This window comes from Micromys minutus (genome assembly GCF_963924665.1).
Source record: "Micromys minutus genome assembly, chromosome: 1".
Taxonomy (NCBI): Eukaryota; Metazoa; Chordata; class Mammalia; order Rodentia; family Muridae; genus Micromys; species Micromys minutus.
The window spans coordinates 58120865-58192953 of record NC_137969.1 but is presented as its reverse complement, the minus strand read 5'-3'; the positions used below and the strand labels follow the sequence as shown (position 1 = coordinate 58192953).

Below are 72089 nucleotides of genomic sequence, written 5' to 3'. Positions count from 1 at the left end.
TGTTAAAAGTCCAGAGAACATGGAAGCCATTGGGGTCTTGGTTACTTGTTATGGGAGCTTATATTGTTTCTGGAATTTCTGCAAAGGCAGATGCTTTAGATGTCATTGTCCCACAAAAAAAGGTTATAGGAAACCTTTTCTCAAGAAAGACAGACAAGACAAGGCAGTTCTCGGAGGAGCCTTTTTATTTTTATTTTATTTTACTTTTTATTTATTTTTACAATTGAGGAGGCCCAAGTTCTCCCTAATACCAAAGAGGCAGATGTCCTGTGCACGTGTTTTCTGTATGGCTCACTAAATCTGCCCCATCTTCAGTCTTCATTTCTCTTTTCCTTTCTTAACTTGTCATTGGGTGTCTCTCCCCAAAATGAGCAGGAAGCTGTTGCTTTGTTTTGATTGTGCCAGTAATTAGTACTTAACCCCATCCAACTCCTATCCCTTAATTACTGGGTCCTAGCCAAGCCCTGTGGCTAGTCTGTGTCAGTTTCTGTCCAACTTTACATGCGGCAAATGAAATACCAATGTGAGAAATGATGGAAGACTTAAAAATCTGATGAAAATGCTACTGACCAGCTGTTTGAATTACCCATAGAAGCATCATTAAGTAAGAACATGGAGAACATGCTAATTCTTTTGGAAGAGAAAGCCAAAAGGGCAGATGGCAACATATGTACTTGTGAGTTGTGTGTGTGTGTGTGTGTGTGTGTGTGTGTGTGTGTGTAATAGTTATTGGGCTTAAAATTAAAATGGTCTTGAGCATTCTCCTCCTTCTGTGATGCTTGTGATGATGGTTTGTATATGCTTGGCCCAGGGAGTGGCACTATTAGAATGTGTGGTTCTATTGAAGTAAGTGGGTCACAGTGGGTGTAGGCTTTAAGACTCTCATCATAGCTGCCTGGAAGCCAGTATTCTGTTTGCAGCCTTCATGTAATGGTGTAGAACTCTTAGCTCAGCCTGCATTGTGTCCACCTGGATGCTGCTATGTTCCCTCCTTGATGATAATGAACTGAACCTCTGACCCTGTAAGCCAGCCCAAATTAAATGTTGTCCTTATAAGACTTGTCTTGGTCATGGTGTTTGTTCACAGCAGTAAAAACCTAAGTAAAACAGTGCTCATCATAATTATTCAGAAAAAAGTCAAACATGAAGCTAAGTCACCCTCTGCCATCCAGTCAAGTAAGAATTTGTTTATGTGAGAATCCATGCCTGGTTTGTTCTTTGGTGTAAGAAGTAGCTTATAAATGAACTTAGAACCTAGTTTCTGTTATATTAGTGAGGTTGCATTCTTAGTTTTGAAAAATTATTTTACAAAACTAAAGTCTTTAATAATTTTTTTAGAGAAAGTCATTTATTATTAAGTATAGGTGCTGTTGCAGTGGAGGAAGACAGATACGTTCAAATTTCATAGGAACTGTGAGGATGGCTAAGATATAAACAGACCATGACCATTGTGCTGGGCAGAGAGCGTCAAGAGTGGAGGCTAATGAGAAAACAGCAGTGTGTCTGGGGAGACGGCTCAGCATGTAAAGCCCTTAATGTACGAGCAGGAGGGTCTGAATTTTATCTCCTGAACCCGAAGAGAAACCAGTCTGGTGTCATGTCCTTGTAGCCCGAGGCTGAGAAGGCTGGGATGTGATGGCAGTGGTGTGGCCCTGGGCTTCACTAGACAGCCAAGCCCAAACTGGTAGATTCCAGGCCAAGCGAGGCTCTTTCAAAAAATAAGGTGGATGGACCTCAGTAATGGCACTGTAGCTGGCTTCTGACCTTCCCACACATGTGCACTGACATGAGCATCTCCCTGCCACATACTCTAAGGCACACAATGTGGGGAGGGCACGTGTTTCATCTGGTGCATTGTGGTTGATGTGATCATTTTTATGAGCAGCTGTCAATATATTAGGTGAAAGAAGTTGCTTATTATAAATATGAAAACTATAAAATATGAATTTGCTGAATCTTAAATCCACATTAAAGGGTCAAATTTCCTCTGCAGAATACTATTTTTATGTTGGGTTTTGCAGGCCAGACTTACTGCTTACTGCAGTTAACTCCAAGTTAATCCTCATTAACATGTGTCCTAGAGACATTTTGTTGCAATAATCAACAATGAAACTCTCTATTTGGTCTCCATTAGAGTCCAAAGTACAGCAGGACTTTGTAATAGCAAATGATACTATTTTAAAGATTTCTAGGGAAGGAAACAGGTTGCCATCCAGAGGAGTCCTCTAACTTTGTCCCCATCCCTTGTTCTGTCAGATTGTCAGAAGCATTTAGTTATCACACTTGTTTGAGAATGGGTTGATAAGCATGTTCCACTTAGGGGGATATATGTGTCTCAGATACATCAAATCAGAAAGTTCTCCCTTGGGATTATCAACCCATGGCCTTACTATGCACGAGAGTCAAGTCGTTGGACACAAAGACAGTCTTACCGATCACCTTATAACTGAGCTTATGAGCCAAGAACTGTAGAATTCTTTTCTTTTCAAAGATTTTTTTACCCATATTATTTTTGAAGTACTTTTAAACAGTCACAGTGTGCAGAAATAGAATGTCCTGTTATTTCCGTATTCACAGGTGCCTTGGATTGTTACCATAATACAATTAGGCTTCAGAGGTATGTGTTGATAATTTCTTATTTAGTAAATCTTTTAATCTACTGCAGACTAAAAGAAAAGAGAACTGCCCAGAAGGCTGTCCAAATATACATTTATATCTAATTCGTATGTGCATCCTTAACCTTGCTGACCCCAAATTCTATCTATCTATCTATCTATCTATCTATCTATCTATCTATCTATCTATCTATCTATCTATCTATCTCTATCTCTCTATCTCTCTAATCTATCTATCTATTTCTCTCTCTCTCTCTATCTATCTATCTCTACCTATCTATCTATCATCTATTGATCAATCTATCTCTCTATCTCTATCTATCTATCTATCTATCTATCTATCTCTCTATCTCTATCTATCTATCATCTATCGATCTATCTATCTATCTATCTATCTCTATCTCTCTATCTCTCTAATCTATCTATCTATTTCTCTCTCTCTTTCTATCTATCTCTATCTATCTATCTCTATCTATCTATCTCTATCTATCTATCTATCTATCTCTATCTATCTCTCTATCTCTCTATCTATCTATCTATCTATCTATCTATCTATCTATCTACCTGTCCATCTGTCTGTCCATCCACATGCATTTAAGGTTTAACATTGAAAGCTCACTTCTTTATAAAGTTTTTATTGCAGAAAATTTCACAGTCAGGGCTATGGCTCGGTGGGAGGGTTCGTGCCCTAGTGCTGCAGTGTGATAATTATTTTATTGTTCATCATCTCATCTTGAAGACTCATATTCTGGGCAGCTATCCTGTTTTGACATGTGCAGGAGCTCCATCTTCACGTGCAACATGCCAGGGCTATGAGAGTGCCACAGGATTTTTTTTTTGTAGCTTTGCCAGTCTTTGCTGTGATGACAGAGGTAGTTCGGCTTTAGATAGTCCCCCAGAATCTGTGCTGACTGATTCATCATCTTCAAACACTGGAGGCAACAGTGGACAAACAACGACACTCGACTGCCCACTGGTTGGCATTACAGCGTTTTCTGTCCTTAGTTGGTGGGTAGCTGTAACTTTAAACTTGGTCCCCAAGTCAAGGTTTCGTATGAAACCTTCATAGTGGCAATCTTTTAATCCTTGTTTTTACAACACCGTTACATGTATTAGGGGTTATCTCCTGGAAAACTTTCCCCAGATTAGCGAAGACTCAAATCATCTTAGAATCAGGTAAAGATTGTCAGTTTTGTGACTTTGAAGTTCACTTTTGGTGTTATTGGGAGAATCAAATTGTAATGACTGACAAGTTTTGGCAGCTTAGATATTCATGCCTTTCTTATCTCTCATCAACTTAACTATGTATATAATCAAGATGAAGTTAGACTCGGTGTCTTGTTATGTATCTGAGGCAAACCTCAAACTCAGCAGCCTCCTGAGTGCTGAGATTACATGTGGCTTCTGATACATAAGGTCTGGTTCTCAGGGAGGAGGACTTCCCAGGCAGCTCAGTTCCTCCGAACTTTGTCCAGAGTGTGGCGTCTTCAACAACAGTGGCTCATCACACCCATCATTTTTTAATTTTTTTGTAGTAAATGGGAACTATTCCAGAGATCCACAATTAGTTGAAATGTGGGCAAGTAAGTGAACATGGGGGAGCCTTAGCACCAAATGCCAAATCTACAATGCAACCTCTATGTCCAAGGCTCAGGCAAAGAAGATGAAAGAGAGGCCTGGCAGGTTGTAGAAGCCAGAGGACCAGGATGACTGCTAGAGAATAGCATCTTTTAGATGTAACATGGTTGTGTCTATGAGATCTCAGCAATATGGACACCTGAACAAGACCCACATAATGACCATCCTGACTGACAAACCAGAATGGATAGGGGACATTTTACAATGTCTCCCCCTAGATGAAGAGCTACAGGTATCATGGGCTGCTGAGAGAGGTGGAGATGAATTTTCTCCAGGGATGAGCTTCCTAGTAGCCTATCTCATCCCAAGTGGTCAGCACTAAGTATGTGTACACATGCACAAGATTAAATAGACACAGCAGGCTGTGTATATTTGAAGAAGAAGAGGTTGTAAGTTCAAGAGGGAGGTGGGACACACATAGGAGAAGTAAAAAGAATGAGAGTGGGTGGGGGAGAAGTAGTGTAAATATAACACACATCTATGAAATACTCCGAAAAAGAAAAAATGAAAGATTAATTTCCATGCTACTATTGCTTCTCCTCTTTCCTCCTTCTTCTCCCCCTTCTCCCCCTCTCCCCTCTCTTCCCCCTCCTCCCCCTCCTCCTTCTCTTTCCCCTCCTCCTCCTCCTCTTCTTGTGAATAAGCCAACTTAAAACAGACTCATTAAAAAAAAAATACCAGGACAGAAGTCCTTTTGTTTCTAACCTGCTTATCCATGAAGATATCACATGGTTTTGATCCGTGAGCAGGCACTCAAGGACTTCATACTTTAAGTAAACATAAACACATTGGTTTCTAACACTATGCCAGTTTGATTACTTGTGGACAGGTGATGAAGATATTGTTTACAAAACAGTTTTGTGTGTGAGGATGTTGGTGAATTATGCAAATGAGGTTTTATAGGCCTGCAAGATTGCTTCACTTTCTTTTTGTTGTAATTTCTTTGGGAGGGGTTGTTTTCTATTAAGTTATTCGTTGCTAACTAATTGATTTAAAGATACTCTCCTAAGTTTGTGTTCAGCATTTTTAGGTATGGAGAATAAAAAATGAATAAGATTTATTCCCAAAGTCACATAGTGGTACAACTGTGGAACATTGCCCTATTACTGGCTGGGGAGATCCCTAGAGAAAGGCTTCATAGAAAAGAGGTTGGTGATTTCAGTCTGAAGATAAAAGGTTAAGCATGGTCATCATAAGGCAATGAATGGTGTAAAAGCATCCAAAGACTGGAGGATAGCATGTATAATGCAGGAGAAAATGGGACTATAGATTGTGCTTGGGTAAATGGTAGATAACATTGTGCTTCTGAAAGAGAGAACAAGGAGCCTCTAATGGAGATGAACAGCATGCTGAGGGGACCTGGTTTATCATGCACAGTGTCTTCCATGGCAGATTACCAGAACCTAGAAGACTTGAAACAATAGCATTTGTTTTTAGTTTTCTCAAGTTTTGGAGCACAGATGTCTAAAATCATACTATTATCAGGGTTCTACTATTCCTGGGGACTCTAGACCATCTGTCTTAATTGATCCTGCCTTGTGTGGATGCTGATAGTCCTGAATTTGCCTGGGCTTGCTGCATTCTTCCATTTCATGTCATCTTTGCGCATCCTCTGTTCCTCTGTGCCAGGGTCTCTGTGTCCAGATGTTTCTTCCTATAAGGATACTAGTGACTGTACTAGGCCAAATGAATCCACTAAGGCTTTTTTTGAAGTTTGATTACATCTGCAAAGATACTGTTTATAAATGAGATCACATTTATTTATTATTAGTATGTTATAGTGGAGATGGATACATTTGTATCCTTTTCTAAAGAGGCTTTTTAAGGACAGACTTTAGAATAGTTTTTAAATTCACTGTGGGCTTAACAGGAAGAGGGATATATACTGCACACTCTGGCTGGCTTCTCTCTCTCTCTCTCTCTCTCTCTCTCTCTCTCTCTCTCTCTCTCTCTCTGTGTGTGTGTGTGTGTGTGTGTGTGTATGATTCTTTTCTCTATACCCATCCCCCACAGTTAGGGCAGAACTTTATAACTGGCAGTCCTGAATCTTTATCAGTTGTCTAGAGTTAACCTTAGGTAACATTCTTGGAGTACTTTGTGTGTGCTTGAGCAAATGCCTAGTGACATCGATCTGCTATTATCATACAAATTTGTCTTATGTTCTTTAAAAAAAACCCTGCTTCTGCCAGTTCATCCCTTTTGCTAAAATGTAAACTGTACACTGTCCCCATGTGTTTCCTTCTTGAGTTGGAATCATCTAGTAAGAAATCTATCTGATTGATTTCTTTGACTAAGAAATACTTAGAAATTTAAGCTTGGTCCTTGTATTTTTATGGTTGGTAGATAATTTTCTTTAGCACCAAATAGGATTGTGAATTGTGGATGGGGCAGGACAATTTACTCAGGGTATTGGTTAAAGAATGTCCAAGAGATGGAACCATTGAAGGATGTCTTCACTGTTCTCCACTGTGTTAGAATATCAGAGATTCTCACTAGAAGCAAATCAGGACATTGCTTATAAACTCACCATTGTATTTAAGGCATTTAAGGTTCATCATAGGTCAAAGGTCAAAGGTCTGATTTAACCTCCTCTCACTATTTTCCAAATATTAAGTAATTATAAACTAAATTCCTGTTTTCTCTTGATTTGTCAATTCTGGTTTAGTAGGAATGGATAATAATGCTTGCCAGCAAGTCATAATAGCTAATGTTGACTGCCATCTTGCTAGGATCTAGAACCACATAGTAGGTAATTCTCTGGGCATGCCTATGGCAGAGTTTGTAGATTGGGTTAACTGAAATGGAGAAACCAACTCTAATTGTGGATGGCTCTATTGCATGGGCTGTGGTCCTGGACCAAACAAAAAGGAGAAATGAGTTGAGCAAAAGTATTCATTCTCTAGTACCTGACTAGATGCAATGTGACCTCATGGTCCAGCGGCATGACTTCTGTATCAGGAAGGACTGTACGTAGACCGTGAGGCAAGACAGACCCTCCCTTAAGTACCCGTTTATTTTGCCATGACAACGAGAAAGTAAGAAATGCAGAAAGTCAGTAGCAGGACTTGGGGTGTTGTTCTCAAAATCTGCTCATGTGGTTTGTAGTCTTCTGGAACTGGTTTGTGAAAAAAAAGGTGTGGAAACATCTGGACTGTAGGCTAGAGAAGCCCCAGGATTCTGTGAGCAGAGCTCGGCTTGAGGGTGGAAGACAAGAGGACCAAGAGAAAAGCAAACAGAGGAATCTTGGCGTATGAGGCTTTAAAAGGGGGAACCAGGGCTTCCCAGAAAAGAGACACAGAGTCTATCTGTGTTCTGACATCATTCCTTTGAATTAGGCCAAATTAAAAACTTGACAGTCCATTTTGTTTGGCAGAGGAAGTTCAATGCAGGTCAGTCTTCAGGCTATTGCATGGATACTATTTATGGGAGAGGAGGCTTATAGTTGTGGATCCAGAGGGTGCAGGTGAGGCTCCTGTAGCCACTGAAGCCATTAGTGCTGCTACCTCATGCTCTTCACTGAGACAACAGCAAAGAATCGCATCAGCTGAAGGCTCCAAGGTGACAATTCACTGGAAAGGAGAGAGCACATTCTGAGAATGCTACTCAAGTAGTTTGTTGTTCAAAGTAGCTTTCCCTGAGGTCAGCACAGAAGCTAGCACACCAGTGACCTAAGGATTCCAGGCTGCACTTTGAATTGGCAGCAGAATCTGCCACCGTTGTTCAGGTGGCAGTGATGTTGCCTGTATTGAAGATGCGGGGATGGGAATTACTTGATGCCTGCACCAAAGTTTCAGAGATTTGCTAAGACTAGGTAATGGGTGACAGGAACAGAGTCCTGGCTAGGAGACTTTGAGAGGCCTTTGCATGTAACTGAGGAAAAGCCCAGTTTACATGGAGACCCTGAGATACTGGAGATGCTGGAACCACAAGGTGATAACTGAGGGAAGCTATAAAGATAGTGTGGAGTCAGCTCAAGAGAGAGGCCACATGAAGTGTAGGCAGCAGAGTTGGGACAGCGGGGATACATGATGCTTTTGGAACCTATATGATTTCATCGAGAGCCCCAAATGCTGGGCAGAAAGCTTCAGGAATTTGGCGTGATCCTGCAGGGTTTCAGCATTGCTCTGGCCAATCCTTTCCTTGTTAGGACCTCATACCACTCCTGTGGAATGTGTGGCTATTCTGTGGTGTTGTTTACCAGAGTTGTGTAGCTTGCTTTTTATTTCACAGGAGCTCACAGTTAAGAGAGTGTCCCAGGTCTCAGAAGAGATTTGACTTTGAGCTGTAAACAGTGTTGGAGCCACCAAATACTACATGGTATCTGAAGTCAGACTAGATGCATTTTACATTATGGGCTAGCCATGAGTCTGTGAGGAAAGGGATAGAAGGCTATGGCTTACATGTGATATGTTCAAGTACCAGGGTGACAAAGAGGGGGAGTTATGAAGCTCAGAAGTGATTCTGAGCTTGAGAAGATTTACAGCCACCTGAGAGATTAACCTTTAGGCCAGCAGTTCTCAACCTTCCTAATGCTGCAACCCTTTAATATGGTTCCTCTTCTTCTGGTGACCTACAACCACTATTTCATTCTTCAGAGCTGTAATTTTGCTACTGTTAAGAATCATAATATAAATATCTGATATTCAAGGTACCTGATATGTGGTCCTCCCGAAGGATTAGCTGCTCTAGGCATATCCGTGAGCCATTTTATAGATTAGAGTAGGTGAGGCAGCAAGGCACATTCCTGTGGACTGGGGCTCTGGTGATCCGAAGATGACTTCTCATCTCTCTCTACTCTCTGCTTCCTGGCTGTATATATGATGGAGTCTCCTGTTTAACAGTTCTGCCTCATGACTCCCCATCTGTGATGGACTGTACTCTTAACCTACTGCTCAAAGCGAACCTTTCCTAAGGTTGCTTTTTGTTAAGTATTTTATCACAGGGACCGGAAAAGTGACTAGCTCAGGATTTCTTGATGCCATTGAGTAGAAATAGCTAAAAAAGCCAGGATTCTGCTGAAAGTTTGTGACTTTTTTAACTAGACCTTATACTGTAAACAACCTACTTCTCCTAGCAGGTAATAATACCTACAGGTCAAAGATCCCTCATCAGGGGGATAAGTCCATCCATTCTATATCCTGCTTCTCACCTACTCCAGCCCAGAGCCTTCTCCACTGCCCATGTTAGCCAATGATATGTGCACAACCACATAGCTTTGTGGATACTGAAAGTGCTGTGCAACTATCACCATTGATTTGAGAATTTTGGCATTGTGATAATTCATCTTGATCATTCATCTCTGGACACATATGTGAAGGTATTCTCAGAGAGGTTTAATGGAGGAGGGAAAGACCAGGTCTGAATGTGAGTGGCACCGTATCATGACCCGGAGTCCCAGATGGAATATAAGAAGAAAATACGTGAAGTGTGACACTTATCTCTTGGCATCCTGGCTATAGCTGCAGTGTGAGCAGCTTTCTCATCTTTCCACTGTGCCAGCTACACTCGCTTTCACCCTCAATGTCCTCCCCGCTATGGCCAACTGTCCCTGAAACCATGAGCCAAAATAAAACCTTCTTTCCCTTAAGTTGCTTTTGTCAGAGCAGTGAGGACAGTCACCAAAATAATTAGATGCTCTGGAAACTCCTCATTAAACAAGAGTCCCCATGCCTGCTTCCATTTGACCTCATCAGTCTATATTCTGCTACCCAGTGATTTGCCCACTCTTTCATGAAACACCATGTCTATGCGGCTCATCCACATTATAGCATTAGAGCTATTAGAGTTCCCTTCCTTTGTAAAACTGGATAGCGTTATACAATACATTGTCTAACAATGCTTCTGTGGATGGATATTTAGGCTACCTTTTAAGCGTGTTGACTCATATGAATCATGGTAGTATAAAAGGTGAACAACTGCCTGAAGAGTCTCACAGTCTTCACTTCTTTAGACTTGAACCATTCACCAAGGCTATTTGGGGGCAGGTCCCCTCTCTCAGCTGAAGAGAAGCTGAGGTGATGCTATCTCTGTTTTTCAGGGATATGATTTTCCAATATCAGCGAAGTAGGGGCAGGTGCAGGAGACCCTGTCTTTTACGTCATCTGAAGCTTGTCCCACCGCAGCCTGCCACTACCCCACTGGGCTGATCGGCATCCAGCACCTGCACCCAGAAACATCCTTCTGTCCCCTTCCATTGCTTCATTCTAGCTTCTTCTGAACATGCTGTAATATGCTACCTATGCTGTGATATCTGCTGCAGGTGACAGACTCACCGGTCTGTCACACACATCATTGTGGTACTGGACTCTGATGAACAGTGAAAACAGCTGGTTTACCTCAGAGCACAGACTGCTCTGGTCTGTCATCATTGTGGACCCCCCAAGGCTGACTGACTGCTAACGAGTGCTTATAGAGTCTGTCACAGGGTATTGGAAATGTAGCGGAGCAAAGACATTCATTAATTTCCAGACTGCAAGAATGAGTCGTCTCTGTCTTCTGGTTTTGTATTGGTTCCGCATTTGTTTTGGTTGTAGGAAAGAGTTTTGGCTAAGCTTTCCCTTGTGACCGGCAGACTGGCATATTTCTAGGTCATGGTTTAGGACACCTGCTCACACTGTTTCTTGCTGGTATCACAGAGTCTAAACACCCCTGACCCAGGTCTGGAGCAAGGGCCCTGTTTACTCAGAGAAAATTCTCTGCCTCACAGGAGTTCGGTTTTCATCCACGACTAGATCATTTTGGGAATTATCTTTCAATTTTTTGGCTACCCCAGCTAGCATGCTAATTGCATTGTTTTTTTTGTCTAACTATGGACCCAGAGGCATTATAAAAAGTTCAGCTCTGACACACAATGGGGAAAGAAGAAGAAGAATAAACATGCATGCTCTGGGCTTTCTACTGTGTAAGAGTACAGGCTCATTAGGGCTCTCAGCGATCTCTACATACCGTGACCATAACCGTGACTGTTGTCTGAGAAGCAGGCCAAGTTCGACCAGGAGCTAGACTTCAGAAATCTCGCACCTCCCTCGAGAGCATTGTCACTGATCTTAGATACGGGGTTGAACTTGAACCAAGTTATCTTCACTGTGCTCCTAAATGAGAAAGCCGGAAGGGAGAGTTTCTGGCTTTGCCCTTTCTGCAAACAAGCTTACTTCCTATAACAGGGATTTTGCTATAGGCAGTACATTTCTCAACTCAGCTCAAAAGTTTCGGGAGTTTGGCAGGCCCCTGATGCTTTGGGGAGATCTGAATCACACCTGAAGCTGACGGGTTGCTGACATCTGGGGCTGTAATTAAACCAAGCTGAAGGGAGAGCACATCTGGGCAGCAGCACCGGGCCTTGTAAAGGTCTGAGTGGTGATTTCTGATTATGTTTTTTTTTTTTTTTTTTTTAAATTCTGTCTTCAGAGACTATGTTTATCTTTTCTACCAGGAAAAAAAAGTTGGAATAACATGAATAACCAGATTGAACTTGGTCAAAATGTTGTGTCAAGAGAGATTTGTTTTTTTTTGTGAGCGTTATAGGCACTACTTGAAAGAGTTGATGTGGGGCTTGGTTGGGAAAGCAGCTGTTGGAAGGGCAGAGTGCTTCTCTGTCTCAGTAGGACATCTCCTAAGATTGGGTTTCCTTGGTGTTAAGGGAAGGGTGTGGACAAAGGTCGTGAGAAGCTCATACCAGCTCTCCTGATTTGGACCCTACCTCCAGAGTCCTAAATTACCAGAACCCCACCTTCAGAGTCCTGGATAATCAGAACCCCACCTTCAGAGTCCTGGATAATCAGAACCCCACCTTCAGAGTCCTGGATAATCAGAACCCCACCTTCAGAGTCCTGGATAATCAGAACTTCACCTCCAGAGTCCTGGATTATCAGAACCCCACGTTCAGAGTCCTGGATAATCAGAACCCCACCTTCAGAGTCCTGGATAATCAGAACCCCACCTTCAGAGTCCTGGATAATCAGAACCCCACCTTCAGAGTCCTGGATAATTAGAACCCCACCTTCAGAGTCCTGGATAATCAGAACTCCACCTTCAGAGTCCTGGATAATCAGGACCTTTTTTACTTTGCTGCTGCTGCAATGAAACACCACGGCTGAGACCAAGTGTAGAAGGAAGTGTTTATTTTGTGCTCATGGTCCTCATGGAATAAGAGTCTGCCATTTTCACAGTGAGGAAACATGCAATAAGCAGCAAGCATGGTGGGTAGGAAAGCCGAAGGCTCATACCTCACAATCAGGAAACAGTGAACTCAAGATGGCAAGAGTCTTTCAACTTTCAAGGCTTGCCACCTGAGACAACTTCCTCTGGTCCTTGCTTCTCCTTTAAAGGATGAAAACTCTGTTCCTAGCACCCACACGTTAGCTCACAACCATTCGTATCTCTAGTTTTAGGAGATCCATTGGCTTCTCTTTGCCTGCGAGTGCACCAAGCACACACATGGTGTAAATAAACACAGACCAACCACTCATGTGTAAAATTAAGTCTTTAAATAATGATACAGTGGATGTTGATAAAGGGAGATAGCCCACACCACTCTCTGGCCTTCAACACAGACTTATGGGGTGCATACACCTGTGCACACACGTGTACAAGTATGCATCCACCCACAACCATGAACACAAAATTAAGTTGCCGAGTCAGTAGTCTGGAACTGTGGGTCTTCACTTGGGGTTCTGATTAGGAAGAGTACAGGAAAGACGTTCTGAGAGATCCTCACAGCTCCCATAGCTGTGAGCTTGTCTTTCACTTCACACCAGCCTGGCAGCTCCATTAGTGCCAATCACTCTCAGGCCCTGTGAGTTGGCAACTGGGATCTCAATAGACATCTGTGCCTTACCTATGCACTGCCTTTAGAACCCAAACATCACATAAAAGGTCCTGTAATCCTGCCCCAGTTTAGTGGTTTGGATGAAGATGTTCCCTGTAAGCTCTGTTGTTTGAATACTTGGTCCCAAATTAGTGGCACACTTTTCAGAGAGGTGTAGGGAGTGTGGCCTTGTTGGTGTCTTCACAGGTCAAAAGAGTGCATTGGGTCCCCTAGAACTGGAGTTACAGATGGTGGTAAACCACCATGAGGGTTCTTGGGACAGAAGCTGGGTTCTCTACAAGAGCAGTAAATGCTATTAACCACCAGGCCATCTCTCCAGCCCTTTTGCTAAGTGAACCTGGAACTTACTGACAGACTAGACTGGTTTGCCACTGAGGCCCTGGCATCCTCCTGTTCTGATCTCCTGGTTTGGGGGTTAGAGTGAAGCAGTAGACCCAGCTTTTACATGGGTGCTGAACTCAGGTCCTCAATACTTGGCCACTGAGTACTTTCCCCACTGAGCTATTGCTCCCACCTCAAGTTCAAGTCTATGTAGAATGTTTTATGAGAGGCACCACTTGTCCATTTGATTCACTGACAATGACAGTAACCCGAACCCACAGCCCCTTAGAGTTGAAGTTGGGAAGCTAGGGACTGTACGGCACTCAACCCCCCATGGTACCGGACTTTACATTTCTACCCCCGACAGCACTGTTTAGAAAGCTAGCACAGCAGAGCAAGGTAACCCATGCAGATGGTTTTCATATCAAGTCTTCCCCCTCTGCAGTCGGTGAATAGTGTACAAATGTACCAGGAGAGTCCTGTGGACGGCCAGGCTTGGGCTAAGCTGTAAAGTGCCAGACTGGCCATGTATGCAGCAGAGCACTAGCATCTTCAGCAGTCAAGGGCCCATGTGCATGGTGACCGGTTCATCATCCATGTTCAGAGTCGCTTCTCTGGCCTTTCTCCTCGCTTTCAGCTGCCCGCTTCTAAAGGCCATTTCAGCTTTCTGGGCTGTAGCACACTCCAATGACATTTGTCCCTTCGGTCAGCAAGGATATAAGACGATAAGCTAAGTTAGATTAAAATCTCTTCGTCTTTGCTTCTTCTTATATGTGTGTGTAATGAACTTGTGTGTATATGTGTATTCACACATATATACAAATGTTCATACAGACACATGTATACATATGTACAAATATACATATATACACGCGTGTGTGAGCATGTGTGTGCATGTGTCTGTATGTGTGCTTGTATGTGTTTAAGCATCTTGCTTTGGGGATCTCTGCCTTCTGAGATTAGAAGTGCAGGTGGAGTGCCATGCCCCTTTGCATATGCATGGTTCTATGCATCTGGACTCTTCGTCTCTCTCTTAGGGTGGCAGGTCCTCTCAGCACCGTGCCATCTCCTCAGTCTCCTTTCCTTGTTTTTCTTCTATTCTTTTCTCACCATCCATTCTCCAGGGACCAAGGCAAGTTAACATTTGCAGCCTGCACCTGCACTTGCTCTCAGACACCACACTAGTTGCTTTCTATGCATGGAATTATTTTCTCTCTATCATAATCTTAGGGCGAAGATACCCTCTTTGTCCCTTCTATGGTTGTATGTCTGGGAGACCTTACCCAGTTTCTTTGTACCTATAAGCAACAGTGATGGAGGCTAGTCTGACCCCGGGGTCCTCTCGGGGCTTATTGTGCATTGTCTAACTTCTCTATCCTTTGGGTATTTTTATTAGGTGTGGGGCGTGGAACATTGGTACCCGTGACCTTCCAGGAGAGGTGGGGAATCTTGCCGGGAAGTGAAGGGAATTTGGCATTTATGAGTGCACATAATCATGTGCCTTATTCATGAAACAGAGCTCCCCTCTTTATCCCTCACCATCTGTATCACACCTGGACATGCTGAGTACTTTCCAGAAACAGAAGATTCAATTATTTTCTTATAATCTTGCCTCCCAGAGGACGCACTGGAGGAGAATGTTCTTTTACAGAGATCAGTTGCACTTTTAAAGGCATCTTAATTTGGGGAGTTGGAGACAGCCAGACTGTTAATTGATTACCTTGTTTCTTGACCTGCTAATTGAGACTTGGTCTTTGTTCACATGGCCCCTAGGCAAGTGCTGGCTGAGGTTGTGTGCCTTGATCTATGCTTGCCAAAATCAGATGCTGTGGTGTGTGGAGTTCACAGTCTGGCAGAGTACCCAGAGGTGTCATGTGGATGCTGTTATAGAAGAGTGGGCCATCACCCCACCCCCACCACAAGAGACTGTTAGTGCCTATTCTCCGGCCACAGTTTTGCTCTCTTGCATGCCTCTACTTTAGTGACCCCAACATTTAAGATTCTTTTCAAAAGCATGGGGACCTGAGGGCTAGGGAGATGACTTGAAGGATAATAGCACTCGATATTCAAGGATAAGGACCTGAGGTTGAGTTCCCAGCATCTGAAGGAGAAGCCAGGCACACTTGTGTATGCATGCGACCCTGGTCCTGTGGAGGATGGAGACAGGAGAACCACTGGGACTGCTGGCTGCCAGCCTCGCTCTGGAGTCAGAGAAGACTCTGTGTCAAAGGAAGCAGATAGTGATAAGACAGGACACCTACCATTCCCTTCTGGGCTCCATGTGTGCAGCGACCCTTATACCCATGTACATGTACAGAGCACACAGACACCACACATACACCACATGTGTATCTGCACATACCTTCAGAAGTTTTTTTTTTTTAAGGAAATCTGTGTAAGTTTTGAATATTAGATAATGTCAAATAAAGTACTCTCAAGTGAGTGTTTGGCAGGGATGAGTTGACTCCTTGGGACAAGTCTTTCTGGACTAGATGAAGGAGGGAATGTGTCTTACAGATCAACTGGAGAAAGGGGATGCGTCATGTGGATCTTAACTGAAGAGAGGACAAGTGTCATGTGGATTTGAACTACCTTTTTTTTTTCTTTCTCAGAGAGATGAGGGCTATCATGTAGAGACAGTTACTAAAATGACCTCTGATCCCACCCACCTTTGGGAGTGTTTTGTATCTCCTGCACCCTGAGCAACAGGAAGTTCCCTCCCTCCATTCCCTTGACTCTGAGTTCCTAGGTGGAAGAGCAGCCAGCTGCCCAGATTCACCTGCACAGGTCCATGACCAGTCATCAGGAAGTTAATATTTATTTCTGCTTTGCAAAGGGATGATAAGAAAATCTCAGGTTTGTATTGTGGTTTTGTTTCTCAGATGGGAATTATAGTCCTCTCCTCTTTCTCTCCCTGTATATCTGTCTCTCTGTCTCTGTCTCTGTCTCTGTCTCTGTCTCTCTCTTTGTGTGTGTGTGTGCATGCGTGTATGCGCTAGTGTGCTCTCTCCTGTGCACATGTGGAAGCCAGGGGAGAACATATCCTTTCCTTCCTTTCCATTTTATGTCTTATTCCACTGAGGCAGAGCATCTCACTAAACCCAGTACTCAAATTCTTTGGGTATGCCAGCATCTAGGAAACCCCAGAGATCTTTCTCTCTTTCCTGTTATAGGCACTGGGGTAACAGGCCTGTGTAGGAACAACCCAACATATTCTATTGGTGCTGGGAGATAAATTCCTGGTTCCTATGTTTTCATAGCAAGCTCTCTTGCCTGCTGAGCTATCTCAGTCTACTTTGCTTTGAGGACCAAAATGGAGAACATATCTAAGGCACAGAGTACAGGGCTTAAACCTCAACAAATAGTTGTAAGCAAATAATACTTAAGGGTATTTGATCATGCTCATATGTGGAGTCCCTTCCTCCCTCCCTCTTTCTTTTTGTCCCCTTCATTTTTTAAATAGCATGTGAGCTGTAGACTCTTAAGAATTGGTGACCAGATTATATATGTTATATAGAGCATTTAAACAGAACAATCACTATTGAAAAAGCAAGACCCCCCCCCACTGGTGTTTTTGGACAGTGAATTCAGGACATAATCATGCTGACTTGGGACGGTGTCTTTGACTAGGCAGCTGTGTCAGAATGGAGAGAGACATCAGAGTAATTCACAGGGAAGAGTTACTAGGAGATAGATAAGACACTCCCAGAAATGAGAGGGTGGCCAGGATTGGCTCCACCCTTTGTTCCTTTGCCTCAGTTTCCTCTCTAGGCTTCTTCAGATTTGGTTAAGCCCTGATTTTCTGCCCGTTTGCTCAAGATACTCTTGTCTCTGAAGTTAAAGCATCAGAAGTCAAGTTGGAATTACGTGGTCTCTGGTCTTGCAGCGTCTTCCTCCGTAGACAGAAGGAAGACCACAATGGCCACGCCATAGTATTTACTCCTTGCGAATTTCCCCCAAAGCCACAGAGCCTGAAGTGCCTGGGTTCAATTCTTCTGAACGTTTTTTTTTTTTTTTTTTTTTTTAAACACAATCATGACAGCCTGGCTGAATGCCTGTGTATTTTACTAAGAAGCTGGTGAGCTTATTTGATTTAGCTCATGTGAGAAGTTTAATTATTTTTTTCCTTCGTTTCTTCACTGGCAGTACATGTACCTAGTAGAATCATGCTTTGTTCGGGTAACCCCCTTTGAGCCCTCTGCATAGCCTATGGCAGCATCGATGGCCAGGGGTTTCTTGAGGCGCCTGTATAGACCATGTGTTTCATATTAAGTGGGCAAATAATCTCTTCAGCTGAAAACCTTTCAGTAACTTCAAGGTTAAAACAGACTGTACTTCTGGGTACCAAACAGATCAAGTCGTACTCCCAGGTTGGTTTCCATTAGAGTGCCCCTCCTGCCCTCTGGTAAACATTCTAGTTGGATTATATAAGACCATTTTATGCTTGTATACAAATGTACGTTGAGTATATTTCCTCCCCTCATTGGCTTAATATGGAAAATAAGTGCATATATTTTGGCAAATTTATTCTCTGATTATTTTAAACATATACTTGATGATACAGATGTTCACGAAGCTGTTGGGTGCTTATTACATGTTGGGTGATATGGGCCTTTGTTTTCAATATTACTTAATTCTTATAATGGCCTTTTTGGAAATAGGCATTTTTTTAAAAGATGGACTTTTATTTTTATTTGCGAGTTTGTGCCATGCATATGTGTATGTGTGTGTTTGTGTATGTGCACATGTATGTGAGTGTCCAGGGAGGCCAGAGAGGGTGCTGGATCTCTGGGATGTAGAGCTATCCATTGTTGTGCTGAGGGCCCAGCTCCAGTGCCCTGCAAGAATAGCAAGACTCTCAGACACCGAGCTACACCTCCACATCCATGTCTTTGTTGTTTCTTATTCAGAGATGAGGAGCTGAAGCTTTGGTCATCATAAGCAACAGAAGAACTTTCTGCCTCCAGATACCAGAGTTCCCCAGGCCATGAAGAAGTGAGGGTTAGGATCTCTGGCTGGTCCCTCCAGCTCGCTCCATCATAGATGCAAGCTCAGCTTCTCATCCTCCTGCCTTCCTGGAGTCTAGCCCAGGGTTAGACATAGTGGGGTTGAGAACTGCCTGCCCACAGAGGACTTGGAAGGAGCTGCAGCAAGGATTTTCAGCTGCCTGAGGATACCCAGAAGCAGCTGTGGGGACTTCTTCCTTGTATATCTACTAGTTGTTTGGTCCCAAGAGACTCTGGGGATCTTGGGAACCTAAGCCTCTTCTGGGGTAGGCTCTGGGACTCAGCTTTTTTGTTAGTGGTCACAGCTGGGAGGAAGTGGGAAAATACCAGGCTCACTCAAGTGTGGCCTGAGCTCTGCAGCCTTGTGACTTGAGGTCAAATAGCTGATTCAACTGAGGTAGCCTCTCCTGATCGGGGTTACAAGGTGCCTGCTAATACTGGGGCTTTTTTGATACAGAACATCAATACAGAAGAGTGTGGTGCACCTTAATGTGTTTTGCACAGAGCTTTATTTTATGAATGTGCAAATTCCCCCTCTTTCCCTTCCTCCTTCTCTGCCTCTCCCCCCTTCCCTTCCTTCCTCACCCTCCCTCTTTTTCTCCCTCCCAACCCTTCTCTCTCTCTCTTCCCTCTTTCTCTCCTTTCCTTCCATCCCTCTATTTCTCTTCCTCCCCCTCCCTTTTTCCCTCTTTCTCTCCCTCCCTCCTTCCATTTTTTCCTTTCTTCATTCCCTCCCTCCTTTCCCCCTTTCCTTCCTTCCTTCCTTCCTTCCTTCCTTCCTTTCTTCTTTCCTTCCTTCCTTCCTTCGTTCCATCTACTCTCCCTTCCTCCCTCCCCTCCTTTCTTCTTTGTGCTTGTGATCAACCCAGCTCTTGCTGCATGCTTGGTCATTGTTAAGCCACTGACAGGTAGCCCAGCCTTTGAAGTAGGGTCTTTTTCACATAACTGTGGCTGGCCTGGAATTGTTGTAGCTCAGGTTGGTCCCATATTCAAGATCCTTTGCCTCCTGAGTGTACAAATGACCTTTTTCAGTGAAAAGCTTGGCCCTTTAGATGAGGCAAAGGTGACCATTACTTTTTGCTGACCGACTGGCACAGTATCCAGCTCTCACCGGTTCTGAGTTCCCCTGGCTACTCTTCAGAGACTCTAATAGTTTGCCAGGCTTTTACTGCTTCCAGGATAAAAAAAAAAAAAGATGTCTGAGGCCAGACCACAGGCTCTCAACCCTCTAAAGCAGAGCTCTCACCCTTCCTAATGCTGCAGCCCTTTAATACAGTTCCTCATATTGGGTGACCCCCCAACCATAAAATGATTTTGTTGTTTCCTCATAACCGTGAGTTTGCTACTGTTATGAATCATAATGTAAATACCCGATATGCAGGATATCTGATATGGGACCCCAAAGGGACCGAGATCCATAGGTTGAGAACTGCTGATCTATAGTCTACCTATAATAGCTTCTAGCTGTAGAAGGTCAGTCATATCTTCTACTCCAACACATGACATTCACCGAAAGCAGTCACCACAAATGTGAAATCACAGTGGTCCCAGCCAAACACTGTCTTGAGAGCCAGGCGTTGCTCAGTGACTCAGTCCTGTCACTGTTTATGAAGCCATCTCTTTCCTTGGCAGAAGATTCAAGTCACAGGAGGGACAGGAATCACACAGAATCTTCCCCTCAGCCGAGTGAGCTCCATTACAGACCGGAGCTGAAGGTGGCTGCGTACTCTCGCACTAATTTTTTTCTGGGATAAGTCTTAAAAATGGAAAATGGGAGATCAGCATTCCAGGGGTGAAAGGCAGGAGGCTGCTGACAGCTCCTCTGTTCCATACAGGCAAGCCTGCTGCTTGTCCCATCTGATGACGTGGTTGTTGCCCCACGTAACGGAAAGCCGGGACGATCTTGGCATTGCGCGCTGCTGCAGTGTGTCTCCACACAGCAGGCGGCTTCACGTGCGCCTGGCAACAGCTTGTCTGTATATATTCTATATCCTATCTTCCCCGAGTGTTTATTCTGAACGTCTAAGTCCCAAGCAGAAAACTGTCCCTGACAGTTTAGATGACATGTGCTCTTGCAGGGTGATAGGTGTACGTTTTCTCAACACAAGAGAAAGATGTTTTCCTAACAAGGCTGGCAGCAGAAGACCATCTGTTCTGGGGACTGGAGGTTTGTTTTCATGGGGTCGCCAGATGGATGAAGATGTGGAACCTACCAGTTCACCCGAAGCCTGGCAGGATCAGCCGTGTGTGCTGGGTGAGATGAATCAGGTCATTGGCTTCCTGTGACAGGGCCAGTGGGTGAGAACCTAGTTGACTTCAGAGATCAGACAATGGCATAGATGTTTGGGGACTGTGGCCATTGGTGTGCATGTGCAAATAACAGCAGGCAAATGTAATCGTGTTTGCACACTGGGTTTGCAGCACTGCCTAAAATAACAAATCCCTATCTTGCCATCCATAGATATGTGGATATATAAGTGGATGTATAGACACATGTGTATTTACATACAATATAATGCTAAATATAGCTGAGTGGCCAGTGTGTTGGCTTTCAGCTCTTACTTGAATGTTTGGGATAAGGGTAGGTTAAAATCATCTCTATAAACAGCAGGTAGGCTGGTCACCATTTAAGCCAGGGGATATTTTCTTCTGAGGGAGTGGCTAGCCATACTTGTTAAATTTCTTTTTCTTTTAATATGCACGAGTGTTTTGTCTACACATATGTTCATGTACCATGTGTGTGTGTTGTGACCTTGGAGGTCAGAAGAAGGCACTGGATTTTGTGGAACTGGAATTAATAATCAGTGTTAGTTGGCAGGGTGCTGGGAACTGAACCCGGGTCCTCTGAAAGAGCAGCAAATGCTCTTCCCTTGAGTGCCATCTCCCCAGCCCTGCCCTTCTAAGGACTTTAGGCCCAGCTTTCACACACACTGAGGACAGGAATGGACACCTCTGTCTTGGAGAGGGGCTACATCCTGTGCCTCCTCTTTGTAGTAAAGCTGGATCTTTCCCCACAGATTTTGAAATGTTTATTTACCCAAGCATCTGGGCGGCTGGTTGTCAGCATTAGATGAGGAAGGAGATGGGGTCATGGCTGTCTTTAAGATTCTTCTGTGTCCACTGATGTGGTTTTAGGTTTTGAAGTTAAACAGTGGGGTCAAGGACATGAAAATTCAGTTAAAGCCCACTGGCAGTTCTCTGCAGACTTTATGCTGAGCCTTAGGTCTGCTTTTTATGATATTACAAGATGGTACTCTAGAGGTTTTGCTTTCTGGTGTGAATTCGTGATTTGTACTTATTTTTATGGCTTGTGAAGAACAGATGGAATCCTGTTAGTGTTTCATCAAGGCACTGAAGCATCGAAGTATTACATTATTATTTGTTTTGAGTATAAGATTTGTTGTTGTTCTGTTTTACAAAACAGATTATTCAGGGTGCTGGATTTTCAGGAGAGCTACTCAGTGGTTAAACCTGTTGCTCTTGGAGAGGAGGCAGGCTCTCTGCACCCACATCAGGTGAACTGCAACTGCCAGTAGCTCCAGCTCAGAGGATTTGACACCCTCTTCTGGCCTCCTCGGGTACCTGAACAAATCTGTCATACATACACATGCACATACATAGACGTAAAAAGAAACCTTAAAAATATATTATCCACATCAAAACCCAGAAGTACCTTCTGTTTTAGTTGATTTGATCTAAAATGTTTGTGGTGCTGGGGATAAAACCCAGGGCCTCGGACATGCTAGGTGAGTGCGTCATCACTGAACCATCTGTTCAGTCTTTGTACAGTCTAAATACATCATGCATGTGGTTATTAATTTGAAAGACACAAAAATCTTATTCTAATTCATGTGTGAGTTTGTGTGTGTGTGTGTGTGAGAATGTGTGTTTGTGTTTATTTGTGGGTGTGTGAGTGTGTGTATTTTTTCTATGTATTTTTGTGTGAGTGTGTTTATTTATGCGTGTGAGTATGTGTGTGTGTGTGAGTGTGTGTTTGTGTGTTTCACATCAGCTATGACCGTGCCATGTATGGCATGTATATAAAGGCCCATCTGACTTTAAGTGGGCTCAGAAGGACCTGAACTCAGGTCATCACACTTATGTGGGGAGTGTTTTACTTTCTGAGCACTATACCCAGCCCAGAGGCAATATTGTGACACCCAGTGAATTCACAACCTAGGACAGGAGGCAGGACAGGGAGTTGTCTGAGAGAATGTAGAAACCAATGATAGAGACATCCCTGAGAACTGTGAGGATCCGAGTCTGCTCTGCCATGGTCAGCTGCGTGCTACTGGGCAAGCTTCCTAACGGAACTTGTGCAGAGACAACAACCAAGATCCCAACGAGGAAGTTTCCGTGACAATGAAATGAGTCAGTCCATGGGAAGTGCTCAGAGCAGTGCTTGGCACAGAATGAGGGGCCGGTGATTATCTGGAGCCCTGTTTTCTCCCAGGATTCTGTGGGCAAAGAGAGCTTATAGTATGTGCAGAGTACCAACCCCCCACTAGAGTTCTGACTTTGTAGCTCTGAGTGAGCGGAGCTTGGGATTCTGCAACAACAATAGGCACCCTGGACATTTTTGGAGGAGGATGTGCATAAGTCTTGTTTGGAGGACCGCTACTCTGCCAAAGGCACAAGTGACACCAGAATGGGGGAGTCGGTCACTGTTTGGAGAGAAACTTCATAGTAAAGGTCATCTGTGCATTATACTTATGGTAAGGTCGATAGGCAGATGGAAAGAAAAGCAGATGTGCAGAGACACAGCTCTGATCAGCACAGGTAGAGGGGGAGCTTCTTGTTCCCACATCTCTGGGGTAGGTGGTAGGGGAAAACTATAGGTGATGAATTTACTGAGAGCAATGTCTCCAGAACACCAAGGCATCCTTGGTGGTTGGTATTAAGTGTCAGTTTGACACGGTGTATGTAGAGTCACCTGGAAAAGGAGCCTCCTCAATTGTCTGGATTATGTTTATTGCCATGGGAGGACCCATCTTAATTGCGGGTGGGTCCTTTGCCTGGGAAGGGGATTCTGAATTGTATAAAATGGAGAAAGGGAGCAGAGCATTAGCACGCAATGCCCATCCCTCTCCGTGTCTGGATGCTCAGGCCTGCTATTGTTGCCATTACTTCCCTACTGTCATGGACCATACCCCATACTGTGAGTCAGAGTAAACCTTTCCCCCTTACGTTGTTTTTTTTTTTTTTTCAGAGTATTTTCTCATAGCAACAGGAAAGGAAGTCAAGACGCCCAACTCATCAAAGATTGCAGTTAGTGAGTAGGTCACGCCCCTCGCTGGTGTGGCCAATTGGATGGAATCAAACATTGGTGAGAACTTAAACTTCCCAGTTAGATGTCCATAGCCATGATGGGGGCAGTTCCCATCCGGTGACCCGGCCGTTGTATAAGAATGCTGGTAACCTGTGCTGAGCATTTCTAAGAATAGCTCTGGTGCTGATGAAAAGGGGGTGTTTTCTGACATCAAAATGAGTTAAACAGGAGGCCATGGGGCAGCTTCTTCCTTCCAGGAATATCTTCTAAATCTGAAAGGCTTTGCACATCTGAGATGTTTAGATATTTTGGATTTCTTAGATTGGATATTTGAATGTCTTGGGAGTGAAGTAAGCAATGTCTCAGCCACACACCCCAAAGGAAAAAAGTATCTTAGAGATACACATACCGTCTTTTTTGTTGGTTTAGACACAGTTATGGGTATCCAGTGGAAGGAAATATCCCCACAGTACGGATAAATAAGCAAAGGCTGGTTGGATGAGTGATATTTCTTTTTATAGTGCTTTAGACAAAGGCCACCGCCAAGTACAAAAGAACAGGAAGGAGTTTCCAGACGAAAGTGGCTCCCACAATGCTTTGGGGCACAAGGATGTTTTATGGAAAATGGTGATGCACTGGATCACATGATCCAGAAGGAGGACTTCTTTGGACAAGCTTGTTGCTGATGTGCAGTTTTTAGGTAGACAAAGTGAAGGGATTAGCAGGGAGCCAGAGCTGGCCGTAGGGCACACGACTGCAGTCTTGGCTCTTGGGAAACAGAGGCAGGAGGATCAAGAAATCAAAGCCAACCTTAGCTGTATAGTGAGTTTGGGGGTAGTCTAGGCTACATGGGACCCTGTCACAAAATCACCCCCAAATGTAATTGAAACAGATCCATTGATGAATATATCTCGTGATCAGTCTCCCCCAATGCCTTTGTTTTCTTTAAAAATTATAATTCTTTTAAAAAAGATAACATTTATCACGGCATAACAGAAACTGGAGTGCTATAAAAAATGAGTTTGTGATCCCCACTGGATCCCACTACGATGGGAAAGCCCCTGCCTTGGGCATCCTCCTCAGCAAGGTACCACCTTTCAGCAAAGCCTTGGCACTTGGCTCAGGAGACAAGTACTATTTTGTTCTTGTCTTGTCCTTACTGCTAATGGAGACTTGCTTAAAGAGTCATTAGTATCTCTGAGCAGCACCTGCTACCCCTTGAGGGCTGGCAGCCTGAAGGTGATCACCAAAAGGCTTCTGAATACTGCTAAGAAAAATCTGAACAGCAGGGTCCTGAGGGTGGCCAGGTTCTTTGAAACACAGCAGGTAAGGTGAGTATCTGAGAGACACTAACATCAAAACCAACCACAGCTTGGATACGTCTATAAATTCTCCTCATCTGCTAAGCAAATGCGAAATTATAGCAGAACTCACACATGGGCAGGAGTTAAAATCAGGACTTGGAGAAATGGCTTAGGGGTTAAGAGCTCATATTGCTCTTGCAGAGGACCTGGGTTCATTTCTCAGTGCCCATAAATAGTCTACATGCAACCTGTGTTAGCTCCAGGTCAAGATGGATCAGAGGCCCCTTTATGACAGGTACACACACACACACACACACACACACACACACACACACACACGCAGGAACAACACAATGAGTTCAAATTCAAGACCAGTTTACAGCATGAAACCTTCCCTCCAAACTGAACGATCCACAAGTAACTGGGAATGGATTCATGAACAGATATATTCAGGACTCTGATATATTCAGGGGTCAATTTTCTTATTTTTGTTTGCTGTGTCTTTTACATCCTATGGGTCCCCTCTCCCTTTTTCTTTATGCAAAGAGAGAAAGGAGTGAATCGAATAATTACCGAGGGAACTTTCTCCTGCAGCGCTGACTTCTCTGGGCTTTGTCTCCAAAGTTTGAGCCAGTCTGGGAGAATGAATGTGAGTTTTATCCCTGGAAACAGAGACCAGCTGTCTGATGCCGGCTTCTCTTTCCTGTTTGATTGGCAAGGCTTTCTGTCTTGCTCCCATTAGAGAAGAAATACTGTTTAGATTTCGACACGAGATATCGCCGTCGGAATAAACAGTGCAGTTCTCATGATAAAGTAGATTTTTAAGATGAAAGGTTTATTTAAACCTTCTAGTGAAGCACATTCCACTTGAATTCCGAGACACTCCTACAGGAAACAAATTTTATCAACTTAATTTTGCTATTTTCCAAGCTTTTCCTCTTGCACACATAGCCCCAGTGGCGGCCTTGATTTACCTAGTGTTACCTTAACACTAGGGGTTGAAAAGAGGTGCGCTTAGGGGAGGGCTGAGTACTGGGGGTGACCGGCAGAGGGCGCTCAAAGACTAGGCACTGTGGGAAGGCTAAGAGCCTGCTAAAGCTAAACACAACCACCTTTTAAAATTTTTATCAATTCTTTGATGGTTTCATACATTTTGATTATATTCACTCTCAATTCTTCCTATAACTCATCCTAGATTCACCATCCTCCATAACCCCACCCCTCCAACTTTTTCCTTTTCTTTAAAGAAAATATTTCAGTTTGTGCTATGCATGTACTCCTGGATGAGGGATCCAATGGACCCCTGCCCTTTTCTTTTCCCACAATCATCAAATCCATGTTCCACAATTTCTGCCTCATAGTGATTTAAGAACACCTAATTTCCAATATGAAATGAGTGTAGATTGGTGATTTGCAGGTTTAGTTAATTATGAGTTGTTTTTAGCCACCTAGGCCCTTGTTGGTTGTCTTTAAATTAACTTATTAATTGGTGGTTGATAAGGTGTACAGCATACCAGCTGTTAAGTCACCAGAACTTGATTAAGTGACTTACCTTTTAGTTACTTATTTGGAAAGGCAACAGGAAGGAAGAAGGCCTTGAACATCCGCCGTTAAAGCGATAAAAGGATGCTGCGCATGGTATGCAGTTCTCCCAGCCTAAGTAAAATCGAGTTCCGGGCTCCGTGGACTGTGGCCTCCATTAAAAGTTTCAGTTGTGTGATTGTGGGCGAGCTGTTCTGAAAGCATAGATGTTTTTTTCCCCTCCTAGGCGCTAAAGCTGTTTCTGCCTTCTTGTTTTATTTGGTAACTATGCTGCGATTACATATAGTTTGTGGGTAAACGTATTATAAGTTGTACATAAGTTTTATGGCTTTGTATTAAGAAACCTTAGTTAAAGGAAAACATACAGAGATTCCAGCAAGGATCCTGCCCTCAGAGCCCCCTCGGCAGGCTTTCCCCGTGACTCGCTGAGGGCAGGAAGAACTTGAGGAACACGGGAGCATGGGACTCAACCCCAACAATTTGAGAAAAACAAATGCTGCTCTCTTGGGTATTGTCAAGAGAACTCATTAGTTTCCATCAGGCAAATATTAACTAATGAAATTATTAATTTATTAAGGTAGAATTAATGAAAATAAAAGGGGACTTACCGCTCCAGTAGAACATATATACAAAGACATTTCAGAATCCACATTGTGACCTTAGCCTCCCTCCACTACCCTTCTTCCCCCTGCCATGTTTTTCCATTCCTTCCTTGTTTATTTTCCTTTTTGCTTTTCTTTATCTCTTTCCCACACCCCTCCCACTTCTACTCTTCCTATTCCTTTCCCCTCCCCCTCTCTCTTCCCCACCCCAACTTTCCCCTACACCCCTTTCCTCCCTTCTCTTCTCTTTCTGGTCTTCCTCCCTTTCCGTTCTTCCCTTCCCATCTCTCTCCACCCCTTTCTTGGGTGTACTTTAGTCTATAAAACATCACCCCCTGAGGTTACACACAGGGCTTTGAGAGGTACAAGAGGCTCTAATTGCCCAAGCCCACCAAGAGAATGACAATGACATCTCAAGGGGGGCGGGCACACTACATCTCACTGCTGTGTTTCAGCCACTTTGTGACTCACAGGCTGCCTTCTGCTCGGGTCACCAGAGGAGACAAAAGCAACCACGTTAGGGCTAGATGATGTCCTGTTGTCCTCTCTGAAGGGGAAGGGGAAGAACAAAGACTTCAAGAATTTCACAGCCCGGGGAAGAGAGCCCAACGGTTTGGAGCAGAGATTTCTTTCTGGGCTTCTGGGTTGAGCTCTTCTGCATGTGAGGCTCGGCAACCCTGTGCTTATGGATTTCAGCCCTCTTCCCACCCACCGGCAGCCCGCTGAGTAGTGTAAAGGCTGAGTAGTGTAAAGGCTGAGTAGTGTAAAGGCGTGGCTGGAGCTTGTGAGCCTCTGCTCGAATAGTCACTGACATTCGTACACAGGCACGGTTACATGGCACAATGTTACATCATCCGTCACTTTTTCATAGTTTACTAACATACTACTACACATGTGGTAGGCCCTGTGGAGGACTGAAAAGAGAAATGATGTGATATTGTCCAGATCTCAGTTTTGTGTCTAGGAACATGCGTTTTAGGGGCATGTGCTTAGGCTTGACCTGGGGAAGCCTTGGGTAACCACTGAGCGTCCCTTCTCACTCTCCTCACTGTTTGTAAAGATAAGGTCTCTCACTGAACCCAGAGGCCAGCAGTTGGGTGTAATGGCTGACCAATGAGACAATGGGACTCTCTTGTCTGCCTCCAGGGGTCGTATCTGACACGTGGGCTGTCACACCTGGGTTTTTCACACCTGGTTAGGGATCTGAATATAGCACCTCAGGCTAACATGGAAAACACTTTGCCCATGGACCCAGCCACCCAGGCCTTAGATCTTTCTGCTTTCCAGTAGGAAGGCTCAGACTCAGGGCTTGGAGGTATTTGAGCCCTGTGAGCAACATATTTACAGAGACCTTTAGAAATGGTTCCAGCTCTCCACGCATTCGGGAAATAATACCATCTAAGTTGTGATGCCGTCACTAGGTCCCATAATAAGTCGTTTGGTGGTCTCATGGATTCAGGCCTTCACAACATGAATGGGCAGCAATTTTCCTTCATCATTTAGATTTAATTTTAAGCCCCTTTTCATTTCACCTCCTTATCTATTTTTAAGTTTGGGGGTTTTCACCTTGCTTTTAGGAGTCACACAGAGTAAGAATTCAATTTGGTGTGGCTGGCACCTATGCCAATGTGAGAGTGGGAAGGGTTAACATATCCCTCTGTTCCCCCATTTTCCCTTAGTTTCTTGTGGTGACCTAAACCCAAGGGAACCACACAGGTTTTCCCAGCTTTCCTGCCGATTACATTCCTGGTGGCTGAAGCAATGTTCTTAAAATGAAGGAGGCAAAAAGGCCAAATACTGTTCATGTGGACCCATCGGTTGCTTTAGCAAAATAAATGTTTCAGGAAAGGCAAGCCCCAGGTCTGAGGATGGCTGAGGTCAAGTGGCTCCACAGAGATCTGGCCAAGGCATTTGGGGTCAGGGATGCAGGTGGGCTCTGCCGGAGATGGATAACTGACAGGTCATTCCTTGGAGGTGATGTGGTCTGGCCCCAGGAAAGTTGCTGATTCCTCCCCCTTCTTCCACATGCATGCTTGTGGCTTACTTCTTAAAGTGCTGACTGGAGCCAAGTTCAGGTTTTTCTTCCTGCAAACCAATTACACCTTTCAGAAAGTTAAGAAGCCTCTGCACAGGGAGAGTGTAGATGGAAAATATTGTAACAAATATTATTGTCAAAAGTGGACAGAGGAAGGAGAGATCCTACTGTTTGCCACGTACCAGACAAATGCCGTGTTTACTCCTGGAAAACAGGCCGCACACCAGCCCATCACCATAGCTTACAAAGGGAGGAGCAGGATTTCCCAGGCTTCAAAAGTTACTAAATAGTGCAGAGCAAAGAAATCGTAAAAACCAAATAAAACCAAACTTTGGGTTTTTATTCTTCTCACGTTCAAGTTCTCAACCCTTTCTAGGTTAAGTCTTTCTGCTTTCTCCTCTGTAGGACCCTGTGTTCAGGCTTTGTCCAGATTGCTGCCTGAACTATTAAATGTCACCAGACATTTTATTCGTATTATTTACCATCATGACAAAATACTGGAGCATAAACGTTATTCTTATTTTACAGGTTGGAGAAGCTGAGGGCTCAAACTGTACTAAAAAGGGTGGTCCCAAGACTCACATCCTAGGTTGTCTCTCTTGAAAGAGAGTGTTGGTTTTTAGGTTTTAAGTAGTTATTCTAAATTCAACAAAATTAAGAATTAATTCAGATACAATGGACTTCCTATATTAAGTTTGCATTGCAATTTGTATGTGTGTTTGTATGTGTGTTTGCATGTGTATGTGTGTGTATATGAGTATGTATGCATATATATGTATGTATATATGTGTATATGCATGTGTATATGTGCATGTGTATATGTGTATGTATTTGTATATGTGTGCATATGTGTATATGTGTGTATGAATGTATATATGTGTATGTGTGCATGTGTGTTTGTGTATGTGTATGTATGTATATATGTGTATGTGCATTTGTATGTGTGTATGTGTTGAAGGCATGTATGTCCAGGTGTACATGTAGAAGCCAGATAATAATACATGTTACCTTCTTCAGCTGATCTCCACTTTATTTATTGAGGCGGGATATCTGACTGAACCCTAAGTTCTCTGATTTGGCTTGTCTATCTAGACAGCTTGCCCGAGGCATTCCACGTTTTAGCCTTCTAGGTTCTGGGATTACAGGTGAGCATCCACACCTACAGAAGTGTTATAGATCTGAATTCCAGTTCTTCTGCTTGCATGGCCAGGCCTTTATCAGTTGAGCCGTATCCCCAGACCTCCCACAGTACTTCTTAAAGGTTCAAAGAATTATCATCATATGATTGTCAGGAAGCCAGACAGGGAAAAGGCTGGGTACAAGCTGTCATCCCGTCTCTGTTTTATCTATTCCACCATCACAGAGCAGCAAATTATTACTTTCTAACTGTTCACATCTAGAACAGATGTGAACCTAACACATTAATTCTTCATAAATGCAAAGACAGATGGATAAGCCTGCTGGCTGCTTTTAGAGAGGATCTGGGCTCAGTTCTCAGCACCCACATGGCAGCTCACAAACATCTGTAACTCCAGATCGAGGGGATACCTTCTTTTGGCCTCCTCCTTCACTGAATGAACTGCATGCAAACAAAACACTCACATGTATTCTTTATAAAAATAAAGAAACTGCCATCTACCAATGGATGGATTCAAGAAAAACATGCTGAATGAGGCCAGAGGCAGAAAGGGTATAAAGGTTTTCATGTTTTTGAAGTAAATTCCTCCCCCCCACCAGTGACTGGCCTGGGCATCTCAGCTTCAGCTCTTACAAGCCCAGAGTATGCAGTGGAATTATTCAATTCAATTTCCCTTTGGTCAAGATCCACTTTCTAGGAGTCCATGATGCCTCTGGCACAAGGCTTAAATGCTAAAGATGCACAGTTTGCAAGGCTCTGCATGGTCCTCAAGGTCCTCTTAGGTTGTGGGGGAAATAGGTATCTAGCTTTAAGATTTCAAAGCAAGTATTTCTGGTATGTCCCCATAATTCACAGAACCAAATCCAAGGAGCTGATGTGTACAGCCAATCAGATACGGTGCTGGAATTTTCTCTTGACTCTGATGCCCAGACTTTCAGCCAACATCTCTATAAGGTGGCATGCTTCCTATGTTGCTAGGCAACATTATGAGGCAGAAATTAACCCTTTAAAAAGTATTTGGTCTGGGAGGAGCTAAAGTTTATGTCTTAAATGCCTGCTGAGGTCACAGAAACCCCCAAAAGAACCCCAAGTGCAAAACTGAGGCTCAAAACAATCCTTCCCATAAAACTGGGCAAAGATGGCAGCCATGTGTTGGTGCTAGAAACAGAGACCTGACTTTGAAATGAAAATCTTGGTGATTTTTAAGAAGCTGAAGAGTGCATACAATTTCAGACAGAGAATGTGAAGTATAAACATTATTAATGTTATTAAATAAGTCCCACAAAGCAAATATCTCATACTTTTCTCTCATATGCAGAAGCAGGGGCAGGGGAGGGGGAAAGAGGACGTGAAAGCACAGGAGGATTTTTATGGATCTGGAAGGGGGAAGTGGAAAGGTTAAAAGACTGAAAAATAGGAGTCATGTGATCAAAGTACATCATAAGCCTGTATGGACCACATCATTGCTTTGCATACTTGCATATGTTGACAAGATATTTTAAATGATAACATTTTAAACTTCAAAGCATAATATGTGTGTATATGAACAGTCATGTGTGTCTGCATGCTTGTGTAGGCCGGAAGAACAACGAGGCTCTGATGAGTGGGTGGTACTTGCTCTGACGAGGGGGTGGGGTAGGCTTTCAGATGGGAGCCGAACAGGGATACAAATACAAGGGGGCAATGAGAAGGCCGGGAGCTCTCAGTCCTGGGACTCAGGTGCCCGGCTCTCAGATGGGAGATGGTGGAGCTAGGCACAGCCCTCTTGGTATAGAGACATGCAGCGCTTGACGGAGCTCCACTCTCGAGCGTGCGTGTACTGTGATATCCGCGATTGTGTCATGGGATAATTCTTGGTCAAGTGACTCCTGTTCAGAAGTGCCAGAAAGATGTTCCCAGTCTTATTCCAGGGCTGCCATCATTTCTCATTTAATGGAATTATGGAAAACAACCAAATGGGAACCCAATTCCCTGTGACCCACCTACTGGAGCCCCACCCCGCTGCGTACCCTCAACTCTCACAGTTCTTCCAGAAGGGACAACAAACAGGTCAGCCAGCATGTGGGCTCTATAACATCTGCTATTTTAACTTTTTAAAGACTCCTCGCAGCATTGGCAAGCAAACTGCAGCTCTGTAAGTATTCTTCTGGTTGCAAAACACACAAGCGCTTTCTCCTGACTCCAATATTGTTTTTCCATACACAAATGATTTCTCTTTGCAAAATGTGCTTAGGGCAAACGTCCAATAGCAAACAAATTCCCATGCTTTTGTACCCACTACTTTCCCCCATGAAGGTAAATCATTTAATACAAAAGCCAAGGAAGCTTAGTGGATTTCTCAAACTCTCCTTGCCAGGCTGGATCCAACATATTTATTAACAGAATGACATTTATTTAAGGTTAAGTTGGTCCCATTAAACGATCACAGAAACACAGCATTTCCTACACTAAAAATACATTATGTATTTTCTTCTTACTCAAGGTCAATTTATCCATTCTAATAGACTAAACTATGATCTTTTACATGAGCCAACTACTTTTTTTTTTTTTTTTTCAGCTCAACCAAACTGGGGCAGTTTCTTTATTTCAGGCTTGGAACCAGCCATTGTAATTTTCACCATGTACATCCAGAGAAAGGTCTCAAATGATTGTTTGTCATTTCAGACCTTTCAGAGCTTAATGCAAGTCCAGGGTGAGTCGTGGTGGGAGAGAAATTTGCTTGATAAGTCACTGACCATCTTCCTAGTTAAACTGCGCTGTCAGCTCTGGTCCCCTGTCATTTAGCTGACAGATTCTTGCCAGTGGTTACCAAGAATCCTAGCTGCTGGCAGATCCTTTCGAATACAGTCTTGTATCATTCATTCATCTTTTTTTTTCTAGACAGGAGGTGGATTTATACTGAGCAATCACCCAGAGATAGGTCTGCATTTCAAAATAGTGGATGAAACAAGACAGCCTAATGCGGGCTCCTCCAGAAAGCATTAGTCTACCCAGGTTTTTAATCCAAGAACAGTTTTCTCTTTGGGATGGGTATTCCAGGAGGGAGGCCAATTTCTGAATGAATAATTCAACCTAATAGTAAGCCATTGTGTTTTCTACTTAACTCTTTTTAAAACTTTATTTATTCTTTTATGTTATAATTACACTGTTGCTGTCTTCAGACACACCAGAAGAGGGCATCAGATACAATTACAGATGGTTGTGTGTCACAATGTGGTTTCTGGGAATTGAACTCAGGACCTCTGGAAGAGTAGCCAGTGCTCTTAACCAAGAGCCATTTCTCCAGCCCCTCTAGTTAACTCTTAAAGCATCATATTTGCACATGTACAACTATCATAGTGCTTAGAGAAGCAATGAAGGGCTGGCAAGATGACTCAGTGGGTAAAGGTGCTTGCTACTCAGGTGCCATGACATGGATCTGATCCCAGAAATCCACTTAAAGGCAAAGGGAAAGAACCAACTCCACACAGTTGTTCTCTGATCTCTCTGTGAATGATATACTCTGATTCCCATTGTACAACACACACACACACACACACACACACACACACACACACACACACACACACTGTCTTAGTCAGGGTTTCTATTTCTGCACAAACATCATGACCAATAAGCAAGTTGGGGAGGAAAGGGTTTATTCAGCTGACACTTCCACACTGCTGTTCACCACCAAAGGAAGTCAGGACAGGAACCCAAGCAGGTCAGGAAGCAGGAGCTGATGCAGAGGCCATGGAGGGATGTCACTTACTAGCTTGCTTTCCCTGGCTTGCTCAACTTGCTTTCTTATAGAACCCAGGTCTACCAGCCCAGGGATGGCACCACCCACAATGGGATGCTTCCTCACTCCCCATCATTAGTTGAGAAAATGCCTTACAGCTGGATCTCATGGAGGCATTTCCCCAACTGAGGCTTCTTTCTCTGTGATAACTCCAGCTTGTGTCAAGTTGACACAAAACCAGTGAGTACACACACACACACACACACACACACACATACACACACAAACACACACACACACACACACACACACACACACACACACACACAATAAAAATTTAACTACAAAAATAGAAAATGAAACAATAACTTCTACCATGCCCTGTGGTGATGCTATTCCAGGAAATCTTGGGCTTACGAGTGGCATTTCTGACATTCTTTGAAGTCTGTAACCAGGATGCCAGACACCAGCACCACACTGGCCTCATCCAGTACCATGTCATCCATCATTCGAGGAGGGACAAGTGATGGACCAGTGGTACTTCCATTGTGTTGATCAAAGTGGTTAACCACATGTTCTCCATAAATTGGGAATTAAGAAAAAATTGGCCTTCTTAAAATCCTTGTTGAGTATAGAAGATAATTTTTAAAAGCTTCATGAGCCACAGAAGATGTCTGGCTCTAGGGAGCAACCACCATTTGCTCTCTTTTTAGGATAATCGAATTTGACCTAACTTGCAGCTCTACAAACTGAGAAGGTTCCCAGAACTTAGCAGTCTCTCAACATACTGGTGGGCCACACATCATCTGCATGTATCAGGTTGGGGTAGGGTGGGTACCCATTGAGGATGGCCTTATACTGTGGCATTGGTTAATGGCTGATTATAGGGAGATGTATTTTCATCTCTCCTAACTGACAGGCAGCTGATCTGGTTTCACTGCTATTGAACTTAAAGATACAGTAAAACCTGTGTGGGTGTAATACTGGCTGGTTTTGTGTCAACTTGACACAAGCTGGAGTTATCACAGAGAAAAAAGCCTTCCTAGAGGAAATGCCCCCATGAGATCCAGCTGTAAGGCATTTTCTTAACTAGTGAGCAAGGAGAGAGGGCCCAGCCCATTGTGAGTGGTACCATCGCTGGGCTGGTAGACCAGGGTTCTATAAGAAAGCAGGCTGAGCAAACCAGGGGAAGCAAGCCAGTAAGTAACATCCCTCCATGGCCTCTGCATCAGCTCCTGCTTCCTGACCTGCTTGGGTTCCTGTTCTGACTTCCTCTGGTGAAGAACAGCAATGTGGAAGTGTGAGCTGAATAAACCCTTTCCTCCCCAACTTGCTTCTTGGTCATGATGCTTTGTGCCAGAATAGAAACCTGACTGAGACAGGTGTGAAGGAATTCTCTTCATTGCTTATTGGCTAGAAATGACCGAACTTGAGTATAATGAAAGCCTTTTAATTTATGGTAAGATTTTCTAATAATAGTGTGAACACTTAAAAAGAGTGTGGTTTTTAAAATAGGCTTACTCACTTCCTGAATAACTTAAGTCTTAATTTTACTTTCATGTTTTTCTAGTATAGTGAGTCTTTACTGAGACTCATACCAAAAAACAAAACAAAACAAAAAACTCCAAACCAAACAACAACAACATACAAAACAAACAGCCCACTCTTGCCTTGAATGGAGGTATAGTTTCAGGAAACTATGTAGACTTGTAAGACAGACACTGGACTGGAAATTTAGATTTCCAGGCTGGGGTGGTAATAAATAGTTGTAGAGATATGTAGGGAGACAGTTTACCCTACTAAGCTTGTTTATAAAAGTGATAACTTATCTGCCATCTTTGTTTTACAATTGTGAGATCATGATTTATAAATAAAATAGAGTGAATTTGGACTGAGTTTACTGTTGATTGTGAATCTCTCTTGTGGGAAGTATGTGATCAGAGAGATTCCATGGTTCCTTTTAGCACATGAAGATGACATCACCTGAATTTTCTTTATGGATGCCCAGACTCAGCACCTGGCAGTCGCCCCAGCATTTTGTCATTCTCCAAGGCTGTGACTAGTAGGGATTTCATTCCATCCTCTTTTGGGGGGTATAGTTGAGGGGGGACACGGGGAAGGAAAGAGTTCCCTGTTTGTTCATGCACTGGCATGTCCTACTCATTAAGTAACCACACACTCTATTGTTTTGATACTTGTGGGATAATGTAAGTGTCTTGCTGTGGTATCCTCCTGGGAGCTGCCAAACAGTGTGGAGCTGGTAGCTGGTGCTTAGTGTATGGAATGAATCGAAGAGAGTATCTCAACAAGCATATTCAAAATTGGTTTTCCTTTGTGGTGGCTCTTCAGGTTTAAAATAGACCATCTCAGTCTTTCCGTAGATGCACTTGCTTATGGAAGACTCAGTATTTAAGTGTACCTCTTTCTCACATCCAATTTCCCTTTCACACGGTTTGATTCTAGAATGAAAACACAACTTCTTGGCAAGTCACATGGCTGTAGGAGGTTGTGTTTAGTGTTCTTGGTTACATCCTGTTGGTGTTTCTGAATTGTGGGTAGGATAGGATAGTTGTTCAGAGACAAATTCATTACTATGCTCAGAAGAAAAATAACAACACGCCCTAATCCCTAATGCTTCTACACAAACTCTACAAGCTCAAACTGTAGATCCCAAGATGTATTTTGCAAAAAGTAGGCTTCTGGCTTCTTTGCAGTTCTTGCCTTGTGTTCCCAAACATTCCTCACTTGCAAATAGCTTGAGTGACTGTTTGCTTCAAGTAACGCCATCTTGGTAATAAATGGGTAAAATAATTCAGACTTATTGTACGCCACATGTAAAGCTTTGCCAAGCAAAGCAGACTTTTTTTTCCCATCTTTTTTTGTGGTTTCCATCTCTTAGTCTGCCCGAATTTCTTGATTTACCCTTCATGCTTTGGTTGATTAATTTGTGTGATTTTTGTCTTAAGACACAACAGAACACAAAGGTCTGCCACGCTGTTCAGCACAGACACTGACTGGACCATCATTTCTTATTGTTTCTGTGTCTGGTTTTTTTTTCCCTTGAGCTTTGTTTTCATTTGTCTCTCCCCAGAGTTTTCCTACTAAATACTGTTTCGTGAGCATTTAAGATGGGGAAAAACTCATGTTTGTCCAGTCTTTTACTTGATATCCTATATATTTAGTTGTAAAGAAAATGATAGTCCTGCTTGCCTTCTCTTCTCTTTGGCAAAAATCAAAAGTACATTTTCTGAAAATGGATCTTCCAGATTCTGGGGTTGCCTTCCTCTGATGCAGACAATCTTTATGTGTTACTTGGCTCATGGTCCTGCTTAGCATGATAATACATTCAAAGAAGGGCATCTCTTGAATTTAAAATAATCAAAAGATAATTTTGGTCCAGAGGCACCAAATTAAATTATTCTAACACAGAACACCGCACTTTTGTGCATTCACCTCACTTTAACCCACCTTTACTTTATGGTACCCCTCAGTATAGTCCTCCATCCACTCCAGGCTTTTCTAAACAGTCAGAGCATGGGACCATTCCCTGTTCTTCTGCTCTTCTCTGTGATTCAGTTAGCGGTTAGAGCAGTCAGTTTGTTCTTCTTCTTCCGTCTATGAGTGCATGTCCCTGTTTTCTTTTTCAGAAAGAAAGACTCTAAATTCTTAGCCATAAAGCAGGAACCATTCCTAGAAAGAAGTAAAAATGGGAAAATAGGGAAAATGGTAAGCGTGCTTGTGTGTGTGTGTGTGTGTGTGTGTGTGTGTGTGTGTGTGTAGTGTATATACACACTTTTAGATGTCAGATGCAGTAGTTATAAATTGGGTCACTATGTTTCCTTGGATCACTGAACACTACTGAACTTTGGGAAGAACATCAAGTCTCTCCTCCCTCTAGAGTGTGTGATTAGAGCTTTGTCCTTCCCCATTAAATTCCCTTTGATTCCTTGGACCTTCTTTCTAGGTTTCCTAATCTGCCTACATTGCTCTGTGTGGCATAATGGGAATAAAGCCACAGTGACTTCTCTGCTAGACAAGGACACCCTAGCAAAGTCGCTTATCACAGTTTCTGATTCAAAGACTGTCATTTTGCCTTTCTGTGCTCAACATCCTTTAATCACCGTTGCCACCAGGTTAGAACCCACATCAATCAGTCAATGTTGAGAATTCTCTAGCATAGGTCCCTTCTTACCTCTGCCTCAGAACCCCATGCTATCTTCATCTCTATCCATATCATTTTTTTTCCAGCCTATGGATTGCTGGCACCTCTCTCATGTTGGAGACTTCCCACATCTTGTTGCCTCTGACTCGATGTTTTTCCTCATGCACCGTGCAGGCTAGTTCAATGTCAACCTGACACAAACTTGAGTCAATTGAGAGGAGCCTGCTGGGCATTTACTTAATTAGTGATTGAAAGTTCACTCCATTGTGTGTGGGCCCACCCCTTGGTTTATGGTCCTGGGTTTTATAAGAAAGCAGACTAAGCAAATCATGAGGAGCAAGTCAGTGAGAAGCACCCCTCCATGGCCTCTGCATCAGCTCCTTCCTACAGGTTCCTGCCATGACTTCCTTCTGTAATGGACTATTTCCTGGAAATATAAGATAAAGAAAATCCATTTTTTCCCAAGTTGTATGTATGTTTTATCACAGCAACAGGAACCCCAACGAAGAGACTTACCTTTCCTAATGTAGACAGTTCCTTTTATTAGTTCATGGCCCCTTTGTTCACACTATTTCCTCTAGGAATCCCTCTCTGAAGCATGCTAGGTAGGTGATTATGCAAGCCATTCTCTTGACAATTCTCACTCTTCACTGTCTTAGTAAAGTGTAAGCCAATATGTCTTGCTCAGTACTGCCTTCCCATAGCTTGGATTGGCCACTCAGCACCTGTCCTTTGAACATGAACACTGATACTCACCAAAAGCTACTATGCACAGCGTTAACCTAGCTACAAAAGGCATCTGTTCACCAGTAAAATTCCTTCTGCCAACATCTCTGTTGCGATGCTATGAGCATGTAGCTCTATCTTTCGTACCACCCGGTCCTCCATTTCCCCTGTGCATTGTTAGTAATGATGGTCATAAACCCAACTCTTAGCTTTTATTGGGTGGCAACCCTTTATCTTGAGTGTTTTCTATGAATTGTGTTGTTTCTTATCAACCTAAGTACTTCTTATTTTGTAAATTGCAAAATTGGTGACTCCCACATATTATGTTTTTTTTTTCTTGGACAAGGATTTGAGGTGTTGGTGAGTCTCAAAGCTAATACTGGAGTCAGTCACTGGAACCAGGCCTTTTGGGTTTCTTCTGCCAACCTAACTCTAATGAGATGAGCAGGATACTATGACATGGAGTGTTATGATGAATCAGATTTTTAGAATCTCATGCTTATGTGGACTTTTTTATTTACCCCTCTGACTGACTCTGATAAATGAACCAAGAAAGGTTTTACATTTTTTTTCTCTTCAACTGATAGTAAGATTTAAGGACAAAATCGTGAAATAACATTAGAAGTCAGGCAGACAATGAGACATGAATGGAGACATACAGCTCAGTTATCCGTACAAGTCAAACACTTTCTCTGGCCCATTGAGGTCTTGAGAGAAACTTAGTGATGTGGTCACAGCTCAACCACTTCTGGCTTCACTGTCTCCAACTTCCCCAGCTGTGTCACTCTCATCCCAGGCTCTCGCTATCTGATCAATACCCATGGAGCACACTTAGAGCCCAGCTCTCCACTTTTCCTGTTTGGCACCTAGGCAAGGGAGGTCAGAGGAACGAATAGATATTTTCAAACCAGGAATCTCTGCCTGGATCAAGTTAGGTAGGTGATATTTGTGAACTGTGATGAGGAAGCCCGACAAGTGTCATGTTTTGATCCATAGGGTCCGCACGGGGTCCGCATGGGGTCCACATGGGGGTCTGTGCTGGAGAGGTCGTTCATTCCGTTTTCCAGTTCACACTTTTTTTTTGATAGCAATACTCTAGAAAGTTATGACTGAATAGTAATTTTGTGGAAACACAAAGAGTGCAAATAGCCTATTTCTTTGGGCCATAATTGAAACATCCTAAGTTCTCAGACATATTAATAGACAACATCTGCTAAAATCAGGAGAATGAGTGAAAAACAGGATATGAGCTCTGGGGAATGAAGCAAAGAGGCTCCAGCTTGGACTAAGCTCCCATGACTTGGGGAATTGAGGCCAAGTGACTTGGTTAAGAAAAGCAAAAACAACTGCAATCCAACTCTTGAACTGAACCAGAATTAATTTTGTTCTTTTTTTGTCGGTTTCTTTCGGCTGAACAGATAATAGAGAGGGACGCATAAAGTGCTTTTGGATCAAACATGAGAGTCGGTCGGGAACTTTATGCTCTAGGGAAACAGGCTGATAGAACTAGCCTGTAATTCATTTTATTTTCCTTTGTTGTTATTCTTCAAATTTTAAAACTCAACCCTTAGAAAGCTCAGTGATGCCCTTTCTACAATCTTTAGTTGACTTCCAAATGGATAAATAGACGTGGTGATTTGGATGGCAGCGGGTGTGAACATGGGTCCTCCATTCCAAGTTTAAAGATTAACTCTCAAACCACACAAAGCACATCATACAGTAAATCTCTCTCCCTCTGCAAGTTTATATGTAGGTTACAGAGTATCTATCAAGGGCTACAAGGTCACAGTGTAGTTCAGGAGAAGTGAGAGGTAGATGGACAAGCAAGTGGATCCCGTATTGGCAACAATAATGAACCAAGCCCAGCTTGAGAGGTAAGAGGTCAGTACTGGATACAGAGGAAGGAACTGAAGGACAGATAGGACAGATGGATGGCAGGTCCAGATGGGCAAACAGGGAAATGCCTGTGCCAATAGTGGGGTCCAGCTGAGCTGAAGCCCTGGAGATTGGAAGTTCTCTGTCATCAGTCTCTGACATAGAGACCATGAAATTAGATGACAAGCCAGGATGACTGTCTCTGTAGCAATGTTGGGTACCCACCACTCTGTAGGTTCTGAATGAGGGGTTACATCCTTTCTTTGGACTGGCTTGTCTGTTAAGTTCTTGGGGCTGGTTTCTCTGCTCAGATTTTAATCTATCCATATGCCTTCATAGTTTATTTCATTCTTCCAAAGGAGTAGGATAGTATGCTTCTGGTACCAGAAAATGAATTATCAGTCTATGCTATGTGTGGTACAGACAGTTAAGGGATCCACTCAATACACAGTCACTCCTCACCCTCAACATGGAATGAAAAACAACCTATAAACTTGAGTCTCTTAAGACAGAAGACATCCTTAAAAACTACAGTCTTATGCAACATGGAGTAACTCAGGGAGGGCCACAACTTGAGCTCCACAGTCTTAGAATGTTCCCCAGAGCAAACCCACTGGAAAGACTAATGTCCAGTGTGCAAAATCTTGCTTGCCTTCATGATTGTGTTCACATGCTAAGACATCAGAATGTTGAGTACCTTCCAAAGGGTATTTATTTATGGAGAATGAATCCCAACCCACGATCAGCCTTAGGGCCACAGTCTGTGTCCCTGGTGACAGATTAATTTTGTAAGTGAAGAATAGGATTGCATAAAGGGAGATGGGAACATAGCAACTGCCCTCCTTAGGATTTGAAATACCACATGAGAGGAGGGGGCACATTGCAACTGTGTCTTTTTTAAGTTTAAAAATGGTGTTTGAATGGGAGGAAGTTATAGGGAGTGGGGCTTTGCTGAAACCCACTTTCCTCCTCTTAGCAAAGCATGACTATTTATATAGACTTTCTCTTTCTTCCTTTTTTTTCAGGACTAAATACATAGCCTTTATTTCTTCCAGATCAAAGATTTTTGGTATAATCATATAAAGATGAAGAATCAAGTTTTGCAACCTACAAATATTTACTCCTTAAATCTATACTAACACTTTAGTGGACTGTACAAAAAAAAAAAAAAAAAAAAAAAAAAAAAAAAAAAGGAAACAGAGGTACATTTATAGAACTGCATGTCAGTCAGGCCAGATCCTGCAGAGGGAGTTCCCAGCATCACCTCATTCATGTTGAGGACACAGAGCAATTCTTGTTTGGACAGACACCACCTTCTCCTGCATGAGCTGCTCTCCACTTCTTGATGGCTTCCTTCTACACATGTGTATGTCTAGTTGTCTGCTTCTCAGAGTAGACATTTACCTTCCTCATCCACCAGCCATTGGAGGACAGCTGGGGCCATGAAGATGACTGATCCGACCCATTCTTCATGGAGGGTTTCCTGGTGGCACTCTTGCATCATCATATCCAGAATCAGAGGGGCTCACATAGCTTCATCTTTTCTTCACATCTTGATGAAGCAGAGTTTTGAAAAAAATCCACAAATTCTGTTATTTCCTAGAAGAATTTTGTTATGAAAGACAATCCAGGCTGTCCAACACTTGACCATTCAAGATGTAAACCATATTTCCTCCAATTGCCTGCTTACTAGTGACAGAGAAGATGAGATGCCCTGATGCTGCTGTGCCTAGCTTTGACTTTCTTTTTCTTCAGTATATTGATCATGATAATCATCATCATCATCTTGGTCAAAAGAAAGGGATCTGAGATATATCTCTGGCCCTGGTTGGGAGACATGGTTTTCTGAGTAGCCAGGAAGATTATAAGATTACTATGTAGCAGAATGCTTTATGGAAATAGTAAGGAAGTACACTGCCCATTCTCTTAAGGGTTAACACAAATGGGCCTTTCAATCACTTGATTAGAAAACTGCCATTCTGGACAGAAGCATCAAGGAACAGCATACAGGCTGCATAAACATGGGGGCTGGTACAATGGTCCCTTCTTTATTGTCTGCTCTCACCCTGCACGGCAGTCTTCCTAGCTGCTATCCAAATGTTACTCTCCAAACAGTTCTTCTCAATATTGGCACCTTGGGAATCTTTGGGAGTGACTCAGTATTCTACGTAAACTCTGCTGGACTTCTGTACCAAGCTCTCTCCTTCAGCAGGAATCACAAAAACCCGAGGAGTCAATGGCAGGCCAGAGTGAGATCTCAGGACCATGGAGAAGTGAAGACCATTTTGTCAAAGAATAGTCTGGAGCTTAGCAGTTGCACCTAACACCAGGCTGGATGGAGATTGATTGTCTCAGCAGCGGAATCACAATGAGTTTGCTTCAAAGAACAAGTTGCAGCTTATCCAGGTTGGGGCAGGAAAGGTGAGGGGAGAGTGAGACCTCAAAGCTTTTCAAAACTAGCACAGACACAAGACAAATTGGCAAAGAGAAAAGCTGGAGAAATTCCCACCATAGACTAACGAAATCAGCTGGAGTCATGGGCTCAGGCCAGCTGTGGCCCAGGGAGTCACAGACTCAGGCCAGCCATGCCCCAGGGTGCCCCATTAGCTTATTCCATCACACCTTGGCTCATTCTACTACTAAACCACATACCCTGCATGAAGATTTAAGATGCTAATGAGACATGTAATACAGGACAAGGTCACATGACGGAGCAAGCACTATACAGTGTGTGGTAGAGAGATGATTGGAAAAAGCCCACTTCACTTTAAAACGTAACACCAGTACGTGGAAACCATTGAGTTGCAACCTTTCTCTTTGCTTCGGCCCTTCTTCCCCTGGAAGTGTATTCTTTCCTAATAAATTCTCTCACTTTTCTCACCACTCCTTGCCTCACTCTTTCCAATTCTTTGTTGCAAGACACAAGAGCCTGGAACTCCCCTATGCATGCACACCAAACCCTTCCTCACATCGGCTGGTAACATAGGAGTAGCCATTTTGTTTTATTAATTTTTTTCTATTTAGTTTTGTGGGCTCTGTGGTTCTTGTGACCACTATTTATATGCTATTGTGTTGTAAATAACACTTTAGATCAGGGTTCTCAACCTGTGGGCTATGACTCGTAGGAGCTGCTTAAGGCCCTCAGAAAACACAAATATTTGTATTATAATTCGTAATAGTAGAGAAATTACAGTTATGAAGTAGCAGCAAAAATGTTATGGTTGGGGTCACTATAGCATGAGGCACTGTATTAAAGGGTCACAGTATTAGGAAGGTTACATTCACTGCTCTCAGTGGTAACTCAGTGATATGCCATGCTGATTCTTTAGTGAGATTTTGTTCACAAAAGCCAGACAGTGGGCTGGAGCTGGGTCAGAATGTGCTGACCTCTGGCTTATGCTGCACGTTATAGAAGAGTTCAGCAGCACAACTTTTCTTTCTAGATTCCAAACTTGGGTCAGTGATTACTTAATTAAGCTTTGGCATCAGGCATGCCAATATAAAATTCTATATATTATAATATGGTAAAATAGTTGCATTTTTTATAATGAATGACTGTAAGGTTACTAGAGATAGATCGCAGAGATGGCTATGTTGTCCTTTGTTTTGTAAACAAGTTCTACAACCCTACAATAGTTGTAACTGTGATTTTATGCCTAAACTCTAGAGAGAGAAAAATAATATAAAGATGAATGCCTATGGCTAACCCTCTGTTCCTAGACTAGCAGATTTCTTCTCTTGCAAAACTAGTGTGCTTAAATAGGCATACAGTAGAGGGAATTAAAGTTGCCCTTCAAAGAAAGTACCAGGATCTTTTATTCTATGCCTATTATGGGGTGGCACCTAGGATGGCTGGGGAATCTTACATCCCACAAATTCTGAGATACTTCTATTTTAAAAATGGGAACACATTAGGATCTCATTTTCTTCGGCCCAGACTTGTGTACAAATCTGTATAACAGAACAGACAAAAGAAATAATCTCTGGTCCATGTCTCTCCTTTCCTTTAGAAAAGGACCCTTAAACTTGTATCAGAGATAAGTTTGCACCTCTTTTAGCCTTTATTTCATGGCTTCCTACAAATTTTATGATGGCCTTAGGCTTATTTGGGGAGAAAATAGTATCACTCCACCAGTTTGACCAAATTGCTAATAAATTTTCTTTTACCCATTTCTGTTTCCTAATTTCTTTTGAAATACAGGATGGGTTTATGCTAAAGTGTCCAGTAACATAACGTCTTAATTTTGAATGAAATTTAATGTGAAACAGGCTGATCTTGGAGACTATTCAAGAACAAACAGGTCCTTATGTATTATTACTACCTCATTATAGGGTGGTGTTACTGGAGAGGAATGGGTCTCAGGGGTGTTTTGTGAAGAACAGTGTCTCATGTAGAGACCTACTTTTGCAGAGAGATACAATGTGAGAACATTGTATTTTTCTTCCAAATGTCTTTGCATAGAAGAATGAATAGATTGTTTAGTATTTGAGACTCTGCTGCTGCTCTGTGGTGCTTGCTTGCTACCCCTACTGAGAATTGAGCCATTTTCTCTTGAGATCAGTAACTAATTAAGGCAGCTCAGCTGAGTGCCCCTTGAATCAGGTGCACTTGCATTGTGTCTCTGCTGCCACTAAAGCCTCATTCAAATTTAGTGGCAACTGTCCCTAGGGAGGAACGCACATGTGGAAATGGGATTTTTTTCCCTAATTGTTTTCATTTCTTTTCTCTCCTATGATTCTCTGGGGCCTGGAGATGTATGCTCATTCTGCATCATTAATCTTGCTGTTTATTGCCAAGGAAGAAATGAATATAGAAAAGATTGGTCATTGAATACAGCCACAGATCATTTATTTTGCAGGTCCCATACTGCCAATGGGTCGTGAAGGTCTTTACTAACATTTTAGGTGGCAGTTGGACATCTACAGACTTCCTCAGTGCTTTGAAATGAGTGTGCTAAGACTGGAACTTGGCATCAGTGTTTGAGCATATAACCTGTGTAGCTGGTTGTGCTCCCTCAGGCTTTCTGAGAATATGACATCATGTGCTTTAGCTGCTGGTGGTCGACTTAGCCCAGAGAGATCTCTATGTCCTCCTGACATCCCCGTCACAGCTTCAACCTCATGCTGAGCAGTCACTTGTGGCAGAATGGCCTCTATGGGAGACAGCCTAACTGTTTCATGATGTGTATTTGTAGTACACACTCCTTTTTTTGTGGCTAAGTGTCCAAATAGTTAAAAGGCTCTCAGCCTAGGAAGACAGTGCCCAGAAGCTCACTAATGGGAAAATTTTAGGATAGATGTCTTTCACTGAAGAGCAACAATATATGGCAAAGTGAAATTTCTTTAGATATTTTGCAGATGTGGTATCATGAACATTCACGGTCTTTTATAGCTGTCTTTCCCTTATATTCAAGTCCTTCTGGTGGGTAGCTCGACAGATATTAGCAAACTTGAAAACCAGTGAGGATGGATCATTCTCTAATTGGCATATTTGGTTGGGCTGATGAACTAGAGCACTGGTCCTCAGTTTTTACTCAGTTCCATTTCAGTTAAATCAAGAGTATAGAACACACAGTATGGCTAGGCATAAGATCTCAAGATGTGCAGTTAAAAACTATTCTGGAAATAGATATAATTTTATTAGGGATTCACAGTTGTGTTTTATTTTTAAAAGACAGTCTACTCTTTTCATTGTCTGTACAACTGATTGCTGACTCTTAGAGGAAGGAAGTACTACTGGGTTTTTAATCTGGCCTCCCCTCAGTTCCCTGCTCCATGTAAGGCATATCAAGACAGAAAGAATTTTTAAAAGAATAATGGTGGGGCACTGTAGGTTGATGTCAAGGCAATATATGATTGGACAGTAGAGAGTAAGGCAGGGACAATGTTGAAAAAGCAGAAGAGGAGAAGAGAGGCAGAGATTCACGGGAGAGGAGGCAACTTGGAAACAAACATAGATGTTTGTCTCTGCTCATTTCTAGATGGATAAGGTTGTTTTGATTATTTCTAAGGATTTCTATGGGTCTACTTATCTTATATAGGTGGGCAGTTTATATCTTTGTCCACTAGTTGTAAGTTAATTGTGTAGAGGGTTTATGGATTGAGAATTTAACATATAAACCTGTTTGATAAGTGAATGATTGTGGAGTCATGTTTTTATCTGGTGGTGGAGGAAAGTGAGTGAAAACAACATGCTGGGACGGTCATAGGCTATCTGGGACAGAAGCAACTAGGGTGGGCTGAGTGAACCACTTGGGAAGGGATCCAAGTGGAGAGGGCAGCCTGTGAATCATGTAATAGTGTCCAGGTGTGCTTGGCTCTGCACTAGAGCAGTGTCTGTGAAGTGAGACAACTGCGCTGATAACAACAGAATCATTTTAATATTTACCACTATAGGGTATTCCCAAGGGATGAGAGTGGTAAATGACCAAAGGTGCTACCATGGAAACATCCTCACATCTCACAGTATGAATGTGGATGCTGGTAGAGAGAACACTGACAATATCTGTGTTTGGGTAGCCTCTATACAATTTCTTAAAGTCTCAAGGGCAGATAACTTTGTTGTGGAGAATTTTCTGGCTCATTTGATTGATAGGTATGTTTGTGTTAACATTAAGGGGGTGAATTAATAGAGATGAAAACTCTGATCCTATATTGTTTTTGGCCAGTAATCAAATGCCTATCTATATATTTTAGATATATAGGTATCTGGTTTTACAAGTTTCTGATTATGCAGGAGTAATGTATCTCACTGACCTTCAAACTTGCTAATAAATGACTGGCTACTGGATAGAAGGGCCCAGATACAAAGGGAAAGGCAGCTAAAATGACCATGGATATTCATAGCACTAAATCTGCAAAAGGCCTAAAGAAAATCCATCTATCTGTTTCTCAATGCTCTTCAGTGAGAGATGCATATTCTATAATTTACCCACCGGTGACCTTCTGGGCACTGTCTTCTGGGATGAGGGCCTTGCCACTGTACAAGTGTTGGCAGTATGTTGTGCTCTAATAGGACTCCACTACTTTATAGGAAAATCCTATGAGTTTAGAGGTGATCTGGATTTCCTGAAAGGGCACCACCCCAACAAAAGGCTAGCAAATATTAGAGCCCCAGGCTTTAGGGTTTTGTAGGCTAGAGATTAGACTGGAAGATTTAACATCTGAGCTTAAATTTCTAAACCTAAGGGTGGCAGTCTCATGCAAAAAAGGTACTCTGCAGAGAGAAATAAAATCAAAGGATAGGGAGTGACTTTGAGATTTCTAGGTTTTTTTTCTTTTTCTATTTGGATAAAAAAATAGCCATAATGAGTGTGGGCAATGGTAACAACATGGGATATATTTGATTACAAAATATTGGTTTTATGTAAATAATGTATAAGTTGAAAAATACTGACGGTGTTTTATGTGCAGTAAGTTGGTAGGAAATGAGATGCTTTTGTTACAATGCAGTGTTCTAGGGAGGGGTTGAATGCAGCCAACTTCCTGAGATGACTTTTTTTTTTTTGATTTGCAGTTGTAGAACATTCATGAAATCTGGCACACTGACTGCCAGGATGATGAAGAAGGCTGGAAGGCCCGTAGACACATCTAGTCAACCTTGGTTAATTATGGAAAACAAAGCGGGCCAGACAAGGAATTGTCTTGACCAGTTTCCAGTGGAGAGGTCTTCACTCTGCTGGTGACTTAGGTCTATAGTTGACAGGTTAATTAAGTGATGTAAAGCAGAGAGTTATTAAAAGTGAAACATATTTAACTTTTTATTCCTATCATAAAAAACACATAACAGAACACATAATAACTTTTAAGCTGAGTTTATAGCCAAGGCTAATTCATGTTTTCTTAGTATGAGTCCAAGGACACGCTAGAGCTCATATTGTCGTCTTTCTCTGAGTCATGGTTTCCAATCAGATTTCTTTTAATGTGGACCAATAGCAAAAAGACATTCATGATACTATCCATGCATAGAGCTCTCAGTCTTTATGGACTGTTTTTTGTTAACCAGTACCCCAAAGAAGGATGACTCACATGGAGTTTGAAGGTCTAAACCATATTGTTTATCTCTTTATAATCCCATGAGAAGGCTTGATCCCCATGGTCCTCAGTGTGTGTTACTGGTAGAAGTGAGACTTAGTAGGGGGTGTTAGGTCACTGTGACTGTGTGGTGATGGGATGCTCATCTCCTTTCTCATTTGCTGTCCTGGTATGTGTTTGGTGTTGTGCCAGAGGGAACATAAGGTCAAAGCAATAGGATCAAGAGATCATGATCAGAAATATTCAAAACTGGGGAGTAAAATGTCTTTCCTGTTTTTGTGGTACTCACCTCAAGTATTTTGTTAATGCTACTGGAAAGCTCTGGAAAGCTGACAAAATTGCAGGTGATAAACATCGCTTCTAGAAAGGACCTTTGTCTTTTTCTCTTATGCATTTCTGAAATGTCCTACTAAAACTACAAACATAGATTCCACTGGAATAAAAAAAGAAAACCATTCAAACTTAGAAATAAAGTTGCCTGCTAAACTAAAGTGCCTGGCTGCCTTAGGTCTTGCTTAGTACCACAGAGGGGACGGGCAGGTTTATCTGAGAGGTGACCCCAATGAAAATTATCTGAGAGGTGTATTCAAATTTCCAAATGTCCCAAGTTCCTCATGAAACTGTTCCCAGCTACTGCGATGGAAGTTCCGTGTGTTTTCTCTCTGTTCTGCTTTATTTTGCTTGTCCATCTGCCACACCATCATTCAACAAGGAGTATTTTTGTCTCTCTTCTCAAGGAGAATTTTCACTTTTATTCAGTGTATCTTGTCACCCGGAACCAAAAGCACAGCTAACATGTTGATTGTGTCCCTATAGCTCTTACTCTAGAGATGGGCAAAGAAGAGTCAACAAAAATGAGCTGTTGAGTTCAGCTGGGTTCAATCCCAAGATCTTCTTGGCTTAGTCAAGAGCATATATAACTCCCCTACTCACAGCCAGGAGTCATAAGTGCTGCCTTTTGAAGGCCCCTCTTTTTTTGTAGCCTGTGATGGGCATGTGGGAGGATTGACTAGGTTGGCCACCGTGATACCATGTTTAAGGTTGGTACCTCCCCTACAGGAAAACCATGAACCTCCCTTGTCATGGAGAAAAATTTGAAATAAATTCTGAATCTCAATGTAGAACTCTTTGACAGGGAAAGTGGTGGAGGACTGTAGTCAATCACCTAAGCGATTTCAGGTTATCTTTTCTTATAGACGTATATAACAGGTGGGGTTCATTTCTACTGTAGATCACTGGTCCTGATTATGCAGTTAATACACAAGTCTTCTTAATTTAGGTCATCCCAGGTAAGGATACACTTCTTTGATGAAGTCTCTATAGCAAGAGAGGTGCAGCAATCTCCCAGGATGGATCTTTTTGTCTTCTTGTATCACTCAAATCTTGAATGGACATTCATTTGTTTTATTGTGATATGGATATAACTTAAGCATCTGTATTTTGTTGTTTATCTGTGGACATGGAGCATAATGTATAAATACTTACCTATTTGACTTTTTTTTTATTACGAAAAACTATATTGGTGGACTTAAGAATGATGCTCAATTCGGGCACTCTCTTCTATACGCAAAATCGCTCCAGTTCCCTCCCCTACTCTGCTGGTACTTATCCTCATCCCTGCTCTAACAACAACTATTCCTTTGTTGCTAAACTAGAGACAGGGGACTGACACATTGTATGGAGGGGTACTAGGTATCTTGGTTGATGTCTGGGCTGTGTGTTGGATCCCAGTATTCTGGCTTTGTAACAGTATACTGTTGGAGCACGTGTAGTAGGGTCAGGGGTCACATGAGAGATGGAGTGGAGTACTCTACTTATTGAAATGTCTCAAAAAGGGTCTATTTAAAAGGTTTTCAAAGATGCTTGTAGACTTCAATATAGCACTTTTACAGATAGATCAAATGGCTTTAATCCTGTTCTTCCACATTGCAACAGCCCAGATTTCACCTCCAGTACGAAATGTTTCCAGCACCAAGTGTGGGATCTTAAAACTACAGCATATATATATGTGTGTGTGTGTGTGTGTGTGTGTGTGTGTGTGTGTGTGTGTAAAACCTTCTGACACTGTAACAATTAATAGTTTTCTTGGAGGTTGAATTTTTTTCAGTTCTCATAGTAGTAAATTGAAATAAAAAAATTCCTACCCTCTTTTATCTAGTATAAAGTTAATTGACTTTCTTGTCTTGGTTTTTCCCAGTAAAATACCTTGGGTGGGGCCCACTGTGAATGTTGACCACCAGGGTCCCCTTAGCCTGTCACTCAAATGCTCAGCCCTGAAGCTCCTTACATCATAGCAGTTCATGGCTGTGCTTAAAGGAGGCAGCCATATGCTGAACCTTTGGAACAGTTACTTAGACAAACTCATCCCACCCTCCCATTTCCCTACTTGTCATAAGAAACCAGGACTCAGTGTTTCCTCCCATCCTCACGTGCACTTCCTATTTCTCAGCACTCAATTCAGGGACCAATCAAACAACCTGAAAAGAGAATGGGGCTGGCTTTAGTCAGGGAGTAGTATGGCCACAGGAAAAGCCTTCAACAAGACACCTTATTTCCAGGTGTGATGTTCTTCATGATTCTGTTTCTTACAGAGGGGTACTTCTTTACTTTATGGCCAGGAAGCCATTTCGATAGGCCAGAACAAATAAAAACCAATATAAAGTTGGTGTTAGAGTCACTGCCGGCTCTTAAGAGTTATAAGCCTATTGCATCTTTCTGTGCTGTCTGTTACTATTTGTGTATTTCTAGGTTGGCTGCAGTCTGGGTATCAGCTGGGCCAGATATGCAATTTCAGGCCTTTGAAAGATTTTGGGGAAAGGAGGGTTCTGATTAAAAATATGACCTTCATTGCTCACAAGGTTTTTTACTTATTGAAGAGTGCTTGTAATCCCCCAAGGTCTTCTTGTCTTCAAGAAAAATGGTATCAATTCCCATCATGTCAAAAGACATAGAAAATTATACCATCTTGGTACCCTTTGGAAACCACATTAGCTTGCTTGGGTCCCAGCCAAACTGTGAGTCCTCTTCCACTCCCCTCCTCTCCTCTCCCCTCCCCTTTCTTCCTTTCTTTTCTCCACTTTCCTTTTTCTCCTCTACTGTCACCTTATAACTAAGGTAAACACTTTTATTTTTTCTTTACACTATTAGAATCAGACATCTTTTTCATTTAATTGGCCGGCTAGGATTATTTTGGTGTTCTCTCTCATACTTGGTAGATACCTGAACTGCCCGTGACTCCATCCAAGTCCTCAATACCAATACTGCTAGGACAGTCCCTGCTAGCAATAAAATATCAAATAGGATTCGGTGTGGAAACAACAGCAGAGAGAAAAAAAATCAGAGGAGGAATTGGGATGACAGCAGAAACCTAAAGGACACAGGGTATCTAGTAAAATGCACATAAAATTGAACCCTAGGCAAGTACTATCCTTTTTTGGCTTTCTCTTTATGAGAATAGGAACCAAATCCCCTTAGTGAAAACCTGTAAACATTCATGTTCTTGAAAGTTTGAAATACCATCTTTTTTTCCCCTTCTCAATTAGCCCAGTTGACAGTTGGTAAACGGAGATTCCTGTTTTTATAGAGAAAATGGATTAAAAATTATTTTTGGGAAGAAGTTAAGTTTGTGGGCATTCAAATGCATCCAGAAGCTGACATTTTGATGATTGTAGTAAAAATGAATCTCCATGCCACATGGCATGCATCTCTATCACGTGGTCTAAACCTGAATGGAAAGGTGGCTGTGCTTCATTGGTATCTTTGTCTCTGAGTCTCTCGCTGTCTCCTTGTTTTGCTTAAGAAGGACGCAGGAGCCTTGAGGAATTCTGGTAGATCTCACATGGATCTGCTTTTCTTCCTTTGGGTCTTCCCACCATGACTGAGGCATTTTATTATATTAATAGGAAAAGTACAGTAGCTAGACCTGTAGTCTCAAGTACTCTGAAGGTTGAGTACAAACTTAAGGCCTGCCTGTAGAATTCAGTGAGAACTTAAAATTCTAAAAGTAAAGAAAGAGGCAAGGGCAGAGCTCAGCAATGGAGCCCCTGAGAGCCTGAAGCCATAGCCACAGATACTTTTTTTTTTTTATGATGATGATGATGTTTCTATTGTCACCTACTGAGAAAGGAAAAAGAAGCATTTCCAAGTTTCCATTGTCCCTTACACTCCAAAGCACATCAGATTGAATTCTGATTCCTGGCTTGGGAGCCTACTGCCATCCGTTTTAAGTTGCTAACTTTAAATGAAGAAGACCTACAAACGGCACCTGCAGTGTTCAGTACCTCTGTGGAGCCATCGAGGACTGTGTCTGTGCATGTGTGTGCACACAAGCATGTGAGTGGGCTCCAGCTGATGGAGGGCAGTGGTTGATGTTAGGTGTCCTCATCTTTTGTTCTCCACCAGTCTTGAGGTGATGCCTCTCACTGAACCAGGAACTTACGACTCACCTTACCAGCTGGCCAATGAGCCCCATGGGTTTTCCTACCTCTACCCCTTCTGCACTGGTTATAGATATATGCTGTACTTCACCTTTACCTGTGTTTGGGCATCTGAACTCATGCCCTTATGCTTGCATACCATGCAGTTTGCCAACTGATCCATCAGCCCCATTGAGGACCATCTTAAATTGTCATTGGTTTAAATGACAAACCTAACTTGGAAAGGGAAGGACATCTCTTTGGTTACACAGAATATTTTTTTTTCAGTGTACTTGCTATGCTTCTTAGGGATGTGTGGGCTTCTCTCTTGAGTAGAAACACACTGCACTCTAACACCCTGAACTAGGTGGGCTGAGATAAAACAGAGTAAATTCCTTTCATAGGTGGACAAGATCAGAGGAAAGGCCTCTCCCTTTCCCCAGGTGGCTGTGGTTAGCGTGCCTTGCAGCGTGTAGGGGTGACATTGGTAGGTTGGATACGTGCAGTGGAAAAAAGTCACCAACAGGCATAAAATAGTTTGTGGGATAGGAAGGCACATGGTATTTATTTATAGAAAAGACTAGAATACGTAGCAATTTTCTTTCAGAAGCAACAGAAATTTATAGAAGTTAGGATGTTATAACAGAACAATTTGTTATCCCTCAATTTTTTTCATTATCATTAGACACAGACCATAATGACATGTTTGCTGTATTTTTCCATCACAAGAGTTATACTTATAAAACAGTATTTGAAAAATATAGAAAGTTAGTGAAAATATATGCATATTTTTGGCCTTTAAAGATAACCGGGGTTAACGGTTTATTATGTTTCTCTTTCTTGACATTTCTTTGCAAAAAAATATTGGTTTTGAAATGGTTTGCCCAGAATGTGTGGGATGATGCCCTCAGACCTGGTAGGAATGAGGTCACTCACCCTCCATTAACAAGTCCTGACTCCAAGCATAGTTTCCAAGAGCCATGAAGTTTCAGCAGAATTCTCAGGGCTTCCAACCGTCTTCCAGCAACACGACCCTCTTATGGGTTCCACTCTGGCCAGTAAGTATCTGGATTGCAACAGGGACATATCATCACAGGGGAGGCAGAGCTGGCAAGTGGAACCTGAAAGCCGCTTCAGTATGATTGGACAGTGGACAAACATATTACGTCCATCCTCCTGAGCCCCCTTCTAAGACAGCCTTGTTTCCTTTCTTGGGACCCCAGACTGACTCTCCCTGACTGACAACTGTTGTCTTCAAATCCCCTCTTGTGCCTGACTCCAGGAAGAGCCTCCTCTCTTCTCCTAACCACATACTCAAAAAGCAATTCCAGGAAGGGTCCTAATTTGAACTCTTGAGTGGAAGCAAACCTATCATTTGTGTGAGTTAAGGGGTTGTTGGTCCCTAGCTCCTGGCTGCCGAGCATTCACCTTCCTACAACACGGACTTTATAAATAAGAAAGTACATTGAAAACGTTTTTCGCTTTGTGGTTTTATTTTCCTTTGTGGGAGTATGATGGTATATTGAAGTCACCAAGAAGTATTATATTTTTACAATGTATCTGCAGTTCAAGGCATAACATGAGTTTTCTAGACTTTAAAAAGCCCTTTGATAGAAATGTTACCAAATATATGAGTTAGATGGATGCTGATTTTACTTGCTGGATGTTGACATATTTTTTTCACCAACTTACTGAAATAAAATTTACATATAAAACATGTTCTACCACAAGCCAGATATAGATCATCTTCTTTGTTTCAATTTTCCCCAAGTCTATATAAAATCAGTCTTTACCCCAATCTTAATTTAAAAATTATTTTTAAAAATTCTTATTAATCCTTATCAACTGTACAGTTCAGTAACTTTTGCTATGACATTTGTACTTTGTTCTAGCTCTGGACAGTGATGTTCTCCATGTCCCTGCAGATAACTTTCATGCTTCTAAAAGTTTCTGTTAAGCCCAATTTCAGAGTCTTTGGAGGGTTGTTAGCTCATGATATCATGACTGTGACAGGGAAACTTTAAAAAAAAAATCTTGCAGTTTATTATGGTTTAGTGTTTTTACAACTCTCTCCCTCCCCCTCCCTCCCTCTCGTCCTCTCTCTGTGTGCATACATCTTTTGCTTTTTCTTTGGCTGTTTTTATTTTGTTTGCTTGTTTTCCCTATTCTTATATTCTTAAATTTTTATTTCATTTTATTTTACTTTATTATTTCTCCTTAGGTGTTGGTTTGCTTTCTAATGAGAAGCAGATGGGAGGGAAGGAAGGTAGAACTGGGGAAGTTGGGGAGAGTAAACTGTATTGAAACTATGTGGTATAAAAACACCCCCTATTTTCAATTAAAGAAACATAGTTTCAAGGAGTTTCAGCCTGTCATGCTAAGGAAGGCATATCAACAGTCATGGGCACAAAAGTTTGTGGTAGGTGTCAAGTCCTCCCCTCATAGCCAATGAAGAATCAGAGAGATTGATGATGGGCTGGATAACTATGTATAACCTCCCGAGGCCTACTTCTAGTGGCCTAGTTCTGCCAGCTAAGCTCTACCCCCCAAAACAGCGTCAACAACATGAAGAAAACCATCCAAAACAGTAGGCTTGGAGGTTGGGGGCCAGAGATGTCAAGTTCAAGTTACAACAAAAGATCATTTTTCCCGAGTTCTATCATTGCTGGTCTTCCCCTATCTTAGTAAGACACCTGTTTCTGAGGCTCTGGTGACTAAGGCCAAAGATTTAATTCTTCTTCCTTTAGTGCTATACACGAGGGATCTTCTTGTCAGAGGCAACCAGGTCTTGGAGTACAGAATTTATCATTTGACTATATAGCAGCACCAGACCAATGCACTACAAAAAGCCCTAGTTCGTGGATTTCGTAAGCTTCGTTCTCAGCAATAAATTTTATCAACACATCAGTTTTGACTAACCCAAATGGTGTTATCACATTATTCAGTTGATTTTCCAATTTTTCGTCTTAAACAGTAGCTTAATAATCCTTTTGAAGTTATTTCCCCCTAAAAGTCTTTTTACTGTGTATGTAATATGTCTTGGAATATGGCTGGACTTATGGATTATTGGTTTAAGAGCACTTGTTCCTCTTCTAAAAGATCAGGGTTAGAGTTAGGGCCCAAAAGTTTGTGGTAGGTATCAAGTGTCAGAACACGGGGTGGCTCACAACTCCATGTAACATCATCACTAGGGCCTTCAATGATATCTTTTGTTCTCTGAAGGCAGCCATCTACACAAACACACACGCACGCGCGCGCACACGCACACACAGACAAATAAAAATAAAATAAATATTTAAAAGGAAAAAGACAAGGCCATCGTTTAAGTTTTCTTGAACCAATTAACTAAAGAAATAATTATCTTCTAACTTGGATCTTTATGACAGCATACATCTCAAACTAGGTCTCTCTATCGCAGTTTTTCTATGAACCCATAAAGGAGAACTTATAGGGGGAGTGAATGAGATAGAAAAGAAACACAATCTCCATGGTATATCTTTTGCTACTATTAAACTGTGACCAGTCTGAGAAAATTGAAAGTCCTGGTAAATTTGGGGGATCTCATCCTGAGGGCAGTCATAGAATTCTCTTCCAGTCTCTATACTGTCAAACTTAAAACAGCCTGGCTCAAATCCCTTCCTGATAAATGAAAAGATCTCACCATGTAATTAAATTGGTTGGTCATAACATTGAATTGCCCACTGAGATATAGCCTACATTAAATTTTTGAAGATTGTTTTTAATGGCACATCTGGTGAAAAGCAATTTAACTTGTCCAGTAAGATATAGTTTAAAAGCCTCTTTATTTGATATCCTACATACATACACACACAACACGGGAAGTACCCAGTTACCAGTTACAGGACTGTGTTGGGCAACATTAGGTGCTATAAAACTAAAGGAAGAATTAAATATTTAGCCCTAGTCATCAGAGACTCAGAAACAGGTGTCTTACTATGTTAGGGGAAGACCAGCAATGGAAGAACACAGGGGAGAAATGGTCTTTCATTATAACCTGAACTCAAAATGTACCTCCCCTCAGCCTGTTGTGGGATAAATGGGATCACTTCACTAGTGTTAACAATGAAACCATATCTTATTTTAAATCACATTTAATTCAACATATGGCATTGTCTCTCATCATCCTCTTGGTAGGATGTATCCCAATAACACCATTTCTGCTGTTGCTACTAAATAAGTGGCAGTGTTCTGTTATCTAAGGAATACCCTTGGATTCTCCAGGCATCCAGATGTATTAATAATGTCAGGTGTCTTAGTTGGGGTTTCTATTGCTGTGAAGAGACACCATGTTTACGGCAACTCTTATAAAGAACAACATTTAATTGGTTCTGGCTTACACTTTCAGAGGTTTAATCCATTATCATCATGGAAGGAAGCATGGCAGCATGCAGGCAGACATGGTGCTGGTGGAGCTGAGAGTTCTACATCTGGATCCATAGGCAGCAGAAGGAGATTGTGTACCATACTAGGCATGGCTTAAGTACAGACGACAGAAAAGTCTACCCTCACAGTGAAACACTCCCCCCAACAAGGCCACACCTCCTAATAGTGGCACTCTTATGGCTAAGCATTCAAACACACAAGTTTATGGGGGATTGTTCCTATTCAAATCACCACAGAGGGTGACACCCCAAGTAACAAGAGTATTTTCCATGCCACAGGTGAACACCATTCAAGTAAAGAACGAAAATTCCAACATTCAGAAGTTTCTTGATGCTTCCTCCAATCATGGACTTTTCTATTCTCTCAAAGAAAGACTGATCTCATATTACCACTGTAATTCAGCACATCTTTTAGCTTTATTTAGGGAAGTCATTTTGTATAAACTTCCTCCCCCTTTTCTCTCTCCTTGTCTCTCTGCTTCTCTCTCCCCCCTCTTTTTGTCTCTGTCTCTCCACACCCCCCATATGTGTGTCCTGGTCCTTTGGATATTCTTGAACATATTGGCTTACATGGATGCTTATTTGTTAAATGTATATACTTTTGAGTGAAAGGGAAGATTAAGGTTGCTTACATAATTAGTTTTGATAGATAATGTTACTGATTCTCTCAAATCTTCATTCCAATTTTCATCCCATCATGAAAACAAGACATTCTTGAACCATGTTAATCCACATTAACTCATGTTAACCCCTGTTAATCAATGTTAAAGATAGAGTTTCTCTCTTTAATCATGTTCTTGAATGTGTAGTAGAAGTTCTTTAAAGGTTTATTTTTTTCACTTTTCCTAGCTATAAATAACATCGAGTTTATATAGCTATTCTTTATTTTTGCAGGTTAGGTTCAAACAGTAGCTAGTTTTCTATAAAATTATATGACTAATTAGGGTGAATTTATGAAAGCTTAAGAAATTACCTGGATATCTAACAGGTCTACTGCCAATATCTTCCTCCATTCTGAGGATTGTTTTTAATAGTCTCTAAATGTTGTTTAAATCGATATGTTTTTAGCCCCAGCCAGGTCTAGGGCACATGACTGTAATCCAAGTGTTAGGAAGGCAGAGACAGAATGGTTTAGGTTCTAGGCCAGCCTGGGCTATATAGAAAGACCTCAGTGAAAGAAATGAGCCAAGAAAACAAGTTTTAAAAATATACTGTCTAGTGTGTCAGTCTTTCCTGATGGAGCCATTTAGGACCATTTATGAAATGCCCACATGTCCCAAAGTCTTCATTTTAAAACACATATTTGTTTTAATCCAGCTCTTCTATTTATTTCTTGTCCCGTTGACACCTATATCATTCACACCTACCATTTACCTGGGATAGCTTTCCACAATGTGGGGTGTGATGTTTTGTATTGTATATGCTTGGGTCAAGGAGTGGTACTATTAGTGGCATTGTTGGAGTAGGTGTGGCATTGTGGTTGTGGGCTTTAATATCCTAGCTGCCTGAGAGCATTCTGCTAGCAACCTTCAGATGAAGATGTAGAACTCTCAGCTCCTGCACCATGCCTGCCTGGATGCTGCCATGCTCCCTCCTTGATGATAATGGACCGAACCTCTGAACCTGTAAGCCAGCCCCAGTTAAATGTTGTCTTTATAAGTGTAGTCTCCATCGGGGTGTCTGCTCACAGCAATGAAACCTTAACTAGGATATGGGGTAAAGGTCTTTTTATTTTGAAACTACCCAACATAATTGTCAGAAAGACAATTTATATGGATTTCAGTTTGAAATTATTGTTCCTTTTGTTTCATCTAAAATAGGTTCTCATTCTATAACCCATTTAGACCCGTATTCAACATCCTCTTGTCTCTGCCTCTTGAGTACTGGGATTCAAGGTGTGCATCCAAATGTGTAACCGTAACTTCTCCTTATCTAAACAAGGATTAGTAATTGGGGGTTTCTCATCTATTTGCCTTTTAAGTTAATTTATGTATTTTTAATTAATCTATTTTAGTGATAACGTGATTTTAAGTTTTCTTTGTTTTTTTTTTTTGAGAGTTTCATTCCTCTATACAATGAAATGTGACCTCATCTCCCCATCCCCAATATCTCGTCAACTATATTTCCCCATATCTCCTTGGCACAACTCCTCCCAACTCCATGTTTTTTGCTTGTGACAGTAAACCTAGTTATCACCACCCATAAGTGCATAGATGTAGGACATCCACTGGAGAAAACTACTAGTGACCATATCCTCAATAAGAATGATTATCTTTCACCTGGAACAGCAATAATCACTGCCACTATCTTCCCAGTGTGGGGCTGGGCTGGGAGATCACCCACTCATCTATGCTGAGAGTTCTGCTGGCTTACTCTTTGCACCTCTAGTGCCGGTGACCACACTTGCTGGGAGATTGTGATGGTGATGCCCACATCATGTCCAGAGGACAGTGCTTTACAGCATTCCTCTCCAGCGTCCTTTTAGTCTTTGTTTCCAAGATGGATGTTCCCTGAGCTGTGGTCCTGTTTAGGACTGCATTCACTGCCTCTTCTCTCAGCGCTGGTCCCAACATGTTGACTTCATTGTAAACATTGGAAGGACCCTTTCATCAAAAGGATGCAACTGTATTTGGAAAGACCTTTAAAAAGTAGCAACAATCACTTAAGTTTCTATTTAAATAGATTTATTGATTACTAACCTATTCACTTTTGTTAGCCTCTGGAACTAAGTTCAATATATTCTTTTTCTCCCCATAAATCTATTAAGGAGGTTTAATTTTTAGCCCTATACTTAATATTCTTTTAGAGATCTTTTAAATAACCAAACTTCATACATGTATGGTTTTAGAGTGATCTTTTTTTTTTCTGGGTCCTCAATGTGTTTTATTTTATTTTATTTTTTGACTTGGTGTAAAACATTAATGCACGAACAAAACACTTTAAAACAATGCTCTTTTAAATGTAGGGCTGGTCAGACAGGCACAGCAGGTAAAGGTGCCTGCTGTCAAGCCTGAGCTTGATCAGGGCCACATGGTGGATGGAGAGAACTCCCAAGTTATTCTGAGCTCGAGAGTGTGTACACGCACACAGCCACACAGCACATACCACACACATGCAGCACATACACATGAACCACACACTGCATATACCACATGCACATACATTTAAAAAACAGAAAGAGCAAAGGCGGTGGTGGAAGGAAAAGAGAGCAAATTACCTGCATGGGGTTGGGGAATAGAATTGGAAAATTTCTTGAACTTGGCTATAAAGAAACCATCCATATTGTGAGTGTGAGGGTAGAAGCGTCGGGTGGAACGCAGAGTCGGGTGAAAGCGCCTTTCTCAGAAGCGGGTGAAACCTTCCTGGCCAAAGTCCAGGCCGGTGGGCACCAGCCGCACATTCCTCTTCTTCAAGGCATAGTCTACCGCCCACTCATTCTCTTCCACCGTAATGGAACAGGTGCAGTAGAGCAGGTAGCCTCCGGTCTTAGAGGCAGCGTTGACTGAGTCAATAGCACTGAGCAGCAGCTCCTTCTGAAGGTGGGGACAGAGCTGGATGTCCTTCTCATCCTTGTTCCTCTTCACAGCAGGGTCTTTGGAGATGACTCCTGTACCATTACTAGGGGCATCCAGCAGCACTCGATCAAAGCCCCCCACCACCTTGGGGAACTGGCGCCCGTCATAGTGGCTGATGATGGTGTTGGTGACTCCCAAGCGGTGTAGGTTGCCCACGACACTCTTGAGTCGTTCAGCATTGGCATCATTGGCAAGGATCACACCTGTGTTCTTCATCAGCTGAGCTATGTAGCTGGTCTTCCCTCCAGGAGCACAGCACATGTCTAAGATCCGCTCATGCTCCTGAGGTGCCAAGGCCATGACAGGAAGCATACTGGAAGCTCCATGCAGCACATAGTGTCCAGCTAGGTACTCGGGAGTAGCGCCAATAGGCACTGAAGAATCATATACCACAAGTCCAGACTTTGGCCACTTTCCCAATGGATCCAGATTAACACCTCGATTGATCAGAGCCTGAGCAAGGTCTCGGCGACGAGTTTTCAAGGTGTTGGTCCGAAGGGTGACTGGCCGGGGCACCTCATTAGCCTCTAAGAACTCTACCAGCTCAGACAGAGGGGACAGCTCCATGAGCTTGCTCAACAGGAAGTCTCCATAAGAATAGTAAGTGGCCAGATTCTTCTGAAGCCGATTTAGATACTCAGTTCGAGACCGACCTTCTTCTCGCTGAGCCCCAAAATCCCGAAGCACTCCTACTATATCCTGGATGCGCTTGTGAACTCGCTGCAGGTCTGGAGCCTGGGTATCCTGGTCTGTCTCCCCAGTAGGGGGCAGCACAAAGGCTTCCTTATCTTCCACATTAATCTGCAAATCTCCCTCCGCTTTGTCATCCTTCCTGGGGTGGGACTCAGGGGAAACACCATCATCTTCGTCTTCATCAGTGTCCTCTTCACTCCACTGGGCCCCATCTGCGGCGTCCCTGGCCTTCTGCTTCAGAGCAGCTCTTTCAATAGGCAACAACTTTCCCTCCTCATCCTCCGAGTCAGAGTTAGCTCCATAGTCACCCACCATATCTTCACAACTGTCTCCAGAGCCCCAAAGGTCCCCCTGGGTCACCACACCATCTTCCTCAGAGTCTTCCTCCTCATCCCCATCACTGTTTTGAATTGGTGCTGGGCGCTTCTTACCTCGAGCCTGGACTGTTGCTTTGGATAACTCTCTAGGCGATGGTGATGCTTTGGTCCCAGGAGACTTATTTGGCTTAGGGACTTCAGCAGACCCTGCCCTCCTCTTGGCCGCCCTCTTCTGAGCACGACTTGACAGTCTCTTGAAGTTCTTGTCGCCAGCTGCAGGCAAAAATCTAGCCAGTTCGGTCTCTGCACCCTTCTGTTTTCGGGCCTTTCGGCCGGGCCCACGCTTCTCCTTCTTCGTAGGATCCAACTTGCGCCCCATGTTAACTTAAGGCTCGGCTTGCCCAGACCTGGTACCGGCAGACCCAGCGCCTCCAGCAGGGGCCCGCTCCACTTGCACTTCCTCAATGTGTTTTAAAATGTGTCTTTGAGTCTATCGTTTGGTGCTTTGAGACGGATGACTCTGGCACTTAGAAGCTTTCATGAAACTGATATCATCGCATACACTCTCAATGGCCGAGAGATCTGGGGACAACTTAACCTGCTGGTGCTGTCTCTGAGTCCGTCATGAAACGCCACAAACTGAGTCTCATTTTACCAACTTAGTCATGGTCATGTGGAACATTTTGGTAGGCTTGAACCTCTTATTTTTAAAAGGGTTGGTAAGGACGTCACAGGGTGGTTTCTGGGAGACACCCAACAGGTCAGCAGTTGATAAAGTGCTTGTTCACAGGACAGGGTTGCAAGAAGTTAAAGTAGTGCCTTATCTGTGAAATTTCCAGAAACTATTTGGGAGAAGACTGAGACCCTGCCCAAGGCCATACACAGGGAAAGGCGATTGATCCGCCATGTTTGAGCAGTTCCACATAGAAACCCCTAGGACAAGTAATCAGACTGTGGGGCATCTGTCATAGCCTAGGACCCGGTTCATAGATGGAGGGTGCAATCCATCTCACCAGCTTCCCTTCTCTTGCTTTTTTTTTTCCAGAAAGAGAGGTTTTTACAAGAGTGGTTTACCTGAGTCCCCACTTAGGAAAAGCCATGTTGTCCCTGGATCCTCAGTGTGCAAATACATGGTTCTCTAAAAACCTTAGAGGGGTGTCTCAGCTGCAAACAGCTACTTTAACTAAGGTCACCCTCCTCTGTGGGTGGTACTGCACTCTATGATTGATAGAGGCTGAGGCCAATGGAATGTGGAGCTTTGACAGGTGCTGTGGAGTCAGCTAAGATGCACAGGTCTAGCATAACCTAGCATCTTTTGCACTAGCCTTCTGTGGAAGAATAGTAGGGCTTGGGGTAAGGGAGGCAGGGCAATTAGCATTCTGAAAGTTAGCTGAAAGACAGACAACCTTTCCCACCCATATGTAACTAAAGAGAGCATGTGTGGGAAAAGCATCAGCTTCCACATGTGTGCATGTGGGTGAGGAGGGAGGCTTGTATTATGTAAATGACCCATGAAGTATCAGGACATTTCTGGCCAGGGGATTTTGAGTTTCAAATCTGTGCAGCTATCTAACCCACTTCATCCTCACTAATGCTTTTTCCATTTTGTTTGTCAATGATTTTTAAAGATTATAATATAATTGCATTTTTCCTCCCTCCAAACCCTCCCATGCACCATTTTTGTTACTCTTTTTCAATGCATGGCCCCCTTTTCTTTAATTGTTACACATGACATGTGCACACTCACTTCCCCAATATATAAATACAACTTTCTCAGTCCAATGTTACTTGTACATATATATTTTTAGGGCTCACCATTTAACTAACAATTGTTACACTCTGTTCATTCTCTTCTCAGTATCCTTTCAGTTGCCTGTAGGATTTTGGTTTGGTTTGGATTAGGGCTAAGACTTTCCGAGCTTTCCCTCTTCTAGATTAGCGTGTCCATTGATGTCATTCTTGTTCAGCTCATGTTTAAGCATCCATGTTGGAGAGATTTTATGTGTGTAGCATCTGAGATTTTTAAGGGACACAGTCTCACAGCAAATTCACTGTTCCTCTGGCTCTCAGAATCTTACCATCTTCTCTTCCAAAATGATCACCGAGTCTTAGGTTCAGGAGTTGTGTTGTAAATGTATCAGTTGGGACCAGGCGCCATAGCTCTATATTAATTGTTTGTGGCTTTCTGTAATAGTCTCTGTCTCTTCATAAGAGATATTTCCTTGATGAAGGGGGTAAGAGTTACACTTATCTGTGGTTATAAGGACAAACATTTAGAATGCAGTTGAGATTATGTTGGTTTAGGAAACTGGCAGTTGTGGGTTCTCTTCCAAGATCTATGATTTTAGTAGCATGAAGTAGTTGGTTAGATTTCCAGTACCAGGCACGATTTACCTGATGTTGAGTGGGACTCCAATCAAATTCTAGATGATTTGTTACTGTCAAGGTGTGTGCGCCACTATTATATGCTTAAGGTTATTGTGCTATGCTCGTCATTGTTGGCTATAAACTGTTTCCGTTTCTATAACTCTCCTTTGTTTCTGGTCCAATTATTATTATGTTTTGTTCCAGAGCACGAGAACCTGAAAATATCATCTAGTGTTCTTTGAGTGCAGATATGGGTATACAAAACTGCTTACCCAAGACTCCTTTTCCTCATCAGCATTGAACATTTAAACACATAGAACACTGAACTCCATGTAAGTACAGTTGTTGGAGAACCCAGCCTATGCCAGTATTCTGTAAGACTATAGGGGCATTTTTGTGTGATTAATAATAGAAAATAGAATAAAAGTTTCAGACTTTTCTTCTTAGCACACACAACATTCTGAGAAAGGGATTAACGATGATTAAAGATGGTGGCCAAGAAATATGATTCTTGTTTTGTTGGAAGGCCTGGAAATACAAGAGGCTAAAATATAAAACAGATTGGAAGTCTTTTTTTGGGAGTCTAGGAATTAAATCCATGGTCTTGTGGGGTTGCTGTTGGAAGAGAAAAATGTGACTGATTTTCAAAACAGATTTTAAAATATCTGATATCCACCTGGATGCAAATATGAAGAGTTAATGACAGAAATACAGTTCCAGGTCTTAGAACAAAAGTCCTAAAGTGTGTCCTTGATGATAATGGACAGAAAGAAAATGTCTAATGGTAGTATGTTCCTGCATCTCTAATGTAAATTGGAGAAAGATCGGTGTTTTAGTTTCATTTCTGTTGCATTGATAAAATTTTCTGGCACACATCAGTGGATAGAAAGAAGGGTTTATCTAGCTTCCAGTTAAAGGTTATACTTCTTGATAGCAGAAAAGACAAGGTGTTAGAAACTTAAAGCATCTTATTACATCGTATTTGTTGTCAAAAGCAGAAAGACTAATAATTCTTGCTTGCTTGCTAGCTAGCTTTCTTCACCCTTTTACAGTTTAAGGGCTGGCCTAGAAAATGATGATATTCTATATCAAGTAATAATCATATTAGTCCCTCACAGTTATGACTACCTACAAGCTAACTTGATCTTGGTAATTCCTCATTAAGACTCTCTTCCAAGGTGATTGTAGGTTAGGTGACTGTAGATTGGATGTTAATGACAATGACTGGCTGTGAGTCTCTACATCTGTTAAGGTCTACTGCAGGAGGAAGCTTCCCTGATGATGACTGAATAAGGCACTGTTCTAAGAGTATAGTAGAATATCATTAGGAATCATTTTATTGATACTTTGATCAGTAGTGTTTGGTTTTACCCCAGGTCTCTAGGCTATCTGGTCTCTGGTCCTTGGTCATCTAATTAGGGTCAGGCTCTGTCTCATGGAGTGGACCTTGAGTCAAATCAGATGTTGGTTGGTTGCTCCCACAAGTTCTGTACCACTATTGCTTTAGCATATGTTTCAGGGAGTACAGATTGTAGCTCAAAGGTTTTATGGCTGCATAGTGTTTGTGTTTCTCCATTGGTAGCCTGCACAGTATCTTCGTGCACTAAAGTTACAAGAATATGAGAATATGAGTGAAGACTCCATGTAGGCATCAGAATCCTTGGAACACACAACTCTACGGGATATATTCATCAAATCCCTCCCTCAGAGCTCAGGGAACCTCAAAGAAGAAGAGGCAAAAAAGGGATAAAAACCAAACAGGATGGAGGGTACCAGTATAACAAGGCCATGTGAATCATCTAAGCAAGGTTCATGTGAACTCACAGAGACTAAAGCATCAAACACAGGGCCTACATGGGTCTACACCATATTCAGAGGACCTCTCTGAATATACACGAAAGCTTTTAGTTTAGTAATTTTATGGGAATCCCCAGTGTGTGAATGAATGATTCTTTTTTTCCATTGGATATTCTCTGTATTTACATTTCAAATGTTGTCCCTTTTGTCCCCACTCCCATCCCCCCTCCTTCTCCAATTGCTCTCATGAAGGTGCTCCCTCTCCCAACAACCCTCTCCACTCCAGTACCTTGGCTTTCCCCTACACTGGGAAAACATGCCTTTACTAGACCAATGGCTTCTTCTCCCATTGATGTCAGACACTGCTATCCTTCACTGCATATGCAACTGGAGCCATGGGTCTCTCCATGTGTACTCATTGGTTGGTGTTTTAGTCCCTGGGAACTCTGGAGGGTTTGGTTGATAATGCTGTTCTTCCCATGGGGTTGCAAACCCTTTCAGCTTCTTCGGTCCTTTATCTAACTCTTTCATTGGAGTCCCCAAGTTTAGTCAGATAATTAGCTGCAAGCATCCTCAACTGTATCTGCATAATTCTGGCAGAGCCTCTGAGGAGGCATTCATGTCAGGTTCCTTCCAGTAAGCACTTCTTGGAATCAGCAATAGTTCCTGGGTTTAGTGGTGGCATATGGGGTGGATCCCCAGGTGAGGCAGTCTTTGGATAATCTTTTCTCCAATCCCTGATCCTCTATTTGTCCCTATATTTTCTCCCACGAGTATTTTGTTCTCCCTTCTAATAAGGACTGAGGAATCCACATTCGGGCCTTCCTTCTTCTTGAGCTTCATAAGGTCTGTGAATTTTTCTTAGCCAATAGAATAAATTATAACAAATAATATATAACAAGTACAGTAGGTATTATAGCATTAACAAAAAAAAATTTTCACTAGCTCCTTAATATGAATTGCACAACACAATTAACATAAGGGAATGATGCATCAAACTCTTAGATGAATTGTTTAAACATCAATATCACGGCTGTACTAACTTAATAAATGCTTAACTTAATCGTTAAAGAGACAGATATACAAAAATTAAATAACTCATTTATAGTGAAGAAGTGATAGATCTGAACGTGAGCATCAGGATTTATAAACACCAAAGCACATATGCTTATGTATGATTTTCATAGCATTTGAATTATTCGGCCAGTAAACAACAACTAATCAAATATAAGCCAGAAACTTTTTGTATCAACTAAGCTTCCCCAGCAGACAGGCAGCTCAGCAGAATCATTTGAAACATGCTTCTACCACCAAAAGTAAAACTAGTCTGCCTGGAACATGTGTCACAGAGAATGTTGAGAGGTGGGTGGCATCTCAGAAGTGGCATCTAGAGGCAGGTGATAAGGTTGTAAGGGACACTGCCCTTGGAAGAGATTAACCTAGTTCTTTTGGGATATTATGCAGTCCATGAGTGAGGTTTTGTTATCAGAGGGCAGAAGAGAAAGAAAGTAAACCCAAAGCTGAAAGTTTCTTTGTTTTAGGCTGTGTGACGTTGTCCATTCGGTCAACCCCACATTTCAATCAGGTTTTCCAAAAGTGGGTCCATCTCCTGATTAAACACATGTCCCATATCATTAAGAATCGAAGAAAAGAAACTGGCAATCTGTAGTAAGACTCAACCAGTAATAGGAAGTTATAGATGGATATCACTACTGGATACCTTTCACCTTCAGTAACATCTCTGAAAACATAGGGTAGAACTTGTTGAAACATTTTTGAGTCTAATACTGGGTTCACTTTAAGGGCATTTCCCTGAGCACTTGAACTTGACCTTCTGTAGTAATCTCTGGCAGCAGCTCATAAAAGGGTTGCCACAATCCTGCTGCATATATTTGTAAAAATACTGATGATGCTAAAAAGATATAGCCATTGATGATCTTAAAGCAGGTTCTGAGATTCTCTGAACTTAACTCAAGAAGGGGTGACATGTTCTGAAATATACAAAGCAGTGCTGGTGTGACACATGGGCTGTTCTCCAATGTCACCAACCATAATTCTAGATCATCTTCCAGAAGATAGACATGTGGAAGCTGGGAAATGTCTGTACTCAGCTGGATAACTGGGAACAGGAAAGGGTACAGGTTCTTGCTGTTGGCTCCTAATCTATGAACAAGATGGATAAGTGTTGTCAGAACAGCAAATCTCAAACACATTGTGTTCTTCACTATGCTTCCAAAGAAAAGGCAAATACTGTACCAAACACCCTACATATGGTTGTATCTGTACATTGACTCTTTCAACCACACAGGAAAGGACATATAAAACATGCATCTTTGTATCACATTCTTTAACTTTCTGTAACAATTGAAAGAGCAGTGGAAACATGGTTTCCAGATATGGTAAAAATTAATCTGTCCTAAATTCAAAATTATCAATAGTTAATTTCAGAGTTGTTGCTGCTTCAATTCAGACTACTAAATACTGATCTTAAAGCAAGTTACAGATTGTATCATACAGCATGGGTCTCAAGTGCGACTTGAATTTCACAGAAATCCACTGAACAATGGGCCAAATCACCATGTGTCATAATGGCTTTTACCTATTATGAGAAACTTGTAATTCTGGAAGAAGTTGGGTTTTAAACCACTGATCAAAATCAACACTGTCAAACAGCTCAAAAGCAGCCAATCCCACAGCATTATACACAGCATCTTTGATAAACAGTGCATTCATATCTTCTACATTGGTTGAGCTTTGAAGAGTTTGCATCATTTCTAGAAGTACAGGAGAAAGAGTTTGGTTATATTCGTGAAATATTTCTATAAATAATACTTCAGTGCAAGGCCTTAAACTGTATTTCCAAAAGTCTCCTCCTGTTTCTTCCACTGTAAAGCCTTCTGGATTTTCCTCCCACATGGTCAGTTCTTCTTCAGTTAATAAAAAATAATGAGAGACAAATTGTCAACATATCTCTGTGAATGTGGGATACATGAAGAATGTCATCTTAATCTTATGGGCCTCAAGTATTTCAGGGCTGCTATCTTCAAATTCTTTGGATGGCTTACAAGCATAATTTTGACAGTCATTTCAATAAGATTTATGCACCGGACAATGATTCGCTCAAATGTAACGCCTTCACCAACTTCAATAAAAATATAGCTTACAGAAAATTCCATTGGCCTCTGAATTAAAGGAGTAAATGAAATAGGGCGCTGATCCAAGAAGTCTAAGAGCACTTTAGTAAAAAGAATGATGGTCTTTTCCAGTCTATCTCCACACACAATATCTGTACCTATACTTCTGCTACACTCCAGAGACTGTTTTAGACGTTCAAATATTCCATGTTAAAAAAAAATCTTATTTCTTAGGATCATTGCTTGGAAAGCATTTTTTTTCTAGCCTTTTAGTCTGAGGTAGTGACTGTCTTTGTCACTGAGATGAGTTTCCTGTATGCAGCAAAATGCTGGATCCTGTTTTTATGTCTCCAGTCCAATAGTCCTGGTCTTTTTATTGGGGGAATTGAGTTCATTGATATTAAGAGACATTAAGGAATAGTGATTGTTGTTACCTGTTATTTTTGCTGTTAGAAGTAGAATTATGATTTTGTGGTTTTCTTTTTTTGAGTTTTGTTGCAAGAAGATTGTTTTTTTTTTCCCCTAAGGTGTAGTTTCCCTCCTTGTGTTGGAGTTTTCCATCTATTATCCCTTGTAGGGCTGTGTTTGTGTAAATTTGGTTTTTCCTGAAAATCTTGGTTTCTCCATCTATGGTAAGTTTTTCTGGATATAGTAACCTGGGCTGCATTTGTGTTCTCTTAGGGTTTGTTTGACATCTACCCAGGATCTCCTAGCTTTCATAGTCTTTATTGAGAAGTCTGGAGTAATTCTGATAAGTCTGCTTTTATATGTTTACCTATCCTTTTTCCCTTACTGCTTTTAGTATTTCTTTGTTTTGAAGATTTGTTGTTTTGGCTATTATGTGTCGGGAAGAACATATTTCTGGTCCAGTCTATTTAGAGTTCTGTAGGCTTCTTGTATTTTCATGGTTATCTCTTTATTTAGGTTAGGAAAGTTTTCTATGATTTTGTTGAAGATATTTATTGGGCCTTTTAGTTGGGAGTCTTTGCTCTCTTCTACATCTATTATGCTTAAGTTTGGTCTTCTCATTTTGTCCTGAATTTTCTGAATGTTTAGGCTTAGGAGCTTTTTGACTTCTGTATTTTCTTTGACTGATGTGTCAGTATTTTTTATGTTATTATGCCCTGACATTCTGTCTTCCATTTTTTGTATTCTGTTGGTGATTCTTGCATCTATGACTTCTGATCTCTTTCCTAGGTTTTCTATTTCCAGGGTTGTATTTATTTGTGATTTCTTTATTGTTTCTATTTCTGTTTTCAAATACTTCACCTATTTGGTTGTGTTTTCCTGTAGCTCTTTAAGTGATTTTTGTGTTTCCTCCTTAAGGGATTGTACTTGTTTATGTGAGTTCTCCTATAATTCTTTAATGGAGTTCTTCATGAACTTTTTGAGGACCTCCATCATCATAAAGAAGTATGATTTTTAAGTTCAAATCATGTTTTTCTGGTATGTTGTGATATCCATTACTTGGTATGGTGGGAGAACTGGGTTCTGCGGTTGCCAGGTTGCCTTGGTTTCCATTGGCTTAGGTGCTTGGGCTTGCTTCTTACCAGACGGCAAGATAATAAGATATTATCTGTGATGCTATTTGATCTTGTTGTCTCTGACCAGGGTTTTTCTCTCCTGTGGGTCTGTGGGCCTGTGGGCTCAGTAGGGAGATTCCTTCTGGGTGTTCAGCTCTCTGTGGGTAGGCTGTTAGTTCTCATGGAGGTGGACTGGTTCTTGCTCTGGGCACAGATGAGTGCTGGAATTGTTTTTTCCCAGGCAGTGTGGTGCTAACAGCACCCTGAGAATTCCCAGCAGTCTCTCCCCAGATAGTCAGCTTGGGGGATTACCCATGGGCTAAGCAGGGAGTGCACTCCCAAGGCTCTTACTGGTGCTCAGCAGTTCTGTGGGCAGGCTGTGAGTCCTGATGGTGGTGGCTCTGCTCTGTCTCAGGACTCTGATTCTTATTCCTGCATTTGCGACTGTTTCCTTCTGTTGGGCTGCCTTGTCTAGACTCAGTGTGATGGATTTTTGCTTTATGTTATTATATTTTATTCTCTTGTGTAAAAAAAGAACCCCCTCCCCTTAAAGAAAGAAAAAAATTGAAAGAGGCATAGAATTGTACACCATGACTCACATAGTCCATATTCCTCACCCATACAACCCTGCCCATACAAACTGAAATAGGAAGACTAGAAGTCTGGAGGTCAACCAAGGCTAAAAAGTGAGTTCCAGCCCAACCTAGGCTACATGGTGAAACCTGATCTCAAACAAACAGTAAGCATTGTTCACAGGAAGAATTAGTGGGGATGTGGTATCATCAGAGTTCATAAACTGGGAAACAATTTGCCAGTCCCTTAGAAGTTAAACACTACTCTGCCACATGGATCAGCCTCCCAGGCCCTTGGGATTTCCCTGAGAGAAATGCAACCACATGCCCATATAATGACATAGATAGGAATGCCTTTAGCAGCTTTGTTTGCAATTTTGAAGAACTAGAAAGAGCCCAGTATTAATTTACAGATAGGTGAATCACAATGTGTCAATGCAATCAGCTACTATTTAGAAAGGAAAGAATAAACACAAAC

The 72089-nt window shown here is 42.2% G+C and overlaps 1 protein-coding gene and 1 pseudogene across 2 annotated transcripts; both read right to left on the bottom strand.

Annotated features, from left to right (window-relative positions):
• Nucleotides 1-11962: 11962 nt before the first annotated feature.
• Nucleotides 11963-62597, bottom strand: LOC308426623 (28S rRNA (cytosine-C(5))-methyltransferase-like; the record flags this gene model as incomplete). The annotated part of the gene is given in 3 exon segments (XM_080924473.1): nucleotides 11963-12345; nucleotides 60851-60974; nucleotides 60978-62597. Coding segments are annotated over 3 exon segments (2127 nt in total).
• A 5270-nt stretch (nucleotides 62598-67867) lies between these two features.
• On the bottom strand, nucleotides 67868-69726 carry LOC308426548 (importin-11-like; annotated as a pseudogene). Its single transcript has 2 exons — nucleotides 68858-69726; nucleotides 67868-68782 (listed from the first exon to the last, which is right to left on the bottom strand). The product of its transcript is annotated as an importin-11-like (transcript).
• Between the last annotated feature and the right edge of the window lie 2363 nt (nucleotides 69727-72089).